The sequence below is a fragment of the Triticum urartu genome, chromosome 2 (assembly GCF_003073215.2).
Source record: "Triticum urartu cultivar G1812 chromosome 2, Tu2.1, whole genome shotgun sequence".
NCBI lineage: Eukaryota > Viridiplantae > Streptophyta > Magnoliopsida > Poales > Poaceae > Triticum > Triticum urartu.
Window position 1 is genome coordinate 288,475,761 of NC_053023.1, and position 72,089 is coordinate 288,547,849.

The 72,089-nt window shown below is 44.9% G+C and overlaps 2 protein-coding genes and 1 long non-coding RNA gene across 3 annotated transcripts; 2 read left to right on the forward strand and 1 right to left on the reverse strand.

Annotated features, from left to right (window-relative positions):
• Window positions 1-14,715: 14,715 nt before the first annotated feature.
• On the reverse strand, window positions 14,716-19,360 carry LOC125537062. Its single transcript, XM_048700356.1, has 2 exons — window positions 18,663-19,360; window positions 14,716-15,632 (listed from the first exon to the last, which is right to left on the reverse strand). The coding sequence occupies exons 1-2, from the start codon at window positions 18,856-18,858 to the stop codon at window positions 15,073-15,075; spliced, it is 756 nt and encodes a 251-aa protein (XP_048556313.1). The 5' UTR covers window positions 18,859-19,360; the 3' UTR covers window positions 14,716-15,072.
• A 162-nt stretch (window positions 19,361-19,522) lies between these two features.
• LOC125537061 (mediator of RNA polymerase II transcription subunit 33A-like) lies at window positions 19,523-33,908 on the forward strand. Its single transcript, XM_048700355.1, has 12 exons — window positions 19,523-20,011; window positions 20,631-20,741; window positions 27,815-28,159; window positions 28,973-29,283; window positions 29,388-29,479; window positions 29,559-29,889; window positions 29,979-30,189; window positions 31,037-31,151; window positions 31,267-31,428; window positions 31,532-32,204; window positions 32,353-32,559; window positions 32,686-33,908. Exons 1-12 carry the CDS (start codon window positions 19,719-19,721, stop codon window positions 33,798-33,800), a joined length of 3,966 nt encoding a protein of 1,321 aa, XP_048556312.1. The 5' UTR covers window positions 19,523-19,718; the 3' UTR covers window positions 33,801-33,908.
• A 126-nt stretch (window positions 33,909-34,034) lies between these two features.
• On the forward strand, window positions 34,035-36,016 carry LOC125537063. The gene is made up of 2 exons (XR_007295524.1): window positions 34,035-35,309; window positions 35,395-36,016. It is a non-coding gene; the product is annotated as an uncharacterized LOC125537063 (long non-coding RNA).
• The last annotated feature ends 36,073 nt before the right edge of the window (window positions 36,017-72,089 follow it).

Here is a 72,089-nt window from a genome sequence, read left to right on the forward strand (position 1 = left end):
CATGCTATTGGGAATCCATATCTTGCGCTTCTACGAGGACGGGCCCGAAGATGAGCCCGTGTCACGGTTGCGCCTGTGAGAGCTCTGGTATTCCTGCAGACCAGTTTCGACATTGATGGCCTTGTTCACCAAGGTGGCAAAATCAGTAAAGTCATGCACTAGAAGTGCGAGCTTGATGTCAGCTTGAAGGCCATCACGGAACTTCTCCTGTCTGCGTGCATCAGTTGCAATGTCTTCTTCAGCATAGCGGGACAAGTCAAGAAACTCCCGCTGATAAGCTTCAACAGTCTTGTTGCCTTGGGTGAGGTTGCGAAACTCGCGCTTCTTACGGTCCATGACTCCCTGAGGAATGAAGCGAGCACGGAAGGCAGCTTGGAAGTCTGGCCAGGTGATGATTGTTCCAACTGGCAGAGTACGCCTGTGGCTGTCCCACCATTGAGCTGCGGGTCCCTTCAGGAAGAAGGAAGCAAAGGTGACATAGCTGGCAGGGGCTACATCAGCAGACTCCATCTCATAGGTGATGTCACGGAGCCAGTCATCAGCATCCAGAGGCTGAGTTGAGCTGCGGTACACAGTTGGGTTCAGACGCATGAAATCCTGCAGAGTTACTGGGGTTGGCTGCTGGTTCATATTGGAGCAAGGAAACTGAGCCATCATATTCTCCATGAACTGGCGATTCATCTCAAGCTGTTGGATCATACCAGCCATGTACTCAGGCGGTGGTGGGAGGTTGCCACCACGTCCACGACCACCTGGTCTAACCATCCCGCTAATATATAACAGGGGTAGTTCAGCATTGAGAAATTTGCAAAGACAAGAATCATTCATGATGAAACATGCACAATGAAAGCAGCACGATAGATACTACATAGTAGTCGGCATATCTTACAAAAGAGATCATGCATAGAGTTCGGTACACAGCGATCAGTACATAGACTAATACATCATAGGCGGCACGCAGGCTCGCGGCAAATGCATCTAACACTAACAAGCAAGCCTACATCAGTCCCGGGAGGAACTGTGGAGGTAGGTGTAGCCTGACAGCTGGTAGTGACGCGAAGGGAAGACCTCCACGCGAGTAGGCTGGGGTCCGCGGATACTCTGGTGCAGAACCCGATGCGCAGGTGGTAGGAGAGGACCAAGTGCAGGAGAGTAGCCTCCCACATCTGGCCAGCCGACGCCCTGGGGCATCACGGTCCTGGCAGGGTAGATCGCAGAACGCGACAGATCACCAGAGCGGACAGAGGGGTGCAACAGCGTCAGAGCATGATATAGGTGCTGACGGGTGGTGTACAGCTTGTGGCGAAGAGCTTGGTTAGCTCTATCCAGCCCATCAGCATGCAGAACCAGGTTCTAATGGTAGAAGGGCTCTCGGGTGACAGTGGAGTAGGCAGCAGTGTAGTATCCCTCCGCACCAACATCGGATGCGATAGCAATGTGCCTGAAGGGGGAGGTATCCAACTCCTGATACTCTCCACGAAGACGTGTCAGAGCAGCATAAGCAGCATCGTGGACCGCCATGTTGATAGTCACTCCAACACCATGAGCAGTGTGCAGCACGGTAGTGGAGTCATACTCCCGAGAGTAGAGGTGGACGATGGCACGGTACTGCTCCTGATTGAAATCCTGATACTCCTCATAGACGGTGTACTCAGGGTGCCAGCGATAACCCAGATAGGTCATCATCTCAACCAACACATCAGGTGATCCTGAGGCACCAATGGCCGTCGTGTGGCGCACGACCTGCCTCGTGGGTTCCATCTGAAAACAAAGATGTTTTCACAGGAGTCAAATGACAATATGGATAATGTTCAAATACTACTCTAAAGAATAACTAGGGCTTATCCAACTTTGGGGTGAACGTGGTCACGGGATCCTAGTGTTAGAGTTAGTAAAATCGTTCCACCCGAGTAGGAGAGAGTTCAGAGTCCCAGAGTAAGGATCGAGGAGTAAAAGATCCTAATACCACCCAGATGGCGACGTGGGCCCGTAAGGCACACAACCATGTTAGTAAAAAGTTTTGCAATGTCTAGACTCGACTTCAGCCAAGGAGTGTGGAAGGGGGATTCCTACAGGCAGTCGGCTCTGATACCAACTTGTGATGCCCCCGATTCAATCGTACACTAATCATACACGCAAACGTGTACGATCAAGATCAGGGACTCACGGGAAGATATCACAACACAACTCTACAAATAAAATAAGTCATACAAGCATCATATTACAAGCCAGGGGCCTCGAGGGCTCGAATACAAGAGCTCGATCGTAGACGAGTCAGTGGAAGCAACAATATCTGAGTACAGACATAAGTTAAACAAGTTTGCCTTAAGAAGGCTAGCACAAACTGGGATACAGATCGAAAGAGGCGCAGGCCTCCTGCCTAGGATCCTCCTAACTACTCCTGGTCGCTATCAGCGGGCTGCACATAGTAGTAGGCACCTCCCGAGTAGTAGTAGTCGTCGTCGACGGTGGCGTTTGGCTCCTGGGCTCCAACATCTGGTCGCAGCAATTGGGTATAGAAAGGGGGAAAAGAGGGTGAAAGAAACCGTGAGTACTCATCCAAAGTACTCGCAAGCAAGGAGCTACACTACATATGCATGGGTATATGTGTAAAGGGCCATATCGGTGGACTGAACTGCAGAATGCCAGAATAAGAGGGGGATAGCTAATCCTGTCGGAGACTACGCTTCAGGCCACCTCCATCTTGCAGCATATAGAAGAGAATAGATTGAAGTCCTCCAAGCAGCGTCGCATAGCATAATCCTACCCGGCGATCCTCTCCTCGTCGCCCTGTTAGAGAGCGATCACCGGTTGTATCTGGCACTTGGAAGAGTGTGTTTTATTAAGTATCCGGTTCTAGTTGTCATAAGGTCAAGGTACAACTCCAAGTCGTCCTGTTACGGAAGATCACGGCTATTCGAATAGATTAACTTCCCTGCAGGGGTGCACCACATAACCCAACACGCTCGATCCCATTTGGCCGGACACACTTTCCTGGGTCATGCCCGGCCTTGAAAGATCAACACGTCGCAGCCCCACCTGGACCAACAGAGAGGTCAGCACGCTGGTCTAAACCTAAGTGCCCAGGGGTCTGGGCCCATCGCCCTTAGCACACCTGCACGTTGCGTGGGCGTCCGGAAGCAGACCTAGCCTAGCAGGCGTTCCAGTCCAATCCAGTGCGCGTCGCTCAGTTGCTGACATCACGAAGGCTTCGGCTGATACCACGACATCGAGTGCCCATAACTGTCCCCGCGTAGATGGTTAGTGCGTATAGGCCAGTAGCCAGACTCAGATCAAATACCAAGATCTCGTTAAACGTGTTATTTTGAAATAACCGCGAACGCCGACCAGGGCCAGGCCCACCTCTCTCCTAGGTGGTCTCAACCTGCCCTGTCGCTTTGCCACAAAGATCCACTCAGAGGGCCGTCGGGACAAACGTCCTTTCGGACCCAATCCGTGGATCACTCGTGGGTACTCCTACGAGCCGACCCGTCTTTAGTCACCTCAAGTATCATATATAAAGTATATAGTATATACCCGTGATCACCTCCCGAGTGATCACGGCCCGATAGTATAGCATGGCAGACGGACAAGAATGAAGGGTCACTGATGATAAACTAGCATCCTATACTAAGCATTAGGATTGCAGGTAAAGGTAACAATAGTTGTAGCAACAATGACAGGCTATGCATCGGGATAGGATTAACGGAAAGCAGTAACATGCTACACTACTCTAATGCAAGCAGTATAGAGGAGAGTAGGCGATATCTGGTGATCAAGGGGGGGGCTTGCCTGGTTGCTCTGGCAAGAGAGAGGGGTCGTCAACACCATAGTCGTACTGGGTAGCAGCGGCATCGGTCTCGTTGTCTAGTGAGAGAAGAGGGGGAAGAAACAATAAATATATTGCAAACAAATGCATGACGATGCATGACATGACAAAGCGTGATGCTAGGTGTGCCCTAATGCGGTACGAGGTGGTACCGGTGAAGGGGGAAAAACATCCGGGAAAGTATTCCCGGTGTTTCGCATTTTCAGACAGATGAACTGGAGGGGGAAAGTTGCATGTTCGGTATGCTAGGGAGGCGTGGCGGACGAACGGGTTGCGTGTCCGGGTTCGTCTCATCGTTCTGAGCAACTTCCATGTACAAAGTTTTTCCATCCGAGCTACGGATTATTTTATATTAATTCTTAAAGTTTTAAATAATTTTCTAGGATTAACAGATTATTTTAATTCGAAATTGCATTTATGACGTCAGCATGTCATCAGCAGACAACTCTGACCGCTGACTGGTCAAGCTGACACGTGGGTCCCACTGTCATTGACTGAGTTTATCTAAAACAGATTAATTAGTTTAAATAGTGATTAGGTTACTCTAATTAGGATTAATTATGTTAATTAATTTAGTTAACTAATTAATTATATTTTTATTATTTATTTATTTAATTCTCTCTTTTTTAACACATTCTAGGGGCGAGGCCCACTTGTCATTGGTACAGGGGGGTTAATGGGCGCTGGCGGGTTACAGGCAGCGGGCGCAACGGGTGCCCAGCAACCGTTCGCCTGGGCGCACGCAAACCGCCGATGAGACGACGGCCAGAGGTGGTCGGGCCATGGAGGGCGTGGCCGGCGGGCGCGGCAGCGGCCACGGCACCGGACCGGGAAGGCGTGGGCCTGGCGTGGGGAGCGGCGCAGGGAGCAGCATCCTGGTAGGCAGGCACAGGCCAGGCAGGGCGATGGCGAGGCAAGCAGGGGGGAAGGGGGCGGCAGCTGCGGCTGTGCAGAGCAGCAGCGACGGGATCCGAGGGCGAGTGGCGGCAGTAGCAAGCAACGTGGCGGTTGCGGCGAGCGGGCGAGCAGGGCTGCCGACGGGCGAAGTCGGGGCGGCTCGGCAGGAGCCATGAGCAGGGGGAGGCACGCAAGGCGCCGTGGTGCGCGCCGGCGCACGCGCACATGACGCGAGGGAGTGACGGGCCACGCGGGGCGAGCTGCAGGTGGGCGCGACAGCGCAGGGGGGAGGAGGTCGGCACGGGGAGCTCGGCGGGTCGGCGAGCGGTGCAGCAGCAGCAAGGTTCGGGTGCGGGCGCGAACACACGTTGGCACAACTTCGGGCGCGTGTAGCACGCGACGTGCAGGCGCGGTGCGTGGCCGGGGCACGGGCGGCCGTGGGAGAGGCGGGGCGCGGTCTGGGCACGTGCACGCGCGGTGAGCGAGCGAGGGGGAGAGAGAGGAGGGGCGCGGAGGCCGTGGCCTCACCGGAGACGTAGGGTCTAGGGCAGCGAGTGTCAGGGGGAGGACGGAGACGACTTCGGCGGAGCGGTTGCAGGCCGGTGGGGAAGGGTGCCGGCGAGGAAGAGGAGGCAGGCCGGCGAGTTGGCGCGGGCTCCGGGCGGCGGCGCCCTAGCGCGGGGCGGCGAGGTCGTCGCGGCGACGGGCGATGGGATTGGGGGTTTGCCCCGATCCAGATCCAACAGGGGGGAGGAGTGGTGCGAGTGGGGAGTGGGGGTAGGTTAGGGTTTCGGTGGGTTTGGGGATAAGGGGAGTGGGGGTGGCCGCAGCTGGGCCGGTGGGTTGCGGCCTGGTGGGCCGAAGCCCAAGGGGCCGAGGGGCTTTCTCCCCCTTTTCTAGTTTTAGTTTTAGTTTTTCTTTTCTTTTTTTTATTTTCCTTTTCTGTTTTATTTAGTTTAGGGCATTTAGGTATTTTGTAAAATTGTGTCCTCTACACCATAATTACCAGTGCAATATTTGGCACCCACCGAACATTTTTGTTTCAACTTTTAAAAACTTTTGTTGTTTGCCATTTTTCTGAATTGATTTTTGAATCGGTTTCAACGAACGAAAGTTTAGCAACAGTAATCACCGATGACATGGCATCATTAGGAGAGTTTTACTGTAGCCTAATTCTCCGGGCGTTACAAACAGTTAATTCAATGGGTGCACTCAAAATTGTTGATATTTCAGTTGTTTGATCACATGACGCATTCATGACAGTAACAAGATTCTCTAAAATAGGTGGTGTGCTCAAATCAACAGGTAACTCAACACATGACGCATTCAAGTTAACTAGGCATGCATCATTCTCATGTGAAGTTATATCATCAATACCTTTACTGTTACCTTGTCGCAAAGATGTAGCTGATGTAGGTACGGACGTTGACAATGTACCATACCCTCGAGATGATGCCGTGCTCATAATCCGAGGTGCAATGGTGGAGGAACCAACCGGCGGCGGTGAGCATGAACTGGAATAGTAGTTGTTGTAGTCACCTAATGCATCCTCCTGTATCTGTGTCACACCCTAGTTAGTTCAAGCATTAGAGTGTGCATCATGTTTAAATTCCTCTTAAATTTGAAATGGGGAAGACAGAACCCCCAGCACCCCCCTGGAAACAACTAGGGTTTACTAAAATTATTTTCAATGAACCCAAAATGCCCTTCACAAAAAGTTCATCATTTCTGGATTGGGCTAAAACCCCTGGCAAAAATGGTGCACTCTTTTCTAGGACATTCTGGATTTTCTGAATTAAATCATAAGTATTTGAATTTGGGCATTTAAATGCTATAAAATAATTTAAATGCTCAAATAATTCTGGAAATAAGTGTGGGCTGTTGGGAATAATCTAAACAGAGCCTCTGATTATTTTCAGGATTTTTAAAGATGACTAGGTATTTTTAATAAAGCCCAACAGTTGCAGAAAAATAGAAAAAAACAAATCAGAAAAGAGAGAGAGAGAGAGAAAACCCACCTGGGCCTCACCTATGCTGGCCCAGCCCACCTGGCTTGTGCCAGTCGTCACCCACCTCTGCCAGTAGGCAGAGGCGTGTCGCCGGCGCGTGCACCCGCGGCCACCTCCTGCTTCCACCTCCCGCTGCCTCCTCGTCCCCATCCGAGCGCCATGGAGACGCCCAGCACCTCCCTGCACTCCTCCCCTCTCTCCCCCTCGACTCCCTCACCCTCTCCCGCGATGGCTGAGTGTGATCCTCGCCGCTGTTCACCGTAGTTGTCACCAGAGCCACCCCCTCGCCTCTCCGACAAGCCCATTAGCTCTGTGCTGCCGTCCTCGACCTCTCCGTCGACCCACGCAAGCTCGGACGACCCCAAGACGACGTGGTGACCTTCTTCCCCGTCTACGGCCGCCGGATGCCGTCGTTTGATTCGCCGGCCTCAAGTCCTCTCCGAGCTCACTAGCCTGCTCCGCGAGTTCCCTGTGAGCCCATCTTTCCTCCGCCCCTCTCCCCGTCGTCTCTTGCGACCTCTAGCCGTGGTTTCCACCTCGGCCGGAGCCCGCCGCCGCCTCCACGAAGCTCGCCATCGCAAGCAACCCCGCCTGGCCAAACCAATCACGTAGGCATGCTCTGGGCATCCCAAGGAAGCCGCAGCACGCCTCAAGCCGCTTGCTAGTGCACCGCAACCCTCGCGCCTGAGATCGCCGAGCTCCGGCCGCCGCACTTGCCCTCGCCGCCGTCGTCGTAGGGCACCCCAGCTGCTGCCGCTGGCCACAATGGATGCGCGCGAGCCTGGGCGTCTCGTAGAGCCCCTCCGCCGCTCTTCCGGTCGCCGGAGGGCGAGTTCCAACGCCCTCCACCGTCCCTGGCGTCGTCGGCGACGAGCCGCGGGTCAACTCCGGCGAGTTGACCTGGGGGTTTGACCCGCTGACCAAGGGTTTGACCTCCCCAAGCCCCTGCTTAATTAGCATTACGTTAATTAGTGTTAAATTAACTTAGTTAATTAGATGAGCCACTGACATGTGGGCCCAGGGCCTAACTAACCTAGTCTAGCACTAGCTAAACACTAACTAACTATGTTAGTTAGCCGTGACACTGACAGAGAGGGCCCACCAGTCAGGTTTGACCTGGGATGGCGCCTTTGGCCGCTGACGTCATAGTGACGCAGTGCTGACGCATTAATTCAATTAGTGGATTTATTCTTTAATAAGAAATTCCAGAAAATAGTCAAAACTTCTAAAAATCATAGAAAATCAACCATAGCTCCAAATGCAAAGATTTATATATGAAAAATGATCAGAAAAATTCAATCTATCCATCTGTAATGGTTTCATGCATGACAAAATAAGTTAACCTTGCTGTTTAAGCAGAACAAGGTAATGCACTAATAAGGCCATGTTTAATGAGCTAATATTTGAATCTTTGATTCAAATGAGTTCATCCCCTCTTGTTTTAGCCTGCATTAGGCCAAGACACTTTCATCTTGCCATGTCATAGCATGCATCATATTGTTGCATATTGCCATGTGTTGATTATGTTTCGGTGTGTCTTTCGTGGTAGGTTCTGCCTCCGAGGATAACCCCGAGTATCCGTATGAAGGGCAGTACCCTACTACCACTACAACAGGCAAGCAACCCATTGATCATTCCGATACAACCCATGTTCTCGCTTCTGCTCTTGCTTACTGCATTAAGACAACGTGATTCAAACTGCTGTGTACTACGGTAGTTGAACCCTTATCCTCTGCATGACCTGTCATTGCCACAGTAACTAGATGAAACCCACTAGCATGTGTAGGAGTTGATTGAGCCATGTATGTGATTCCTACCTTGCTATGCCTGCTATGCTTAGAGTTGTGTCAGGTATGGTTCATCTGGGTGATGGGCTAGAGTGAAATGATTATGTCGGTAATGTGAGGGATGTGTGCGACATGTTTTGGTAAAGGTATCGATGAGAGGCCATATAGGAGTACATGGTGGATTGTTTCATTGAGGTCGTCCCTAAGAACTGAGATCTGTATGTGTGATTTTAAGATTTAGCTACTACCATGCATTGGGATCCTTAATTGACCCTCTCGGCTTCTTAAATACCCTAGTACTCTATCCAGGAGTTGCAAATAGTTTCTGGTGTTTGTAGGTTATGTGTTGGCGGTCGTGCGTAGCGCTGACCCTAGGGGTGGGCTATGTTGCGGTAGATACACCGTGGCACGGTGTACCGAGTCATCCGTTTGGTGTCTCGGGAACCCTGTTCACATCGTTCGGGGCTGTATGTGGAAACCTCGGCCGGACTCCCTGCGGATGGAACCTGGATAGGCGATAAACCTGGACTAGAGACTTGAGTGTTTAGGTAGGCCGTGGCCGACACCCTCATTGGGCTTCCGCTTGAAGGTTGCCGAGTACATGTCGTGTAAACGGCGGTAAGTGGTGAGAGCGTGTGTGAAGAAGTACACCCCTGTAGGGTTAACATCATCTATTCGAATAGCCGCGTCCGCGGTAAAGGACTACTTGGTTGCCTATACAGTTCATAGACAAGTTAATGGATACTACTAAAAGACTCAAGATAAGTGTGAGTACCGAGGATGGCCCTCTCGTAGGATGACGAGAGAGGATCCCCGGTGGAGTATTGTGTTGGTGAGTAGTGGACTCGTGTGCGAAAACTATTTTACTAATGGAGTTCCGTAGGATAGCTTAGCCAAGAGTCAAAGCTGGCTTGCTGCAATAACCCCACCACCTTCTTGAGAATGAGCATGTATAGTAGGTTCTGTTGTAAGACTTGTTGAGTACCTTTGTACTCATGTTTGCTTAATTACTGTTTTCAGACGACAACACCGCCCCCTCCGATGGGTTCTATGTAGACCTTGACGTCGACGAGTGACTAGCCACCCAGGTGGTGATCCTGGCCATGGAGGGCCCTATGTAGATAGACAGGCTTCGAGAAGCCTTCTTTCTTTCTAGTGTCTGTACTCAGACTAGTTGCTTCCGCTTGTGCTTGTATGATTGTATGACTTGAGTGTCGGGTCATGTGACCCCTATCTGTATGAACATGTTATGTATGGCTCTCTGGAGCCTTTAAATAAAGCACTTGAGTTGTAGAGTTTTGTTGTGATGCCATGTTGTATGTACTCATATCGGGCATATTGTGTGTATGATTGAAATGCTTGGTATGAGTGGGATCCGACAATCTAGTTGTTTATCCTTGGCAGCCTTTCTTATGGGGAAATGTAGTCTAGTGTTCCTCGAGCCATAGTAGTCCGCTACAGCCCGGTTCACCGGAGTCCTGCTAGCCCAGCACTACTGCTCAGGACACTTGACTGGCCGGCATGTGTTTCACTTCGTTCCTATGTCTGTCCCTTCAGGGAAATGTCACGTGGTGACATCCGGAATCCTGCCTAGCCTGCTACAGCCCGGGTTTCCCCGGAGTCCTGTTAGCCCGGTGCTACAACCCGGAATCACTCGCTGATGACCGACATGCTCGATGTGATTCATGTATGCCTATCTCCATAGGTCTGTGCCGCTTTGGGTTCACGACTAGCCATGTCGGCCCGGGTTCTCTGTCATATGGATGCTAGCGACACTATCATATACGTGAGCCAAAAGGCGCAAACGGTCCCGGGCCATGGTAAGGCAACACCCGTGGGATACCGTGCGTGAGGCCGCAAAGTGATATGATGTGTTACCGGCTAGATCGATGTGGCGTGGAATCGGGGTCCTGACAATCTGCCTCTCAAAGGTACAATCACGGACATACATACCAGTAATGCAACGAGGAATATACTGAAATCTTGCCTGAATATCATGGTTCAAACCACCAAAGAATCTATTCATTGTATCATTCTCAGATTCTTCTATGTCACAATGATGCATATAAGATTTGAACTCTTGGTAGTAAGCATGAACAGTGTTGTTGCCTTGTTTAAATTGTTCAAATTTGCGAAGCAATTCACGACGATAGTAAGGAGGGAAAAATTGTTGTCTCATTATAGCTTTCAAAACTTTCCAAGTTGTGGGTTGGTTATCAATGTTTTTCTTACAATGTACACTCCACCAAACAGAAGCAAAACTAGTAAATGCTCTAGTGGCTGCTCGCACTCGCTCAAGTTCAAAAAAGTCATGGTGACTAAAAACTTGTTCTTCTTCAAGCTCCCAAGCTAGATAAGTAGTAGGATTAAATCTACCCTCAAATGACGGTAAAAAGATAATCTGACCATGTGCTTGTGTGTGTTGTCCCAACTCTCGTGATGGTGAAGATGTGTCCGTCGTCCAAGAACTTCTATCTTCGGAACCTGTCATGATTAGTAGAAACAAGAAACAAAATTCAAGAATAATGTTCCTATGAACTACTAGGGTGTGGTGGTAAAGCGCTCACAGTAAAGCAAATATCAATATATTACAAGTTCTTACCAAGCAGCAGGTGGTGACAGGCAACCAGCGGTGTCAAATAACTCTGAAGATTGTGTAAAGCGATTGCCAGGGGAATGTACGTATACACGGTGTAGAAATATGTGGAGCTGGGTTGGCTATATATGGTAGCAAAAGATTAGCAATAATCAATTCAGAGATGCAATGTTGAATAAATGCTCAACGGCGGTACTGTGCTGGTCCTAGGCTAGACCGTACTAGAGACGCGAGCCTAGAACACTAACAAAATCACGGCGCTGCACGTAAACAAGGGAGGGGCACACTCTGAATTTTTTTCTCTTTTTTCACTTTTTTGCAATTTTTTTTCTTTTTTTCTCTTTTTTTCCTCACACTTCTTTTTTCTTTCTCTCTTCTTTTTCTCTAACTTTTTTTCTCTTTTTTTGTTTTTTTCTCTCTCCCTCTTTCCAAAACAAACTAGATAAGATGCAGATTGGATCTAGGGAAGATGTGAACGACCTCAACTATGATTTAGACAATGAACGATGGGTAGCACGTGGTGGAAATTGATGAATGGGTGGTGGACAGCGAAAGGGATAACGATGCAGCGGCGGCGTGACTAATGTGAACAGAACTCGAAACTCTAAACGAACAAGACACTAAGACCAGCAACTCGACATGACAATGCAACCGATAATTCAACTATGCAAGCAATGAAAAGAAAATTGCAAAGGCTCAGACTGGCTTGGACAAAGGATGAATAGATCTAACTTTTTTTGTGGCTTTTTCTTGGACAATAGGTAAGAAAATAAATCTAATCTAGGAAAACTAGAATTTCTCACCGAGCAACCTGAAAACTGATACCACTTGATAGAGGTGAGGGTCCCGATCTTTCGATGAGATGATAACTATCGATTTGGTGGAGACGACTTTGACGATCCGACTACAAACGTGCACGACGTTGCGCCTTAGCAATCGCTAAATCAATCTCCTGAGGTTACTGACGATGCTGGAAGCACGGTCAGCCTGACCACGAAGGTCTATTCCTGCAAGCAATCGAAGAATGAGCAAGAATATGACAAAGCAATCTGAATATTGCAAATATATATGAAGTATTGATAATGGTGGGGATCCGTAAGCGGTCTTGGTCTGGTCGTTGGACACAAACGAAGTACACGAAGTTGCAATGGCTAACTTTTAACAAAACAAATCCCAAGCAAAAAGCTACTAGATGGATATACTTATATAGGAGCAAGGGGTGGCGGCCAAGGAGGTGGGAGGACGTCCTAAGGCAGCCTAAAACTAACCCTAGGTCATACAAGGCTCATGGGCCCAAGTGGAGGTGATGCAACACCTTTGGGCTTATAGTTTGACTCGGATTTTGCTGCAACGTCAGATTGTTTCGTCTATAACTCAATGCTCCGGACGAATTTAAAGGTGAATCCAATTGGGTTGGAAAGAGAACGAAATCTAGTTTCCAACAAAAAAAGAATCACCCAATTCGGAGTCCGTATGAAAAAGTTGTTTGCGTTTTGAGTCAGGTATGTCTGTGCAGTCCGAATCTGAATCCAGAACGTGAGAGACTTGGACTCTATCTTCTCTTGGCCCAAAAGTGACGTGAGAGGACTTTTTGAACAGAACCTAAACTTCTCCTTTTCCCCTTATCTTCATATGTGGATTGTACAAATGTCCCATACACCTGCAATTACACAAAACACAAAAGTGTGTGAAGTATTTTTGTTCTGGATAACATAAATAGATTATTGAATAGTTTGCATTAGAAATCACCTGACAAATATGCATGTATGCAATATGTTTGGTCGTATTCAAGGTAGCCATATCCTCATCACCAAAGTTACCTTTTCCGAAGATTGTGGATGTAACAAGTACGATCTCACGTGATGCTATAATAGGGGAATTGGTACCGGGAATTGTTTCTCACACCTACAAGTAAAAGGCTTATGGAGGAGCTCGGTTAGGATGGTGGCAAAAATTTCAAGCAAATGTTAGTCAAGATGTCGATAAGGTTGAGAAGATTCACAAAAATGCAAGTAAAAACAAATAGATCAAACCCAAAGGTATCACTAGGAACACACACACGGAAGATAGATGGGATCCGCACAACCAAGGGGTGAGCTCAAAATGTGCAACCACGGAAAATGCTCTTGTTGTGCGAACACTAGAGAGACGCTAGCTCGATTGCTCAAATGGGCTAGATACGCATGTGCACCAACCTATAAGAGAAACATGTCGTCTTCAATCCCAACTATGTTACGTATGAGGTGTCAAAGATGATATGCAAAAATGGCTCGATGCTATTGCTTACAAGCTCTTTGTTTCCCCTCTTTTGCTTAAAAGCTTTGCTTGTTTTTTTAAGCTAGAGCCAAGTATGATATGAGACAAGTATGTAAGATATGCACGGGAGAGACTTATGGCACTAAGATGGTAACAAGATTACTACGGTGCACAATAGCGTGGCCCGGCAATTCTCAACTTGCTAGTCTTGATGGGTAAGCTACGCGAAATGGCTCGAGTTATCAATGCAAAAGCAAGGGTGAGATGTCGTCGCGGTTACCGTCCGATCTTACGGTAAGAATGAAGTTGTTGAAGCTGGTGTGGTGTCTGAGTTGATGATCGAGTGGCGGCGATGATGATGTCCAAATGCGCCTAAGTAGCCGAAACACCTTAGGACACAAGAGAAGCCGCGGTCCGAAACTCAAACAACCACGAGAAATAGTGCGGAAGAACACTAGTGTTGGTATGGAAGCAAAATGGTGCAAAACAAAAGATGACCGAAAGTTTCTGGATGGTCCGTGCGCACGGGGTAAGTGAGGCCCGTGTGCACGGGGTCCCGTGTGCACGGGGTGTGCTGGGAGCGGAAGAAAAACTCCGGATCCATGGGGATTTTCCAAGGTAAGGCAATTTCGAGGGTTTGGAAGGTGGGGAAGCAGGAAGATGGGTAGATCCACTTGCCAAACTCCAAATTCGTGGATCAAAACAATCAAATCTCACAAGATCCAACAAATTGCAAGAAAAAAAATTTGGGCTATTTTTGTGGGGATTTTCGAATTTGGACGAAAAACAACAAAATCAAGCTAGCAAATGAGGGGATGGGACTCCAAGATGTGAATCAACCTTGCTCATGATACCAAATGATATAGGATGAAATCCTAGAGGGGGATCTTTTCACGCTTGGAGGGGGAAAAGGGCAAACTCTCAAGAACACAAAGACTCAAACAATTCCCCAATTACACATCCACTAGAATAGCAATATAAGATCCACAAGTCACAAACACAATCAAAGGAAAGATACAATGGCAAAGTTCTTCCCACTCCTAGGAGATGAGGTCTTGAAGATAGTCTTCTCCTAGAGGAGGTCTTGAAATCCACTAGGATTCTTCCCAAAGGGGTCTTGATTCCACAAGTGGGAAGGTAGAAGGAGCAAAGCTCACAAATATCTCATCTCATACTTTGCTAACCCTAAACATAGCCCTACGTATGGTTTATATAGTCTTGGGGTAGAAGTAGATGAAGAGGGGCTCGAATTGGGGATCACAGCCGTCCATCCTGGGAGGCCCGTGCGCACGGGGTAAGTTGGGCCCGTGCGCACGGGGATCCCATGGGCACGGTACAGGCCCGTGCGCACGGGGTGCTCCAGCGCCAGCTCCCTGTGTAGTCCGTGCGCACGGGGTCTTCGAGGCACGTGGGCACAGGGTCGCCTGAGAGGTGCAGAGTTGGTCTTGTTGCACTCCTTCTTCCTCCTTGTGGCCTTGGGGTCCTTCTCCTTGGCCTTCGGGATGCTCCCCAACTTCTTGGTGGCGGTCATCCTCATACCTAATGATGCACAATGATCCAAGGTGAGGTAGCGATCAAGTCCAATAGATAATCATGTAAATCTTGAAGAGGAGCGGGTTCACCTTAAGTCCGGTAGGTCCACTTGGAGCTTGATGTGCTATGAAGGTGTACATGGTGATGTCCATAGGATGCTCCGCATCACTTCTTGTACTTGTTGCAACAAAACCGCTGTTTTACCAATACATTGGTGCGAGCTGTCCGCCTAGAGGTGTTAATCTTGACAGAGAAACCCATCCGTAGGGCGTATTTGTTGTAGTGATCCTTAGCAATTTGAAGACTGCCAAACCTCATGCCAGTATAGGGTTCCATGGGCTGAGAACCAGCCTCATCCTCTCTTTCCTCTCCTTGCACAACGCCGTCAACAACACCAGCTCCGAGCTCAGTCCTGGTTGGACCAGGAACATTTGCCGCGGTGCTCGTCATCAAGAGTATGGTTCTCTGACTGCAAAGACACATCACAGGGGCACCACGGGTTGATGACTGCCCTGCCACATTGTCATGGCCTATAGGGTTAGGCACACGGGTTATCTGCGTGTAGTAAACAGAGCGCCCATTTTCTGTCTCATAATCAGCATTAGCTCCTGGTGGTACGCTGGGTTGTTGTTGATCCACATCATGAGGAATCTCATTGAGATCAGGAGGCAACTCATTGAGATCAATCATTTTCCTTTTCTTTTTTTGCTGCTGCCACACACCCACTGCACATAAAAAAGATGGAAGTGATGGCATCAATTTAATCATGTAAGAGTGTTTCAAACAACCTAAAAACTTTTCTGTTTCTGTATGCTACAACACAATCATAAGCACTTGCACACCATTATGACAATCTTAGTTGCAAAAGCTACATATCTATAGCAGAATCTTTTTTTATAACATGTACGCATTTTTTATTGCACAAAGTGATTATCTTAGTTGCACAGTTTGCAGTAAATAGGTGGCATAGATAAAGAACATGACTTTTTTTACTTCAGTGTTGTTCTGACTTTTTCCTTTATTTGCTACAATGATCTGCAGGTTTTCTGTTGGCAAGGAGCTGATTTAGATTTTTCTGCACATAATTTGGACATAATTTGATGCTACAATTGAGATGAAAAATCCAGGTGAAATAAGAAAGAAGATTTGGATGACAGATTATAGATATATATTTCATCATCGTTTCTGTTTTTAATTCTAGTATATTGAACATATTTTTACACTATAGCTTCGCAATAGGCGTGGTACAAGAATATATGTGTGGGACAAGAATATATGCGTGACTATTTTTACTATGGTTTGTGGTTTCATTAGCCTACTTTATTTTTCTGTTGCACAAATTGTTGGAGAAGTTGGTATGCATCATTGTGTGGTTTTCACAAAAGTTCTTTGTGTTTTTGCTGCCGTACTACAAATTTTTGGTTTTGGTCAGGATGCATGTTTCAGTTGGCCAGGATACATGTTCAGTTGGCTAGGATCATGTTTTTCAGCTAGCCAGCATGCATATTCAGTTGGTCAGGATACATGTTTCAGTTGGCCAGGATCATGTTTTTCAGCTGGCTAGCATGCATGTTCAGTTTGGCCAGGATACATATTTTAGCTGGCTATGATGCATGTTTTTCAGTTGCACATTTATGGATTTTTGGTTGCAGAGATTCTACAATTTCTTAATGAGTTCATTTGCAAACAACAAGTTCAAGTCGGTAGAATGCATGTTTAGTTTTGGCTACAATGCATGTTGAGTTTGGCTAGTATACAAGTTTTAGTCCGGCAAAGATGCATGATATTTGCAACTGATCCCCTATGCTTGATATCCCAACCAAATAGTCATTGTTATTCATTTTTTATTGCACATATACTTCAGGTTTCCTAAAGTCTTCACTCAAAAAACATCCAGTTCATGTGGGGTACAATGCATGTTTTAGTTTGCCTAGCATGCATGCTGAGTTGCCAGAATACATGATTCAGTTGGCTGGGATGTATGTTCAGTTGCACATATATGCATTTTTAGTTGCACATATTCTTTCGACAGTTAATGTGTTCGTTTGCAAACAATAACTACAACTTGGTAGAATGCATGTTAAGTTTTGGCTACATTGCATGTTGAGTGGGTTAAAATTTAGTTTTAGTTGGCCAGAAAATATGTTTTAGTCCGCTTGCTAAACACATGGGGGGGGGACTTGGCTGGCATGCATGTTAGAAAACATGTTTAGTTTTGTTAACGTTGATCTCAAACCATGTTTAATGTGCAACTAGAAAGCTGTGCAACTGAACCTAACGACTTGTGTTTAGTTGCACGAACAAGAAAATAATAGACTTGTGTTCATGGTTGGTTTTCAGTTTGCAGACATGACACTCATGGGGGGTGATGGTGTGATGTTGACAATGAGGTAATGTGGCAGATCCACTTCTTTCTTGAAGCAGCTTCATCATGGATTTGTGTTAGATCCATGGAGAAGAGGGTTTACAGATGCAATACAAGAAGGCTTGCCTGATGCTGCTGCCTGGTATGGCTCTGATTACCCTGCCCTTAGATCAATTTTTTGAAGCAGTTTCTTTTACTTTAGAGCTGCCATCGCAGCTGTATAGGAGGAGAAAAAAGAACCTTGGACCCCCTTCTTTCGTGGAGAAGAAGAAGGCAACATGCGGGTGTGGGGGCGAGCGGTCGTAGGAGAGGGCTGGAACGCTGGATAGGTACAGCTGGCCACGTGGGTGGTCCTTTTCTGTTTGGGATTTTTTTTGAACGGTCACCGGGGGGGAGGGTATCCCTCCCCACCTGAATATATTGCTCAAAAAGCTGCCAAAAGCCAAGAGTCACCCCTTAAGCCTTGGCTGATCCCGTTTATAAGGAAAACAAGATCGAAAACCTAAAGAAATTGACCCCGTTTATGAGGGAAACCGGGCTGAAAACCATACAAGTAACAAGGTTACGGAAGAGAGAGAGAGAGAAAAAATAACGCCCAGGACATGGCATGCCTAGCTAGCAGACGGAAGGATCATCGCCATGAAGTACACCAGTAGAAGTGGGGTGTCGTCGAAGGATCACAATACCAAGACTTTGCAAGCAGCCTAATGCCCAAACCGGCGTGCGTACCAAACCCCACGGCGCAACTCAGGAGCATCCACAATCAACGAGTGCAACTGAACACGAACCTTGACCGAGAGCTCCACCACGGAAATTCGGAACGATTAGCAAGTTGGGGAGGCATCTTGCGCCATCAATGAGCAAAGATGAACCGAGACATCACCAAAAGCATGAAGCTCGCCGCAACACATCGGCAGCCATGGGAGGGCCTTGATCATGCATAGCAATAGAGACAAGACACCTTCATGAGGGGGAGACAGATGGCTGCCCTGCGACGCCAAAGGCACCGCCGCCGACCCCCAAGAAACACCACCGAACAACCACCATCGACCCCTGCCGGTCGCACCACCACCACCATCAAACCCATCGACATCCCCGCAACGAGCAGCTACCCAACACGGCAACCGAGCTGACTTCTAGATGAGGCCTTCAGGAAGGGTTGCGACGCAGATTGCGTCGCCATCATCTGTTCCAGGCAAACCTGGAACCAGGGTTTCCCCTGAAGTTATGGAGAGGTTGGCGACACAACAACATACAACGACGCCTTCAAGAAGGTTCGCGGCGCCCGTGGGCGTCACCGTCATTGGCTCCGGTCAGAGCACGGCTTTCACCGAGTTGAGCATGCACACCCAAACTCCAAGCACCGGTTGAACTGGGTAAAAATGCTCACCTGCACCAGCCGACGAAGAGGGCCATGGCAGCCCCGCCGCCGCCCATGGCCCAACCACTTGTGAGCCACCAGAGGCTGGAACCAACTCCACTTCGCACTGAAGCATCCGGCGTCCAGATCCAGCGCCCTCTCGCGGAGCAGTAAGAACCAGCCGCCAAAAGGGGAATATCCAGCCACCCCACTGCACCACCTCCATCTCCCTGCAACCACCGCCAGCCCACAGATCCGGGCGCGAGGCCCATGGATCCGGCCAGGGACGGTCGCCAACGGCGACATGAAGCCCATGCCTGAGCTGCCGCTGACCACCCCCGAGCACCACCGCGCCACAGCATGCGCCCACCTCCGCGAGTTCCCGCACGCATGCCCCAGCCCCGGCCGCCTAGACACGGCCGCGCGCCACCCCACAGCGCGCCGCCGTGGTCAGGCACGCCGCGCCGCCGCCACCAGATCCGGGGCCGCTGCCCCGGGCACCGAGCTCCGCCGCGCAGAGCGACCAGAGGATCCCCTCCCCCGTTTGAGGAAGGGGCCCGCCGCCACCGCTGCAGGGCCAGCGGCAGCGGCGGCGGGGGGAGGCGGAGGGGAGAGCCGGCGGCGCCGCGCGATTTTTCGCCCCCGAGTCACTCGGGAGGGAGCGACGCGGGGGAGTTTTTTTGCCTGGTCCCGTACCCTTCTGTCTGGGATTGACTGCTCGATCAGTTCGGTTTGATAACCATCTGTCTCTTTCTTTTCTGTACCGCGAGGGACAATGCTTATTTATTTAGACCAGCCGCTCAATCACATTAGTGGGCAGCTGGCCATTCATTAGACACGTTCAATAAATAAAGGGGATCCGTAGCAATCGCACGGACAAAGTAGACTCACTAGAGGTGCGGTGGGCGAAGTGGGTACACCAACAAACAAGCAGCTGCGTAACACCAGGGCCAACATTCCACCTATACCCCTTTTCTGCTATCACCGCGCCTACTACATTGGCGACGGCGAACGAAGCTACCACCCCGGCGAGAATAAGCCGCTTCGCCGCAGCCGAGGGCGAGGAGGCGGGGCCCGCCGTTCAACATGGCGTCGTTGTCCTCGCCGTGGGTTGAATGGGCCGGGGAGTACACCAAGGCGGCGCAAGCGGAGGCGCTCCCGCCGAATGAGTGGGCGGCGCGGGTGGCCACAGCGGCGGCAGCCGCGGGGGAAAGAGGGGACTTACAGTTTTCGGCGGGGCTGGCCGAAATGCTGGCGCGCGTGGTCCTCTCTGGGGAAAGCAGCGGCGCCGCCCCCGCCGCGGCGTGGAAGTACGCCGAGGCTGCCCTCGCCGCGCGCCTCGCGTCACCGGCGCTCCTCCTCACGCTCCTCTCCTCAAGGTACATACAGTGCAGGGTGGTAGGAGAGGCGAATGCGCTTGTGGTCCCTGCGTGGTGTCTGATGGAATCTGCCATTTTGCGAATCGCGACCGAAACAATGCTAGTTCGGATCTAGGAATTTCTCTTGGACATCCGAATGGCTGGAGTTAGACGTGGAAATGGAAGAAAACTTTATTTGCCGTACTTATTGTAGGCAGGTGATATCGTTCCCCAAAAATGTTACCCCCTTCGATCCAAATTAATTGACCATATATACAATGAAAATGGACATTGTATAGAGGTTGCGTCATTTAATTTGGATTGGAGGGAGTAGATTTTTTTTTTGCCGTGCGACGAAAATGCACAGGGTACATCTGTGGATGAGTAGAGGCAGATGTACTGTCTTGCCTCTCTAATCATTACTCACCGTTCAAGTTCATATTAGCTGAATTATACCAGAAAATAACTTGTGTTTCAGAGCACTCACTTTTTTTTTGCGAAAGTTCTGAGTACTTAGATAAAAGGAGCAAAATCAAGCACGTGTTAATTTCTCCAATTTTGCCAGCGAATGTCGAATGGCAGAAATAGACTGTTTGCAAGTATTATATTGATGGGTTCACTGTGTTCCTCCTCCTTGAAGGGTCATTCCTCGACGGGTGGCAAGGCCAACAGCGTATCGACTTTATTTGGAGCTCTTGCGGAGACATGGATTCAAATTATGTTTTCAGATGAAAGCGGCAAATTCCAACAAGTAACCTTATCCCACAGTCACTGCATGCTATAGTTAGTTAATACAATTTTGTGTTAGTAAGTTTTGAAATTAGACCAGAAGCATACGTATGCTTGGGTATGAAGTACTTATAATTTGAATGTATACCAGTCTTCAACCTTTATGCATTATACTGTACACATCCAGACTGAGCATGTCCTTGAGGATTTGCAAGAATGTGTTCTTCAAAATGCGTATAATCTGTCGATGTTATGGAATCAAATATTGAAAGGGGGTGCCTCTTGTAAGGTGGTTAGTGTTAAGGAGTATTAGTATTAGGTCTATGAGGCCTATTAGGCTATGTTTCCTTTCCAAGTCTATGTAATATATATACGCCCCATGGGCTATCGATGTAGGGCAAAGCCCTAGGTGGCCCGGTCTTCCACACTTGGAGGTGGACCAAGAGAATAACAAGAACACAAGGGAAACAAGGTGGACCAAGAGAATAGCAAGAACACAAGGGAAACAAACACTCACACAAGATCCAATCACACATGCACTCTTTCCACAAATCCACACAAGGTAACAAGATCCACAATCAACTAAGAGAGTTAGCTAGGATAGTTCTTCCCAAACCCACAAGTGAAGGTGGGGGCTTGATGATCTAGAGAGATCCTTCTCCCTTAGGAGGTCTTGGTGATCTATGGTGAAATCCTTCTCCAAGATGGAGGTCTTGAGATCTAGGGAGATCCTTCTCCTAGATGGAGGTCTTGTTCCTCTAGGAGGGGTACAAGGAGCAAAGCTCTCTCAATATCCTTGGGTATACTTTACTAACTCTAAATTGTGAGAGAGATATGAAATATATAGGTGGCTGGAGGTAGGGGATTAGATGTGGGGTACAAGGGTCAATTCCCATCACTACACGCAGGCAGAGCCCGTGTCCATGTGGTAAAGGGCCCGTGTCCACGGGTCCCGTGGGCACGGTACAAGGCCCGTGCGCACGGGTGTCCAATGGTTGTAGTGGTGCCCTGTGCCCTGTGCGCATGGGGTCCAAGAACTCATGGGCACGGGGTGTCCAGAGAGCTTTTGGATGCCCCGTGTGCAAGGGGTATGGGGGCTTGTTGGCACAGGGTGTCCAGAGAGCAGCTCATCTTGTTCAGCTGCTAGGCGCCGTCTTCCGTGCGTTCTTCTTGCTCCTCTTCATGGACTTGGTGCACCTTCCTCGCTTCTTTGTGATGTTCATCAATGTACCTAATGACATAGTCTCTTTGTGAGGTTCCCCATCCATAAAGAAATATAAGAGCGTTTAGATCACTTTATTTCTTTACAGAGGGAGTAGTAGCGAAGTCTCATCTAATTGCATATGGAGCTCGAAGAGGAGTCAGTTCACCTCGCTTTCGGTGGCACGTGCACAGCTCTTGTCAAGGGTCCACTTTGTGGTATAGGTGTTGGTGTAGTATCCGTGGTGATGTCCATGGGGTGCTCCGCATCGGCTATGCAAGAGACAAGTTGCATCCATAACATGGTATTAGAGCCCTAATTTTTTTTCGCACGTGCAACTCGTGCTCCTAATCCAGTCTCTTGCGCCACCGCCGTTGTTGTCTTCTTCGCCGGATTCATTATTTTCTTCTATCCCGTCGGCTGCCGCTGCTCTCTCACCCCGCCCGCCCGCATCGCTCAATTTGCGCGGCCCGTGCCTATGTGATAACCGCACGTCCACTTAGCTGTCCGCATGATCCGCGTTGTGTCCATCTGCCCGCCATTTCCCGCCCGCCACCCCGCAGGTTCCTTGCCCTCCACCATACCTTTGTTCGTTAGCCCTTTTCTGGTCCCTGTCCTTTCTATAGGATTTTGGTGGCCTCTTTTGCGTTATTGATATGCGCCCATTCTCTTGACGCCGAGTTTCTTTCACCGCCGGTTTTCTTGGGCTATGCTTTTATGCGCAATGCTCCATTCTGTTGACGTGTCATCTTCTTTTGACAACCCATCTTCTGTTACTTGCCTTGTATCTTGTACTGATTTGATTTCTTCTTTTGGTGTGCCATATTCTTCGTTATCTCCTTTCGCTTGACCTGACAGGTTCTGAAGACTCTACATGCTACGACGACGCTCAAGACACGGAGTTTGGATTTTTTATGTAGTGACACACTTCTCCGAATGCAATGCTATTGCACACGCTTCGCATTTGCGCGCGGGTGGGTGGGGGTGGGGGGGGGGTTGTTAAGGAGTATTAGGTCTAGGAGTCCTATTAGGCTATGTTTCCTTTCCTTGTACCCCAAGTCTTGTGTAATATATATGCCCTATGGGCTATGCAGTAGAGATAAGTTGCATCCATAACAGTTAGTATGAGTTGGTTAGGGTGTGTACAACGGCCTTACAATGAAGGTTGTCGTACACTTGATAAAGTGCCACAACAAAGTTTTTAAAATAGGTTTAGTCGCCTCGTTGGAGCGCGACCTACGTCCTATGAGGAAGGTTGTCAAGAGTGGTGCCCGGGGCATGCGACACTTGAGTGCCACCATTTCCGGAGTCCGACGACTCTCTAAAGTGGTAAGGATAGTGCCCGACGCACGGTGATGGAGGGCAAGCCCTTGTGGCCTAATCTTTCATAACTTGGAGGTGGAGGAAGATGAACACAAGGAAGAACACTCGAGAGAAGATCCCAATCACACATCCACTCTCTAGGCAAACCATACAAGTAATACCACAAGATCCATAAGCAAGAAGGGAAACAAGTAACAAGGTAAGTTATTCCCAAATCCATTAGGGGAGATGAGGTGTTGGGGGTAGTCTTCTCCAAATCTACAAGGGGAAGATGGATGTCTTGATAATCCCTTGGGATTCTTCTCCACTGGCCGTCTTGATCTCCAATGGAGAGGATAGATGAGCGGAGCCTTCTTTTAGTTTGTCTAATATACTTTGCTAACCCTAAAACATGCAAGAGGTACGAAATATATAGGTGGCAGGAGGTAAGGGACGAGCTAGGGGGCAGGTTGGATGTTCCGACATGGGTCAGACATAGGGTCGTAGATTATGTTGGAGCATCTGACCCGAAGACATAACGTATGTCAAGGGTCGGATGCCAGGTTGAAGGTTGGGTCGGGTATTCCGACCCATTGTCCGACCTGGCAGTTTTAGCCAGCTTTGCCTCCATGTGTTGCTCATTCTCCCTTGAGACTCTTTCCTTCTCCATGATAGCCTGGCCTTCATTCCAGGCTTCTCCATGCTTGATTTTGTCACACCTAATGGCATTTAGCATTCCGACTTTAGGTAGTAACCATGTCTCATTTGAATGTAAAGGGCTTTCAAAGAGGAGTGAGTTTACCTCGGATTCAATAGCACGTGCGCAAGCTCTTGTCAAAGGTCCACTTGGAGGTGTAGGTGTTGGTGTAGAATCCATGGTGATGTCCATGGGGTGCTCCGCACCACACCGAACACTCGAAGTGTCTCCACTTTTGGAGTCCTGACTAGTCCGAGCCTTACTAGGTTCCTCAAACCTCTATTCTCAGTCTTGCTAGCTCGCCGGGGAGAGCTAGAAGGGGAGAAGAGAGAGTGACCCTCTTGAATTCATTCAAGCAGGCAGTGAGTGATTTACATGCCCATGTGGGGCCTTATCTAGCCTAGGGGTCATTGACAAATGATCAAGGCTACCCTTGAAAAGAGAAGGTGGGAGGGTAGAACTAAGGTAATCTTCTGTCCTTTGGCCCATGTGCCTCTAGTTGGGTTTGGAGGGGGAGGGGGATGGAGGTCCACTAGGGGGAGATTCCCTGCACTATATGAATGCCTTCTTGCTTGGGCTTGTGCCTCTTCGCTCCTTCGCCTCCATCTTTGACCTATTCTTTTATGAGCTCTTCTTCCGTTGACTTGTTGACCACACATACTTTCTTGGTTTCTCGCTGACCAGGGTGGTTTGCTTTGACCCATGGGAGTTTGCTTGAACTACCATTGCCCTCCTTGACTTGTGTCGACTGGCCTTTTGACCACTGATTTCCAATTACTCAACATGTGCAAAAACTTTCTGATGGCTTCATTGTTTATTAGTGTTATACACTAGATACTCGTTCGGGAATTTGAATCCGGTGTGCAACTTCGATATGAGGAGATTCCGCACACCCTCATTGGCTTTCGACCCGAGGCTGAATTCGTTGATGCTCACGATTTCGCGTAGGATGCAACCTAGGGCATTGGTGTAATGGCGTGTGGCCTTTTGGGGACTACCAAGAAGACCCTTAATCTCCACTTTAGTGATCACAATCCTATCAGTGCCAAGGTTGTTTCGGGACCTAGGCTTCTGCTGCCTCTTGGGTTGTCCAACATGGTCCCCCTGGCTGGTCCCTTCGTTGTGATTGGTCGCATCTTTAGGTCAATTGGTGTCGGCGTGGAACCCATCATGATCATTAGTTCTGGCACCAGACCTATCATGACCACTAGTTCTGTATTCCTGCCAATCCGTAAATGGGGTCAGGTTGTCTAGACCGTCATTACGTGACAACGGAGCTTTGTCTTTGTCGTTCGGATGTGTCATTCACAAAGAAGAGGTCGTGGCGACGGCTGTCTTCGGAGATTTTCAGCCTACATGTTAAATCGTTGGGAAAACGTTAAAATTCTATATAGAATCCATATAATTACTTAAAAATATGTAGGAAATCAAAAGAATTACTTAAAAATACCTATAAATTTCAATAGAAATTTTGGCACGACCTTTGCTAAAAGTTGGCCATGTGATGTGCCAAAAATTTGACAAAACACTTAACGTTGGCACTCATATATATTCTCTAAAAAGACATAGCGTGAAATTCATCGCGAGCAACAAATTGTTGCCTTGGCTCAGTCGCTTAAAAATCACACAAAACATGTAGAACGTCGGTTTGATGTCTGGTTTAATATCACATATCATATTAAAACCACAGCCGGTGGTGAGGAAGTATGGTCGGATCCACAGCTGGTGGCGGCGGAGCTAACACACACGTATTTGGGGACCGTGCGGTCGATTTAGTGATTTTTCACCTAAGTCCCGTGTGCATTGGTTCATATATGAGGTAATTTACTAGTTGTGAGGGAAAGAGGGACAACACCACTAGTAACAAGTAAGCTCGCAACGAGAGGGGAGAGTGTGTCTACATACCCTCGTAGACCGAAAGCGGAAGCGTTTAGTAACTCGGTTGATGTAGTCGAACGTCTTTGCGATCCAACCGATCCAAGTACCGAACGCACGACACCTCCGCGATCAACACACGTTCAGCTCGATGACGTCCCTCGGACTCTTGATCCAGTTGAGGCCGAGGGAGAGTTCCGTTAGCACGACGGCGTGGTGACGGTGATGATGAAGTTACTGACGCAGGGCTTCGCCCAAGCACTACAACGATATGACCGAGGTGTGTAACTGTGGAGGGTGGCACCGCACACGGCTAAAAGATCAACTTGTGTGTCTTTGGGGTGCCCTCTACCTCCGTATATAAAGGGAGGAGAGGGAGAGGCAGTCGGCCCTAGAAGGGCGCGCCAAGGTGTGGATTCCACCTCCCACACGGAGTAGGAAAGGGGGAAGAGCGAAGGAGAAGGAAGGGGGGGGGGGGCTTCTCCTAGTCCTAATCGGCCTCCTGCCCAAAGGGGGGCGCACCAGCCCCTTGTGGGCTGGTGTGCTTCCCTCTTATGGCCCATAAGGCCCATAACTTCTCCCGGGGGGTTCCGGTAACCTCCCGGTACTCCGGAAAAATGCCCAAACCACTCGGAACCATTCCGATGTCCGAATGCAACCTTCCAATGTATGAATCTTTACCTCTCGACCATTTCAAGATTTCTCGTCATGTCCGTGATCTCATACGGGACTCCGAACAAGCTTCAGTCATCAAATCACATAATTCATAATACAAATCGTCATCGAACGTTAAGCGTGCGGGCCCTACGGGTTCGAGAACTATGTAGACATGACCGAGACACATCTCCGGCCAATATCCAATAGCAGAACCTGGATGCTCATATTGGCCGAGACACATGACCGAGACACATCTCCTACATATTCTACGAAGATCTTTATCGGTCAAACCGCATAACAACATACGTTGTTCCCTTTGTCATCGGTATGTTACTTGCCCGACATTCGATCGTCGGTATCATCATACCTAGTTCAATCTCATTACCTGCAAGTCTCTTTACTCGTTCTGTAATGCATCATCCCGTAACTAACTCATTAGTCACATTGCTTGCAAGGCTTATAGTGACGTGCATTACCGACGGGGCCCAGAGATACCTCTCTGATACTCGGAGTGACAAATCCTAATCTCGATCTATGCCAACTCAACAAACACCATCGGAGACACCTGTGGGGCATCTTTATAATCACCCAGTTATGTTGTGACGTTTGATAGCACACAATGTGTTCCTCTGGTATTCGGGAGTTGCATAATCTCATAGTCATAGGGACATGTATAAGTCATGAAGAAAGCAATAGCAATAAAACTTAACGATCATTATGCTAAGCTAACGGATGGGTTTTGTCCATCACATCATTCTCCTAATGATGTGATCCCGTTCATCAAATGACAACACATGTCTATGGTCAGGAAACTTAACCATCTTTGATGAACGAGCTAGTCAAGTAGAGGCATACTAGGGACACTTTGTTTTGTCTATGTATTCATACATGTATCAAGTTTCCGGTTAATACAATTCTAGCATGAATAATAAACATTTATCATGATATAAGTAAATATAAATAACATCTTTATTATTGCCTCTGGGGCATATTTCCTTCACTCGAGTAGGGTCGGAGCCATTACTACAAACATAATCTATTCTTTTAAATTGGTTAAGTGCCATTTCCTTCAGAATTGGTGCTCCACAAATTTCCTTTGTTATTGTATTCTTCAGTTATTTTTTGTGTTGTTTGTTCAATGTATATAGTTTTTTCATATTGTTTGTAAGTCTGTCTGGTGATGCATATAGTCTGTTAGCAACTTAGTATTCTATGTTTATGCCTTGCATGTACCTATATTACTCAATTTATTCCTGTAGCCGTATCATATACCTGTGTGGTAAATAAATCCCGTCTTTAAGGGAAAACAGTTGCGGGGGCAATATAAGGGAAGTTTGTTAATGCTTTCTCCGTTATTTTGCAGGATCAGGCAGTTAATAGATGATAACCTTAACCTCTCCAAGATATTTGGCTTTTCAGCATGTGAACCAGGAGTCTTTATTGTTGAATTTGTCCTTTGCATTTTATGGCAATTGGTTGATACCGCATTAGATGATGAGAGTCTGCTAGAGTTAACCCCAGAAAAGAAAGCTCAATGGCCAACTAGGCCTCAAGATATTAGTGCATTTGAAGTTTCTTTTTCGGAACAAAAGCCAGAGAAAATTGAGAAATTACAGAGGATGAATAGTGTGATAACTATAGAGCTTATTGGACATCTTCTTCACGATAAAGTAATTACTCGCATCCTCTCATTGGCACGCGAAAACATGTATGGCTTTTGAACTTTACGTGCTCTTTTACTGAGTTATTTCAGCTATTTTTCCCTATCACCAAGAGACTGTAAACTTCTTTTCTTGGTTTGAGTGATCAATTGAAAACCACTTCCGTTCCAATTAATAACCTGGCTATCTTAAATGCATCTGCAATCCAAATAGTTAATTCTAATGGTCTGAAGCTCTCAAGTGAAGTTTCTGCACACCTTTTTTTTTTCTTTTTGTAAGAAAACTGTAAGGGAAATCGCAGCCATATGAATAGGAACCTAAATACACATCTGTTTGAACTTAAAACCTAGGTGGTGGATTTGTAAATCCATTATCCTAACCAAGTGGGCTAGACTCGCTTTCTAAACCAGCACAACCTTGTGCAATAGACAGCTAAAATATAAAAGTATTCATGGAATGTATTAGTTTTTTTTTCAATATTGTCATCGTAACATTGAGCTAATGCTCTAGAATCATTGGGATTCTATGCATTAGCAACTTTGGCTGTACCTTCAGTAACGGCGAAGAGTCTGGTGTAAACAGTATGGGTGCATGCGAACATTTAGTATCGCAGTTGGAGTTGATTGTTCAGACTTCAGAATAACATTTAGTGTTTCAGTTGGAGTTGCTCAGATGCTTAGAATTAGTCTGTAGAATAAGCTAAAGGTGAGCCATTATCCCTATGCAGGCTTGTATAGAAGCATTCATTGTTTATGTAAATTGTTCTTACTTACACAAAACAACCAGTCGAACCTACTGTTTTTGCAATAATGTAGCAAGTTGTGTTACATATCACTGTTGACAAAAATTTAATGTTTCAGGAAAACTCAGTGGGGACTATTCACTTATCGGTTACGATTGCTTGTGGCAAACTCATCCACCTTACAAGCTTCGACGATGTCCTTGGTAACATTTCAGCAGTTGATTCTAGATGACCACAATGTCCATGGCGAAAATAAACATAGTTTGCACAAAAAATTCCACCCCATGGTGGCTTCTAACCCTCTATCTTCTCCAAATGGACATTGCCATGGTGGTAGTTATTCTGCACTATGGACTCCTATCGATATGTATCTTGAGGATTGCCTTGATGGCTCAATTGCTGCCACAAATTCCATTGAGATTTTAAGTGGTAAATACATTAAATTATGAAATCCTTGGTTGTATTGAATCGTAACTTTCTTCTCATAATTTTGCTTTTCACTGCTACTTTTATAATTTAATAGTGGTTTGCAGGTTTGGTCAAGGCACTTCAAGCAGTCAATAGATCCAGCTGGCATGATGCATTCATGGCCCTTTGGATAGCATCAGTTCGCCTTGTACAAAGGGTGAGTCTTCACTCATCATCTTGTTTAATCATTGAAACAACCTTTCATATTCTAATATTTGATCCTGTAAAACAAACAGGAACGAGAACCGATTGAAGGTCCTGTGCCTCACCTTGAAACACGACTATGCATGCTTTTGTCTATTGCAACACTTGCAGTTGCTGACATAATTGAGGAAGCAGATTCACGTTGTGGTGAAACTGACCTCAGCAGTCACTGGAAACAAGAAACAGCAACTGATGATCTGCGTAAGGAATTGATGTTAAGCTTACAGGCTCTTGGTGATTACGAAAGTCTGCTTGTTCCTCCTCCATGTATCATCTCGGCAGCTAATCAGGCTGCTTCCAAAGCTGCAATGCTTGTTTCAGGAATTAACAGTAGCAGCGGCTACATGGAAAGTATCAATGAAAGTATGCTAAGTTATTGTACTTGGTTACTCTTTTTTTATTCAAATACACATATTTTAAGTAATTGGCAAACTTATTTTAATTTTGATCAGCTGGAAACATGAGGCACTTGATTGTGGAGTCATGTATCTCAAGAAACTTATTGGATACGTCAGCTTACTATTGGCCTGGTTATATTAATGGTCATGTCAACTCCATGTCTCATGCAATTCCTAGCCAACTTGCTGGGTGGGCGGCCTTCATGAAGGGTACACCATTAACTCAGTCACTGGTTAGTGTGTTGGTCTCAAGTCCTGCTTCAAGGTGTGCACTTCTTCTCTAATGAAAAGAAACGAACGTAACGTTTCATGCATTTGGATGGCATCTTCCACAAGAGATGTCACCAATCTTCTATATCTAAATAGCTAGCCCCCACTAACCTATTTCTGTCCACATGCAAGCATGCCACCTTGGCATGCAACATGCATGGGAGAAGGCCCACCTCAACATTCAACCATGCACAGAAAAACCCCACCTCAACATTGAAACATGCATTCTATTATGCTATTTATACTTAATAAATATTTTACAACTATACAATAATCAAACACAGTAAATCATATGTATTTTTAGTTTTAGCTATCATATTATTATCCAAATATTCATGTTCCATACAACTAAAACTCCCTAAAATATATGCAAAACATTCCCGCAACAATGTGCGGGGCATCATCTAGTTACATTAAAAAGAAAGCTATATTTAACAACTCAAGATCATCGTTTATGTGTTGTTCAATACAATTTGTTTTTCTTCTTTGAGATAAGCAGTTAGCCAGTTTTACAACAACAGTATGACGCATGGTTTCATCATTTGGATGTACTATGCTAATAGCTGCTCTTTATGTTGTTTCTGTGTTGCTGTAAATTGTATTACTATGTATGATTAAATCATGTCATTTAGTTGATACTCTTAACATTATTTATAAAGCGGTAAGGTGACCTAAGGCCCCTAAGCGCCTGAAGCAACCAACTGCCTTGCCGCCTAAGCGCCTAAAACTGCATAACTGCAAGGCGCCTAAGCGTCCAAGGCGGGATGCCTTATAAACAATGACTCATAAACTGTTGCTGTTAGTAATAAATCACTGAATGAAGCTCATAAACTTGATGGAAGCTTAGCAGAGCTCGAAAAGTTATTTGAAGTTGCAGTCAACGGATCAGATGATGATAAGGTGTCTGCTGCTACTGTTCTCTGTGGAGCAACCTTGTTACGAGGTTGGAATTTTCAGGTTAGTAATTGTGCACTTCCATACTATGACTTGTTGGTCCTAGTCATGATGACTAGCTTACTAAACCTATGGTTGTTTTAACTTATGAATTTTCTGACATTGTGATATCTTGTAGGAGCATACAGTTCGCTTAGTCGTTAAACTGCTCTCACATTCTGATCCTTCTGATTATTCTGGTAGAGAGAGCCAGTTAATAAAGCATGGTCCAATGCTTAATGTTATTCTAACTGGAATATCACCCGTAGACTATGCTCCAATCTTCTCATTCCATGGTTTGGTATGATCAATACGATTACTTACCATGACTTCGATGCTTCCAGCTGCCAGTTTATGTTTACGTTTTTATTGTGAAATATATTTATGCTCCAAACAATCAATAGGTTCCAGAACTGGCTACTGTGCTCATGGCGATATGTGAAGTTTTTGGGTGTCTTTCCCCAAGTGTTTCATGGACGGTGGGAGCAGGGGAGGAAATATCTGCTCACACGGTCTTCTCAAATGCGTTCATTCTTCTGTTAAGACTATGGAAGTTTAATCATCCACCACTTGAATATTGTATAATGGGAGATGGTGCTCCAGTTGGCTCACAACTAACTCCTGAGTATCTTCTGTTATTGAGGAACTCCCAAGTTCTTTGTGCCAACAGTTCATCCAAAAGTAGAAGCAGCCAGAAGCAATTACCTGTTACTTCAAGTCGATCATCTCAGAACCCTATTTTTATGGATTCTTTTCCGAAGTTGAAATTGTGGTACCGACAGCACCAAGCTTGTCTGGCCTCGCCTCTCTCTGGACTTGCTCATGGAACACCTGTACATAACATTGTAGACAGCCTTCTCAACTTGATGTTCAGAAAGGCCAACAAAGGAAGTACATCTATTGGCTCTGTATCTGGGAGTAGCAGCATAAGTAACTCCTCTGGTCCTGGAGATGACGGTTCACATCTTTGGCCTCAGTTACCTGCTTGGGAAATACTAGAAGCTGTTCCATTTGTGGTTGATGCTGCTCTAACTGCTTGCTCCCATGGAAGACTATTTCCGCGTGAACTGGCTACAGGTTTGTTGTTTTCAGTTGAGGTCAACAACTTTCTCAATCAGGTTTGAGAGATAGAGTGACGGGTTGAGCTTCAGTATTTAATAATCACTATTTATTATGGCCTATCGGGTCATCTCAGTTTTTGAATGCTACCTTTTTTTATTTTCAGGTCTCAAAGATCTAGCTGATTTTCTGCCTGCATCTACTGCAACAATCGTAAGCTACTTTTCAGCTGAAGTGACACGTGGTGTTTGGAAACCTGCATTCATGAATGGAACAGATTGGCCTAGCCCGGCTGCCAATTTATCCATGGTTGAAGAACATATCAAGAAAATTGTAGCTGCTACTGGCGTTGATGTTCCAAGACTTGCCACAGGTTATTATTTCTGTCAGTTCAAGTGAATTCTTATGCATTTATGCCATACTAGGAGTGTTCCTGCCATGCATTGTGCTACATGTAAGTTTGCAGAGAGTATTAATCTGGTTTTGTATCACTTCACAGGAGGAACTACTTTGGGTAGACTTCCATTGCCACTGGCTGCTTTTGTGAGCCTCACCATCACATACAAGCTTGACAAGGCATCCGAACGTTTCCTTAACCTAGCTGGTCCAGCTTTAGAGAATCTTGCTGCTAGTTGCCCTTGGCCAAGCATGGCAATTGTCGCAGCACTGTGGACTCAAAAGGTCAAGCGATGGAGTGATTTTCTAGTCTTTTCAGCATCACGCACCGTCTTCCACCATAACAATGATGCAGTTGTCCAGCTCCTCCGAAGCTGCTTCACTTCTATTCTTGGCATGTCGTCAACATCATTATGCTGTTGCGGAGGTGTTGCTAGCCTTCTGGGTCACGGGTTTGGCTCTCATTGCTCCGGTGGTCTCTCACCAGTTGCACCAGGAATTCTCTACCTCCGGATATTCCGGTGCATCAAGGACTGCTCTATACTTGCAGAAGATATACTTTCCCTGCTGATGCTTTCGGTGAAAGACATAGCTGAGACAACAGTGTCCAGGCATGGATCGGACAAGCTAAAGAGGACCAAGTATGCAATGGGACATGGAAAGATCTCTCTTGCTACTGCAATGACACAAGTTAAGGTGGCGGCATCACTTGGAGCAACACTCGTGTGGTTATCAGGCGGTACTACCCTTGTCCAGTCTCTGTTTCAAGAGATGTTGCCCTCTTGGTTCCTTTCTGCGCAGGATCTGGACCGAGGAGGAGCCAGTGGAGGAACGGTATACAAGTTGGGTGGCCATGCACTTGCCTACTTTGCAGTGTACTGTGGGATGTTCGCATGGGGCATCGACCCGACACCAGTGTCCCGGCGTCGAGAGAGGGTTATGCGGTCGCACCTGGAGTTCCTAGCAAGCGCATTGGACGGAAAGATCTCTCTAGGCTGCAACATGTCCCTGTGGCAAGCCTACGTTTCAGGCTTCCTGGAGCTGGTAGTGGACCGCGCCCCCTGCTTGTTGCATGAGGTCGACCTCAAGGTGCTCAAGAAGCTTAGCATTGGGCTTCGGCAGTGGAAAGAGAAGGAGCTTGCCGTGGCCATCCTTTGCAGGGGTGGACCGGAGGCAATGGGTGTTGCCGCAGAGTTGATATTGGATAGCGAGTGGTGACTGACTCTGAAGTTGCTGGTAATTCTTCGTCATCGATGTTGCTGACTGTACATAACCAGACGACGAGCGTGTGTATGCTTGGTTTCTCTGGAATGCTGTTGGGTGTTCTACTCTTCCTAATCAAAGCTCCTCTCTAAGGCCCTGTACAATGGCAGGTGCTTAGACAGGTGGCAGAGAAAAAAAACCCGGTTTTTTTTCCAAGATTGGACTGCACCGGGGGGGGGGGGGGGGGGGGGGGGGGGGGGGGGGGGGGGGGGGGCTCACCTAGTGCCTCAATCGAGCAGCTGACCAGCAGGGATTCTTCACTCCAGGACATCATAGTAGCTCGGATTGGAATCTTTTATGTCTACCCACTTGCCCATTCATCTACATCCTTGTACAAGGCTTCCCACTGTGGACACAGAACTGACGACATCAGCTTTTCAGTATGCTGAGTGCCTCAATCGAGCAGCTGACCAGCAGGGATTCTTCACTCCAGGACATCATAGTAGCTCGGATTGGAATCTTTTATGTCTACCCACTTGCCCATTCATCTACATCCTTGTACAAGGCTTCCCACTGTGGACACAGAACTGACGACATCAGCTTTTCAGTATGCTGAGTGCCTCAATCGAGCAGCTGACCAGCAGGGATTCTTCACTCCAGGACATCATAGTAGCTCGGATTGGAATCTTTTATGTCTACCCACTTGCCCATTCATCTACATCCTTGTACAAGGCTTCCCACTGTGGACACAGAACTGACGACATCAGCTTTTCAGTATGCTGCAATCACTATATAGAATAAGAGATGAACTGCATGTGTGCCATATATTAAAAAAAACATCATCTGATTGTTGTAAAAAGAAGTTTGTTAATTAGTCAAATCCAGTTGTAACAAATCTCTCCTTCCAGAGGGGGTCATTCATGCAGTTTTCTTTAGGGTTGGTTGTGGCTTTATTAAAAGAGTTTAGAGATAAATCATGGAGGGACTAGCGAATGAGCAACTGAACTAACAAAATGATTTGCATGTCAAGAACTAAAAATTGTTACCTCTTGACTGATGATGCATCCCATACGCTCAGGAGTGTGGCATAGACCATTGCATGTGGTATCTGCCATGACAAGTGTCACCCTCCGATCGAAAGTAAAAGATCAACGTTGACCAAGCTGCAAGGGAAAGGACCTTTTCAAGTTAATACTGGCCACATGACTTGCTACATGCAACATTGAGAAGCAGTCAAATATTTGTACATGCAACATGCGAAGAAGTTGTGTTGGTACAGACCGTTTATATATAGGCTACTTCTCATAGTTGTTTGTGCAGTCGCCCTCTTTGCAGAAGATCATGGATTCTCAGATCTCCTACATGGATTTGATGAATGATGGGTCAGCTGCATATGAGGCTGGTTATGGTGGGAATTACAGTAATTTAGGTGTTGGAGGGGATGGAGATGGACGTGAGGACAACAACGACGAAGAAAGGGGTAGCAAGAGACTACCATGAACCGAAGAGGATAACATACGATTGGTTAGTATTTGATTTATGTTATCTATTATTTTTAAGTTAACTTGTCCATTACAATTATTTATAATGTAGTATGTTGAACATGTAGATTAGTGCTTGGTTAAACAATTCCGTCGATTCAATCGATGGAAATGCAAAGAAAGGTGAAGTTTATTGGAAAGATGTAGGCAAAGATTACAACAACAATAGTCCTGCAGATCGGAGGAGGAAGGCCAGCAACTGCAAAGACCATTGGGGAAAGATGAACCGCAGAATTGTGTTGTTCAATGGCATATGGTGTAGGCTCAAGGAAGTGTATGTGAGTGGTCAATCTGATGACCAACTCATGAATAAAGCTCATGACATGTACAAGTCCGAGCAAAAGCAATATTTCACATTTGGAAATCTATGGAGAGAGCTACAGCAACACCCAAAGTGGACAAGAATATATGCAGAGGAGAAAACGGGCACAACTGATGATGATGTAGTACACGAGATTGAAGAAGAAACAAGGCCACCAGGGAGAAATATTGCAAAAGACAAAATGAATGGAAAAGGTAAAAGTTCATCTGAATTTTCTTCAGGTCTTTCTCATGATGACATTCAATTGTACCATGATACAAATGTCCTACGAGCCTCCACGCAAGATGTAACACCCCGGATATGATTTACCCAATATGTAATCCAACTCTTGCCGTTTCCGGCTTTAAGTTATTTTATTTTCTCGGGTTCGGGTTTTGTCTCCGTGTGTTGCTGTCGTTGTCATGCATCTCATATTATGTCATCATGTGCATTGCATTTGCATACGTGTTCGTCTCATGCACCCGAGCATTTTCCCCGTTGTCCGTTTTGCATTCCGGCGCTCCGTTCTCCTCCGGTGGTCATTTCTACCTTTCTTTCGTGTGTGGGGATTAAACATTTTCGGATTGGACCGAGACTTGCCAAGCGGCCTTGCTTTACTACCGGTAGACCGCCTGTCAAGTTTCGTACCATTTGGACTTCGTTTGATGCTTCAACGGTTAACCGAGGGACCGAGAAGGCCTCGTGTGTGTTGCAGCCCAGCACCCCTCCGATTTGGCCCAAAACCCACCTAAACCCTATCCATCATTTAGAGCGTCCGATCACGATCGCGTGGCCGAAAACCGCACCTCATTTGGACTCTCCTAACTCCCTCTATGCCTATATAAAGAACCCCCCCTCCGAAATTCACGGGTGAAACCCTAACCCTCTCCCTCTCCTCGCGACCGGACAAAAACGCCACCGACGAACATGTCCATTTCCACCCCGCCGCCGCCACTTGTCGCCGCCTGATTCGCCCACGCGGGCGCCCACTTCGCCGCCGCCGCCAGGGCCCGCGGGGCCCATCGCCGGCCCTCCCGGCACGAAGCTCCCGCGCGTTGACCCCGCCGCCCAGCGCCTCCTCGCCTCCATCTCCGGCGGCCCGCGCCACCACGCCGCAGCGCGCCCTCGCCGGCGGCCGCCTCGCACCTCGCCGACGACGACCGCGGCAGCGCCGCCCCGCGCCGCCCTCTCCTTCCACGCCGGCCGCCGCCCACCGCGTCCGCAGCTCCGGCCACCGGCGCCCGCGGCCACCCCACCGTCGTCCGCCGCCGCCTCCACTCCGTCTCCGGCGAGCACAGCTCTGGCCGCCGCCTCGGTTCACGCGGCCGATCTAGTTCCAGATCTGAGATTCGGTTGAACTTTGACCTAATTTCAGTAATATTTTGCCATGTTCATTGCATCGTAACTTTGCATCCGTAGCTCCGTTTTGGGCATATAGCATATCAAAATGTTCATCTCAGGGAGTACATCATTTCATCTCATTGCATCATTTTCATTAGAGTTCATCTTGATGCCCGAAATGCTGTTGGAAGAGTGCTATTTGAGATAATTGCCAGATCTGCTGATCCAGTTAGCTATTTGTCATTTTTGCCATGATTATTGTGTGCATGATATGCCCATGAGCTCTACATATGTTTTGTTATATGCTTTGTCATCTTTCCAGAGGTGCAATCCATGTATTTTTGTGATGTGTGTGGTGACTAGCACAAGCTCGCAAAGTGGTGCATTTGTTAATGCTGATTTCAGGGACTTAGCATTTCCACTAAGTCCTTGATCTGTTTATATCGATATGCCATATGTTCATGTTGTTTCCTAGTGATCCGTGCCTCTTTTGAGGATGATCAGTAAGGATGTTTTGTTAATCTTGTAGTGCTCTATCCATCCATGTCTTTGTTTGCAATTATGGAGCACCCTAGCTTGAGTCAATCGAGCACTACTTTTGCTATTTCGTGAATCTAGGCAGATTGTCTACTTGTTAGCGATTTTGCCGAGGATGTTATAGTTGATCCGTGCATGCTATGTTATTGTTCTTGCCATGTCTAGCTTGTATAATGTGTATTCTTGATGGATGTATGCTTAGATTGTCATGACTTACTCTGTAGTGAGTGCATCGAGCTCGTAAACATGCCTACTTGATATCTGATTTTGCATACTCCAGTTTTCACTAAGTCTGTGATCTGATTATGTTTTTGCCATGTTCACATGCTTGCAATTATATTTTCTGATCCCTTTTGGCTCAAGGTCACTAAGGGACTTTTGTTAAGCTCTTTGAGTAGCTCCATGCCATGCTTTACTTTGCCATGTTCAGGCCCTGTAGCATATAGTTTTCTTGCTCCAAAATGTGCTAACTGATCTGAAATTCCAGACAAGTGTTAATTTCACTAAGTCTGAGATCTGTTTACCAATTGCATTTTTGCCATGCTTGTTTGAACCTGTTAATGGATGAATTGACCGTGGCTCAGTGTTCCTCTTTTGTTAAGCATCATGAATGGATCCCTGCCATGTATTTTTTTGCCATGTTTGAGTGTCGTAGCATGTTCATCTTGTTGCATTTAGATGGTCACTTGCTGTATATCGCAGACCGGTGCCATATTTGTTTTGCTTGCCATTTCCAAACCATGTCTCCGATTCCGGCGTTCTTTATATCGTTTTCAAGCGAAATCATCTCACCTTTCCAGTGGCACACTTGGATTTCCAAGTTGAGGCCAGGTTCATTCTTTCCTTGTCAAATCTTGCATATGCATCCCATATCGCATCCCGCATAGCATACCATGTTTGCATCATGTTGTTTGAGCTTTGCACGTGGTTGATTGTGTCTTTTGTGCTTGTTTGTCTTGTTTGGGTAGTGCCGGGAGACGAGTTCGCTAACGAGGAGCCCGTTGAGTTTGCTTTCGAGGATCCAGTCAACTCTGACAACTTTGCAGGTAAGATGATCAGACCCTCAAAATCACTTCTATCTTTGCTTTGCTAGATGCTCGCTCTTTTGCTATGCCTATGCTACGATGCCTACCACTTGCTTATCATGCCTCCCAAATTGCCATGTCAAACCTCTAACCCACCATGTCCTAGCAAACCGCTGATTGGCTATGTTACCGCTTTGCTCCGCCCCTCTTATAACGTTACTAGTTGCAGGTGAAGATTGGAGACCGTTCCTTGTTGGAACATTATTTACTTGTTGGAATACCATTATATTATCTTGTTATATTAATGCATCTATATACTTGGTAAAGGGTGGAAGGCTCGGCCTCTCGCCTAGTGTTTTGTTCCACTCTTGCCGCCCTAGTTTCTGTCATATCGGTGTTATGTTCCCGGATTTTTGCGTTCCTTACGTGGTTGGGTGATAATGGGAACCCCTTGATAGTTCGCCTTGAATAATGCTTTTCCAGCAATGCCCAACCTTGGTTTTACCATTTGCCACCTAGCCTTTTTTCCCCTTGGGTTTTCGGAGCCCGAGGGTCATCTTATTTAAACCCCCCTGGGCCAGTGCTCCTCTGAGTGTTGGTCCGACTGAGCTGCCTGCGGGGCCACCTCGGGGCAACTTGAGGTTTGGTTTTACTCGTAGCTAGTCTCATCTGAGTGTTGCTACGTCTCGAGCTAGCGTTGGTTTTCCCCGAAGAGGAGGGGGTGATGCAGCACAGTAGCGTAAGTATTTCCCTCAGTTTTTGAGAACCAAGGTATCAATCCAGTAGGAGGTCACGCGCAAGTCCCTCGTACCTGCACAAAAAGGTAGCAACTCGCAACCAACGCTTAGGGGTTGTCAATCCCTTCACGGTCACTTACGAGAGTGAGATCTGATAGAGATAATATTTTTGGTATTTTTGGTATAAAGATGCAAAGTGAAAAGTAAAAGCAAAACAAGTAAAATAAAGTAATGGAGATTGATATGATGAGAATAGACCTGGGGGCCATAGGTTTCACTAGTGGCTTCTCTCAAGAGCATAGATATTCTATGGTGGGTGAACAAATTACTGTTGAGCAATTGATAGAATTTAGCATAGTTATGAGGTTATCTAGGTATGATCATGTATATAGGCATCACGTCCGTGACAAGTAGACCGACTCCTGCCTGCATCTACTACTATTACTCCACTCATCGACCGCTATCCAGCATGCATCTAGAGTATTAAGTTCAGGGGGGGCGCCCAGGGGGGGGGGGGCGCCCTCCACCCTCGTGACCTCCCCGGAAACTTCTTGGAGTAGGGTCCAAGTCTCCTGGATCACGTTCGGTGAGAAGATCACGTTCCCGAAGGTTTCATTCCATTTGGACTCCGATTGATATTCTGTTTCCTCGAAATACTGAAATAGGCAAAAAACAGCAATTCTGGGCTGGGCCTCCTATTAATAGGTTAGTCTCAAAAATAATATAAAAGTGGAAAATAAAGCCCAATATAGTCCAAAACAGTAGATAAAGTAGCATGGAGCAATCAAAAATTATAGATACCTTGGAGACGTATCAGGCATCCCCAAGCTTAATTCCTGCTCGTCCTCAAGTAGGTAAATGATAAAAAGAGAATTTTTGATGCAGAGTGATACTTTGGCATAATTTCAATGTAAATCTTCTTAATCATGGTATGAATATTCAGATCCGAAAGGTGTTCATTTTCGTCACACAAAGATGTTCCCAACTTCTATACCCCCGATGACAAGCCAAGCAATTGTTTCATACTCAAATAATCTCAAACTTTTTCAACCTTCACGCAATACATGAGCGCGAGCCATGGACATAGCACTATGGGTGGTATAGAATATGATGATGGGGATTAGGGCTGCAAGAAAAGCTCGAGGCTCGTGCGCCGCTCGAGACCGACTCATATTTTGACTCGACTCGAGATCGACTCGAAAAGAAATGAGCTGAGTATGAACACTTTATGTAGCTCGATAGAGAAACGAGTTAATCTTGAGCCAACACTGGCTCGCTCGATTTTAGCTCGATAGCTCAATGTCATATAATTATATTAAATAATCTTGATGTATATTTAAAGAAAATAGTATAATTTATTGCCATATATGTTGTGTCCAAGTTTTCTCATTTTTACCTAGTAGGAAACATGAGGCCTATTAAGCAGGAGAAATTTAGCCTCAATATGGTGTGTGGTCAGTCATGTGTCAAATATCCTATTATTCTCAGCCAAAGTTTAAGAGCAGTTGCACCTTCATTTTTTATGTTTCTAGATCATTGATCCCTATTTGTCAAGTGCTAGTCTTTAGTTGAGAGAGAATAAGTCAAATTTTATAGTGGTTTTCTATGTTGTGTTGCTGGCTATAATGTTTGAAAAATTGCCTTAGATTATTCATAAAATTATCTGATTATTTAGCTCGAAACTAGCTCGAGATCGATACAAGCTGAGCACGAGCCACTTTCTACGGCTCGACCTTGATCTTCACTCAGTTTGAGCTCGCTCGAATTTTAGTATAATTTGAGTTGAGCCTAGTCCAACTCGCTCGAACTCGACTCGTTTGCAGCCCTAATGGGGATTGTGTGGAGAAGACAAAAAAGGAGAAAGTCTCACATCAACGAGGCTAATCAATGAGCTATGGAGATGCCCATTAATTGATGTTAATGCAAGGAGTAGGGATTGCCATGCAACGGATGCACTAGAGCTAAGAATGCTCAACAAAAGAAAACTAGTGGGTGTGCATCCAACTTGCTTGCTCATGAAGACCTAGGGCATTTTGAGGAAGCCCATCGTTGGAATATACATGCCAAGTTCTATAATGAAAAATTCCCACTAGTATGAACAAGACAAATTATGAGACTCACTATATGAAAATCATGGTGCTACTTTGAAGCACAATATATGAGACTCACTACATGAAGAACAAGGTGCTACTTTGAAGCACAAGTGTGGAAAAAGAGATAGTAGCATTGCCCTTTTTATTTTCTCTTTTTTGGGCCTTTATTTTTTCCTTTCTTTTTGGCCTTTCTCTTTTTTTTGATTGGGCAATGCTCTAATAATGATGACCATCACACTTCTATTGATTACAACATAATGATTACAACTCATACTAGAACAAGATATGACTCTATATGAATGCCTCCGGCGGTGTACCGGGATGGTGCAATGAATCAAGAGTGACATGTATGAAAAATAATGCATGGTGGCTTTGCCACAAATACGATGTCGACTACAAGATCATGCAATGGCAATATGACAAAAGTAAAGCATGCCATGATGATGATGATGGAAGTTGCATGGCAATATATCTCGGAATGGCTATGTGCCATGATAGGTAGGTATGGTGGCTGTTTTGAGGAGATATAGGAGGTTTATGTGTGAAAGAGCGTATCATATCACGGGGTTTGGATGCACCGGCGAAGTTTGCACCAACTCTCAATGTGAGAAAGGGCAATGCACGGTACCGAGAGGCTAGCAAGTGTCGGAAAGGTAAAGTGCGTATAATCCATGGACTCAACATTAGTCAAAATAACTCATATACTTATTGCAAAAATTTAGAAGTCATCAAAAATCAAGTACTACGCGCATGCTCCTAGGGGATAGATTGGTAGGAAAAGACCATCGCTCGTCCCCGACCACCACTCATAAGGATGCACAAGCCAGATACACTTCATGCTTCAAATTTGTTACACAACTTTAACCATACGTGCATGCTACGGGACTTGCTAACTTTAACACAAGTATTTCTCAAATTCACAACTACTCAACTAGCACGACTATGATATTATCACCTCCATATCTCAAAACAATTATCAAGCATCAAACTTATCTTAGTATTCAACCCACTAAAAAGAAAGTTTCACATATCTTGAATACCAAGTATATTAACATTAAGCAAATTACCATGCTATTAACGACTCTCAAAATAATCTAAGTGAAGCATGAGAGATCAAGTTTCTTTAAAACAAACCACCACCATGCTCTAAAAGATCTAAGTGAAGCACTAGAGCAAAAATTATCACGCTCAAAAAGATATAAGTGAAGCACATAGAGTAAACTATCAAGCTCAAAAGATATAAGTGAAGCACATAGAGTATTCTAACAAATTTCAATTCATACATGGCTCTCTCAAAATGTGTGTACAGTAATGATGATTGTGGTAGACTAACAAGCAAATACACAAATAATACAAGACGCTCCAAGCAAAACACATATCATGTGGTGAATAAAAATATAGCTCCAAGTAAATTACCGATGGAAGTGGACGAAAGAGGGGATGCCTTCCGGGGCATCCCCAAGCTTTGACTTTTTGGTGTCCTTGGATTATCTTGGGGGTGCCATGGGCATCCCCAAGCTTAGGCTCTTGCCACTCCTTGTTCCATAATCCATCAAAAGAATTCACCCAAAATTTGAAAACTTCACAACACAAAACTCAATAGAAATCTCGTGAGCTCCGTTAGAGAAAGAAAACAAAAGACTACTTTAAGGTACTGTAGTGAACTTGTTATTTATTTGTATTGGTGTTAAACCTACTGTATTCCAACTTCTCTATGGTTTATAAACTATTTTACTAGCCATAGATTCATCAAAATAAGCAAACAACACACGCAAAACAGAATCTGTCAAAAACAGAACAAACAGTCTGTAGTGGTAATCTGGTGTTACTAATTCGCAAAACTTCTGGACCCAAAAAAATTCTACTCAACTATAAGAAGGACCTGAAGAGAAATTTGTTGATTTGATCGCCAGGTAATACGTGAGTCACCTTTTATCGCACGTATCTAGGTGATTTTGACAATTCGGAGGCACTGGCGCAAAGATTTGCTGAGAATTACAGCAAGATCCATATCAATAACTAGTTCGAAGCCGAAGAAATAGTGCGTGTAAATAGTGGTTTAACATGGCACGATAGCCTAGGTACGTAAAAGTCATTAAAAAAACCCCACATACCCTCGTTAAACATGATACTAGTGGATATTTGTATTCCTAAAGCAGAACCAAAACAAAAAACACAATAATAAATATGGTTGCCTCCCAACAAAAGCGCTATCGTTTAACGCCCCTAGCTAGGCATAAAAGTAAGGATAGATCTAGGTATTGCCAATCTTTAATTTCAACTTTTTAGCGGAGTCATGCTCGAATCCGGGGGGTTCTTCCCTCTTCCCTTCATACTCGGAAATTTTTAGATCTAAAGAATCCAACCGTTTATTGCAAAGAGTAATCAACATATTCATACGGTTAAGATTTCCGCTAATATTTTTAAGAGGCTCAAGAGACTTTTGTAAAATCTTTGTTACTTCGCAAATCTTCTCAAACACTTGGGTTTCTTCCTGGGTAGGATGAGATCCTCCCTTTTGGGGTGGTGTTCCCACTATTCCCTCTATAATCTCATGCGCAATACCGGGATCAATATTAATGAAATTTCCCTTGGCCATGCAATCCAAGAGTTGTCTATGCGTCATGTTTAACCCAACATAAAAATTGCGAAGAAGAATTCTAAAGTTTCACCTCTAGGGTGCACTTACGATAAGATTCCATCATCCTATACCAAGCATCTTTTAATTTTCTCCTTGCCCGTTGCTTGTAAAGCACTTCATTCTCGGGAGATAACGGAGAAGATAAGGAATTCGACATAGCGACAGGTAAGCAAACTAACACACGAGCAAACAAAAGGCAAAGGGAAAAAAAGGAGGAAAGAGGGAGATTAAAGAGAAGGGCGAAAAAGACGGAAGGGTGAAGTGGGGGAGAGGAAAACGAGAGGCAAATGGCAAATAATGTAATGCAAGATAGGGATTGTGATGGGTACTTGGTATGTTGACTTTTGCGTAGGCTTCCCCGGCAACGGCGCCAGAAATGGCTCGTTGACGGGAGAGTAAATCTTGACTTGACTTGGCGTAGGCCTCCCCGGCAACGGCGCCAGAAATCCTTCTTGCTACGTCTCGAGCTAGCGTTGGTTTTCCCCGAAGAGGAGGGGGTGATGCAGCACAGTAGCGTAAGTATTTCCCTCAGTTTTTGAGAACCAAGGTATCAATCCAGTAGGAGGTCACGCGCAAGTCCCTCGTACCTGCACAAAACGGTAGCAACTCGCAACCAACGCTTAGGGGTTGTCAATCCCTTCACGGTCACTTACGAGAGTGAGATCTGATAGAGATAATATTTTTGGTATTTTTGGTATAAAGATGCAAAGTGAAAAGTAAAAGCAAAACAAGTAAAATAAAGTAATGGAGATTGATATGATGAGAATAGACCCGGGGGCCATAGGTTTCACTAGTGGCTTCTCTCAAGAGCATAGATATTCTACGGTGGGTGAACAAATTACTGTTGAGCAATTGATAGAATTTAGCATAGTTATGAGGTTATCTAGGTATGATCATGTATATAGGCATCACGTCCGTGACAAGTAGACCGACTCCTGCCTGCATCTACTACTATTACTCCACTCATCGACCGCTATCCAGCATGCATCTAGAGTATTAAGTTAAAAACAGAGTAACGCCTTAAGCAAGATGACATGATGTAGAGGAATAAATTCATGCAATATGATAAATACCCCATCTTGTTATCCTTGATGGAAAAAATACAATACATGCCTTGCAACTCTTTCTGTCACTGAGTAAGGACACCGCAAGATTGAACCCAAAGCTAAGCACTTCTCCCATTGCAAGAAAGATCAATCTAGTAGGCCAAACCAAACTGATAATTCGAAGAGACTTGCAAAGATAACCAATCATACATAAAAGAATTCAGAGAAGATTCAAATATTATTCATAGATAAGTTGGATCATAAACCCACAATTCATCGGTCTCAACAAACACACCGCAAAAAGAAGATTACATCGAATAGATCTCCACAAGAGAGGGGGAGAACATTGTATTGAGATCCAAAAAGAGAGAAGAAGCCATCTAGCTACTACTATGGACCCGAAGGTCTGTAGGTCTAGAAGTAGATGTGTCTAGAGGGGGGGTGATTAGACACTTAGTGCTAAAGTAGCAATTTTTAATCTTTTTCGATTTAAGTGGAGTTTAGGCACAATTTCAATACACACAATACATATCAAGCAAGCATGCAAAGAGTATATGAGCAGCGGAATGTAAAGCATGCAACTTGCAAGAATGTAAAGGGAAGGGTTTGGAGATCAAACGCAATTGGAGACACGGATGTTTTTCCCGTGGTTCGGATAGGTGGTGCTATCCTACATCCACGTTGATGGAGACTTCAACCCACGAAGGGTAACGGTTGCGCGAGTCCACAGGGCTCCACCCAAGGGTAACGGTTGCGCGTAGTCCACGAAGGGCTCCACCCACGAAGGGTCCACGAAGAAGCAACCACCCACAAAGGGTCCACGAAGAAGCAACCTTGTCTATCCCACCATGGGCCATCGCCCACGAAGGACTTGCCTCACTAGCGGTAGATCTTCACGAAGTAGGCGATCTCCTTGCCCTTACAAACTCCTTGGTTCAACTCCACAATCTTGTCGGAGGCTCCCAAGTGACACCTAGCCAATCTAGGAGACACCACTCTCCAAGAAGTAACAAATGGTGTGTAGGTAATGAACTCCTTGCTCTTGTGCTTCAATAGTCTCCCCAACACTCAACTCTCTCTCATAGGATTTGGATTTTGTGGAAAGAAGATTTGAGTGGAAAGCAACTTGGGAAGGCTAGAGATCAAGATTCATATGGTAGGAATGGAATGTCTTGATCTCAACACATGAGTAGGTGGTTCTCTCTCAGAACATAATGAGTGGAATGATGTGTGTGTTCTGATGGCTCTCTCTCGAATGAGAAAGAGGTGGAGGGGTATATATAGCCTCCACACAAAATCCAACCGTTACACAGTTTTCCAAGCTCGGTGGGACCGAATCATAAAACTCGGTCGGATCCGAAAATGTAAACCTAGTGACGTTAGGAATTTCGGTGTGGGACTGACATGCAACTCGGTAGGACCGATTCGGTTAGGGTTTGGGCATAACGTAATCTCGGTGAGACCGATTACACAAACTCGGTGAGACCGAGTTTGGTAATTAGCTAACCAGAGAGTTGGTCAGGCAAACTCGGTGGGACCGATTTGCTCTTTCGGTGAGACCGAGTGGAACTCGGTGAGACCGAAAAGTTACAAAGGGGAAACACTGAGTTTACATTGCAATCTCGGTGGGACCGATTGCATATCTCGGTGGGACCGAGAACCTTATCGGTGGAACCGAATTGCTAGGGTTTGGCAGTGGCTAATGACAAGTGAAACTCGGTGGCACCGGATAGGAAGAATTGATAGGACTGAGTTTGGCTTAGAGCTTAGATCATATGTGGATGTGGGAAAGTAGCTGAGGATTTTGGAGCATATCATTAAGCACATGAAGCAAGAGGCTCATTAAGCAACACCTCATCCCTCCTTGATAGTATTGGCTTTTCCTATGGACTCAATGGGATCTTGGATCACTAAAATATAAAATGAAGAGTCTTGAGCTTTTGAGCTTGAGCCAATCTTTGTCCTTAGCATCTTGAGGGTTCCCACAACCTTTAGTCCATGCCACTCCATTGTTGAACTTATCTGAAACATGCTAGATAGAAGTGTTAGTCCAACAAGAGATATGTTGTCATCAATTATCAAAACCACCTAGGGAGCACTTGTGCTTTCAATCTCCCCCTTTTTGGTAATTGATGGCAACATACATCAAAGCTTTAGATAAAGATATAAAGAACAGCAAGTAAAGCTTTGGAAGAACATGTAGCAAGCATAGGCTCCCCCTACATGTATGCACTCATGTAAATATGAAATATAGAGGCATGTGAGAGCATAATCATGACAGAGTAGGCAATGTGTTACATGTATCTTGGCCATATGCATCAGAGCAAAAGATTATTAAGGAAAATACCTTCATGCTCATGAGTCCTTCTTGCAAACAGTATGTACATAAGCAAGAACTCCTCATACTCATGATTTTGATGCATATACTTACCTTGTGGTCTCGAGTTGGCTTAGGATGGAATGAACCTGCAAACAAGGTTAGATAACACAGGTACGTCCACTAGCCAGAGCAAACAAAAGAAACCACAAGAATGCCAAGACTGGGATGACATGTAGAGAGTGATAACATTGGATTCAACATGTCCCCAAAGAATAAAGATATGCAATGAATTTGGCTGATTTCTTTTCCCTTAGGTGTCTTGCTCCCCCTGAATCTTACATGGGATATTGGGAGAAGATAGGAAACAGAAAATCAGAGCTGAATAGAACTTAATTCAAATGAGTTCATATGAACATGTCTTTCCCCCAAAAAGACATGTGCATCTTCTTGAACATCAAGCATCTGGGATCCTTGAGTTTTCTCTCTCTCCCCCTTAACAACATCTGGGATCCTTGAGACTTTCTCTCCCCCTTAATACTTTTTCTCTCTTGGTGTGATCTCGCTTTCCTACAAGCTTTGATGTGATCTCTCTCTCCCCCTTTGACATCAATTTCCAAGAAGGTTTTTCTGGAATCGTCGAATGGGTTTGGTCCTTGAGATTCAGCACAAAGGCAAGAGGATGAAATTGTGATGCTTGTGGAGGACAAGATTCATTGAGTGGAGCTGGATCATAAGAAATGTAGAACAAGTGGCAAAACTGTGTTTTTCTGATTGCAAAGTCGGTGGCACCGAGTGGCACATTTCGGTGGTACCGAAAAGATTCGGTTGGGACCGAAATTTGCAAGTCGGTGGAGACCGAGTTTACACAGAGAAAAACACTTGTCACCTCAGCTCACTAGTCAAGTAAGATCTCACAAAGATTTGCAATGAATTAGCTGAAGGATTTGCAAGGAATTAAATGCAGAAATATGCAGAAAAAACAAAGAAAGGAGAAAAACTGAGATCTAGATGAAGTTTTTTTTTGTTTTAGAGAGAAGAAACAAATATGCAAGACAAATGCAATAACCAGAAAAGGACACAAGAGAAACTTCATCTAGAATTGGGCGGTGACATAGTCACCTATGTTAGAGTATATTGACTTAGGAGTCAAGTGAGAACACTTGATCATAGGTCATACTCATCGTTTAAGCTCAAAATGGGGTTACCATTTTTCGTTTAAGCATCTTGATGTATTCACATCTTGTTGAGTTGCTTTGACTCATGTCTTGGAGTAAAGCTTCTCTAAGATGGAATAACATACCTTGGGTGGTGATGTGGTTCTTGCTCATGTAGTTGAACTTGTGTGGGTGCTCAAGGGTTGATGTAGTTCATCAAGAGTTGGGAGCACCACTTGGAGTTTGAGTTCATCTACCTACATGGGTTAGTTCTTGCAAGGAAGAGCACTTGTGTATCCAAAAATGACAATCATGAAGCTTAACATAGAATTTGTCAAAGGATATGTTTGAATGGTTTTGTGCTTCCTTGTCTTCAACCCATTGTGTAGAGTCTTGGTGATGTAGAGATTGCTCAAGATGTGAGTGAGTCGCAATCTCATGGAATTAGATTCAACCAAGCACCTACATGGGTTAGACAACATGCAAGGTGCAAATATATCCAAGACATAAGATAGTTATCATAAGAGATATATCATGGATTAGTCATAAGCTCATGTCTTGCATGTATCCAATGGAGTTTCTACTCCAAGTTCGAAGCATCAATGATGTTCAATTCTCCTCTCAACCTGCAAAACACTTTCTCATCAAGCGGTTTAGTGAATATATCCGCTAATTGCTTATCGGTGCGAACATGCTTAAGATTGATGTCACCCTTAGCAACATGATCTCGAATGAAATGATGACGAACTTCAATATGCTTAGTTCGAGAATGTTGTACAGGATTATGACCAATTTTGATAGCACTTTCATTGTCACAAAGCAGTGGAACATGTTTCACATAAATCCCATAATCTTTAAGAGTTTGGGTCATCCAAAGTAATTGAGCACAACATGAACCAGCGGCAATGTATTCCGCTTCGGCGGTGGATAAGGATACCGAGTTTTGTTTCTTGGAAGACCAAGACACAAGAGATCTACCAAGAAATTGACAAGTACCCGAAGTGGACTTTCTATCAACCTTGTCTCCGGCATAATCTGAGTCGGAATAGCCAACAAGATCAAAAGAAGACCTCTTAGGATACCAAATGCCAAAATTTGGTGTATGGATTAAATATCTCACTATCCTTTTCACAGCCTTAAGATGACAATCTTTAGGAGCAGCTTGATATCGTGAGCACACATGCACACACTTAGCATAATATCGGGACGTGAAGCACATAGGTATAACAATGAACCAATCATAGAGCGATAAACCTTTTGATCAACAGGTTCACCATCTTTGGTCAAATCATTATGTCCACTAGTAGGCATGGGTGTAGACATACCTTTGCATTCTTGCATATTGAACTTCTTGAATAAGTCCTTGGTACTTTGTTTGAGAGACAAATGTAACCTTCCTTAGTTTGCTGATTTGCAACAAGAAAGAATTTGAGTTCACTCATCATAGACATCTCAAACTTCTCTGACATTAGCTTTCCAACTTTTCACTAAAGAGAGGGTTAGTTGAACCAAATATGATATCATCAACATAAATTTGGCATACAAATAGTTCTCCATTAACCCTTTTAGTAAAAAGAGTAGAATCAATTTTACCAATTTCAAAACCACTTGTAGTAAGGAACTTGGTCAAGCATTTATACCATGCTCTAGGAGCTTGTTTAAGACCATAAAGAGCTTTGTGAAGTTTGTAAACATGATTTGGTTCTTAGGATTGATAAAGCCGGGAGGTTGTTTGACATAAACTTCCTCCTCTATTTCACCATTTAGAAAAGCACTTTTAATGTTCCATTTGGTACAAGGTGATATTATGGTGATTAGCATAGGCAAGTAAGATGCGAATGGACTCAAGTCTAGCAACGGGAGCATACGTCTCACCATAGTCCATACCTTCGACTTGTGTGTATCCTTGGGCGACGAGACGTGCTTTGTTGCGAACCACTTGTCCATCTTCATCTTGCTTGTTGCGAAACACCCATTTGGTACCAATGATGTTGTGGTTGTTGTCGGGCTTCTCAACCAATGTCCAAACTTGGTTTCTCTCAAAATTATGTAGCTCTTCATGCATAGCGTTTATCCAATCCGGATCTTCCAATGCTTCTTCAACCTTCATTGGTTCAATGCTAGAGATGAATGAATAGTTTTCACAAAAGTTAGCTAAACGAGTTTTTGAGCGAGTGATTCTCCCGGTTTGTATATCATTGAGGATTTGCTCGGTATATCATTGAGGATTTGCTCGACGGGATGATCTTTGGCAATTCTTGCTCGAACTCGTGAGAGCTTTTGCTTGGGTCTTTGTTGAGCATCTTCTTCATCTTGTTCTTCTTCTTGGCCTTCTTCATTGTTGACGTCGTCGTTCTCTTGTCGTGGTGGAGAAGGAGGTTGTTGATGTTCATCTTGACGTACTTCCTCGTTTTATTCATCTTGGTGTGCCCACTTGTGGATGCTTCCGTGTCGATTCTTGGTTCACCTTGTCGTGAAGTAGAAGCTTCCACTTGGACGGATGAAGTACTCTCCTTCACCTCCGTTGGACGAATTTTGCCAATGGACAAGTCTTGAATTGCTTCTGAAGGGTCTTTGTCTCCTACATCAATTGGCAATTGCTCTACTTGCGAGCCATTAGATTCATCAAACTTCACATCTACCGTCTCTTCAACCTTTCGGGTGAAATTGTTGTAGACACGGTAAGTGTGAGAGTTTGATCCATAACCAAGTAGAAAACCTTCATGAGATTTAGGAGCAAACTTTGAACGACGATGCTTATCAAGAATGTAGCACTTTGAGCCGAATACTCGAAAGTATCCAACTTGAGGCTTGTTACCAGTGAGGAGCTCGTATGCCGTCTGGCCGAGTAGCTTGTGAAGATATAAGCGATTTGTTGCGTGACAAGCTGTCTCAACCGCTTCTGCCCAAAAGTGCTTTGGCGTCTTGTATTCATCAAGCATTGTTCTTGCCATTTCGATGAGCGTCCGGTTCTTCCTCTCAACAACTCCATTTTGTTGAGGTGTGTATGTAGCCGAGAACTCGTGTGAAATCCCTTCTTCGTCAAGAAAGGTGTCCACATTTGCGTTCTTGAACTCCGTTCCGTTGTCACTCCGAACCTTCTTGATCTTCACATCAAACTGATTTTGGGCTTTCCTAGCGAAGTTTCTGAAGATCTTCTGGACCTGCGATTTGTCATTAAGAAAGAACACCCACGTAAATCTTGAAAAATCATCAACTATAACTAGACCAAAGGAATTTCCACCGAGACTCTTGTAGGCATTGGGACCAAAAAGATCCATGTGAAGCAGCTCGAGTGGCCTCCTTGTGGTCATGATGTTCTTCACGATGTCTTCCTCCAACCTGTTTACCTGCTTGACAAGCACTTCAAAGTCTATCCTTATCAAATATGACATCGTTAACTCCAAGGATATGATTTCCTTTAATAAGCTTGTCAAGGTTTCTCATGCCAACGTGACCTAGTCGTCTATGCCACAACCAACCTTTTGAGGATTTAGCAACAAAGCAAGTTTTAGGTTGTGCCTTTTTAGAAAAATCGACGATGTAAAGATCACCTCTACGCATACCCGTAAAGACCATTTTATGATTGTCTCTACGAAATACTTGCCAATCTACCTCAGTAAATAGGACGTTCAAACCGAAATCAGCAAGTCTAGATACAGAAAAGTTATAGCCAAGAGATTCAACGAGCATGACATTTTGAATGGAACTATCATGTGAGATGGCCACCTTACCAAGGCCAACCACTTTACCCTTTGAATTATCACCGAAGGTGACATATTTTCGAGGGCCGTTGTTTTCAGCAAGCTCACGGAACATCTCTTCATCTCCGGTCATATGATCAGTGCATCCACTATCAAGAACCCATTCCTTTCCTCCTGATTCATATCCCCGAAGATTTGCCATCAGACCAAAATGTCTCATTGCATTGTCAAGATCGGAATCACTGTCATCATCATCATAATATTCATGTTCATCATGATCTTGTGACTCATCATTTCCTAGAGAGGGTAATTCATTAGATAAATGATCAAAGTGGTTACTTTTATGAATTCTTATAGCTTTGAGTATGATATCATTAATGATTCCAACATCTCCTTTAGCATGCTTAAGATTGGCAAGTTCAAGAAGACATTTACCAAAACTAGGATCACTAGAGTTCATCTTACTCAAGGCAATAGATTTATGGAGAATTTCATCCAAAGTTTTCAAGGAATGATTGGGAAATTGTTCCTCAAGAAATTTCCATATAGTATAGGCACAATCTTGAGTAGGCAAACAAGCAATCAGATTTTTGGGCAATCCTCTAATGATGAGCTCAATAGTTCTAAGATTGCGAATCATGTCAATATCTTCATCTAGGGTAGGATGCAAGGGATCAATATGGGGTGCACAAGGGCTAGCAATATACTTGTTCAAATGATATTGATTGAAGATTACAAGCATCTCATTTTTCCACTCATGAAAATACTTTCCATCAAGAATAGGCACTCTATGTCTAAGACTCCCTAGAGTAGACACATCCATCTTCCTCCAATGGTGATTAAACCAAGGCAATGGAGACCAAAGCTCTGATACCACTTGTAGGATCTAGAAGTAGATGTGTCTAGAGGGGGGTGATTAGACACTTAGTGCAAAAGTAGCAATTTTTAATCTTTTTTGGTTTAAGTGGAGTTTAGGCACAATTTCAATACACACAATACATATCAAGCAAGCATGCAAAGAGTATATGAGCAGCGGAATGTAAAGCATGCAACTTGCAAGAATGTAAAGGGAAGGGTTGGAAAGATCAAACGCAATTGGAGACACGGATGTTTTTCCCGTGGTTCGGATAGGTGGTGCTATCCTACATCCACGTTGATGGAGACTTCAACCCACGAAGGGTAACGGTTGCGCGAGTCCACACAGGGCTCCACCCAAGGGCAACGGTTGCGCGAGTCCACGAAGGGCTCCACCCACGAAGGGTCCACGAAGAAGCAACCACCCACAAAGGGTCCACGAAGAAGCAACCTTGTCTATCCCACCATGGCCATCGCCCACGAAGGACTTGCCTCACTAGCGGTAGATCTTCACGAAGTAGGTGATCTCCTTGCCCTTACAAACTCATTGGTTCAACTCCACAATCTTGTCGGAGGCTCCCAAGTGACACCTAAGCCAATCTGGGAGACAACCACTCCAAGAAGTAACAAATGGTATGTGTTGTAATGAACTCCTTGCTCTTGTGCTTCAAATGATAGTCTCCCCAACACTCAACTCTCTCTCATAGGATTTGGATTTGGTGGAAAGAAGATTTGAGTGGAAAGCAACTTGGGAAGGCTAGAGATCAAGATTCATATGGTAGGAATGGATGTCTTGATCTCAACACATGAGTAGGTGGTTCTCTCTCAGAACAAATGAGTTGGAATGTGTGTGTGTTCTGATGGCTCTCTCTCGAATGAGAAGAGGTGGAGGGGTATATATAGCCTCCACACAAAATCCAACCGTTACACAGATTTCCAATCTCGGTGGGACCGAATCATAAAACTCGGTCTGACCGAAATAGTAAACCTAGTGACCATTAGGAATTTCGGTGGGACTGACATGCAACTCGGTAGGACCGATTCGGTTAGGGTTTGGGCATAACGTAATCTCGGTGAGACCGATTACACAAACTCGGTGAGACCGAATTTGGTAATTAGCTAACCAGAGAGTTGGTCAGGCAAACTCGGTGGGACCGATTTGCTCTTTCGGTGAGACCGAGTGGAACTCGGTGAGACCGAAAAGTTACAAAGGGGAAACACTGAGTTTACATTGCAATCTCGGTGGGACCGATTCGCTCTTTCGGTGGACCGAAAAGTTACGAAAGGGAAACAGAGAGTTTGCAACCCCATCTCGGTGGGACCGAGATCCTTATCGGTTAGACCGAATTGCTAGGGTTTGGCAGTGGCAAGTGACAAGTGAAACTCGGTGGCGCCGGATAGGAAGAATCGGTAGGACCGAGTTTGGCTTGGAGTTTTGGGTCATATATGTGGATATGGGAAAGTAGTTGAGGGTTTTGGAGCATATCATTAAAGCACATGAAGCAAGAGGCTCATTAAGCAACACCTCATCCCTCCTTAATAGTATTGGCTTTCCTATGGACTCAATGTGATCTTGGATCACTAAAATGTAAAAGTGAAGAGTCTTGAGCTTTTGAGCTTGAGCCAATCCATTGTCCTTAACATTTTGAGGAGTTCCCACAACCTTTAGTCCATGCCACTCCATTGTTGAACTTATCTGAAACATGCTAGATAGAAGTGTTAGTCCAACAAGAGATATGTTGTCATCAATTATCAAAACCACCTAGGGAGCACTTGTGCTTTCAAGGTCTGAAGTAAACTACTCACACTTCATCGGAAGGGCTATGGTGTTGATGTAGAAGCCCTCCGTGATGGATGCCCTCTCCGGCGGAGCTCCGAAACAGGCCCCAAGATGGGATCTCGTGGATACAGGAAGTTGCGGCGGTGGAATTAGGTTTTTGGCTCCGTCTCTGGTCTAATGGGGGGTACGTAGGTATATATGGGTGCAAGGGGTACGTCGGTGGAGCTACGGGGGCCCCACGAGGCAGGGGGTGCGCCCAGGGGGAGGGGCGCGCCCCCCACCCTCGTGACCTCCCCGAAAACTTCTTGGAGTAGGGTCCAAGTCTCCTGGATCACGTTCGGTGAGAAGATCACGTTCCCGAAGGTTTCATTCCATTTGGACTCCGTTTGATATTCTGTTTCCTCGAAATACTGAAATAGGCAAAAAACAACAATTCTGGGCTGGGCCTCCTGTTAATAGGTTAGTCCCAAAAATAATATAAAAGTGGAAAATAAAGCCCAATATAGTCCAAAACAGTAGATAAAGTAGCATGGAGCAATCAAAAATTATAGATACGTTGGAGACGTATCAAGTGTGCCCTGAGAATGAGATATGTGCAGCTCCTATCGAGATTTGTCGGCACATTTGAGTGGTGTTGCTGGATTTGTTTTAACTTGTCGAAGTGTCTTGTAGAACCGGGATACCGAGTCTGATCGGAATATCTCGGGAGAAGGTCTATTCCTTCGTTGACTGTGAGAGCTTGTCATGGGCTAAGTTGGGACCCCCTGCAGGGATTTGAACTTTCGAAAGCCGTGCCCGCGGTTATGGGCAGATGGGAATTTGTGAATGTTCGGTTGTAGATAACTTGAACCTTAACTTAATTAAAATGAATCAACTGTGTGAGTTACCGTGATGGTCTCTTCTCGGCGGAGTCCGGGAAGCGAACACGGTGTTGGAGTAATGCTTGCCGCAGGGTGTTCTCTAGTTACTCGTTCGCGCTTTGCTATCTCTTCTCGCTCTCTTTTGTGAATAGGTTAGCCACCATACATGCTAGTCGCTTGCCGCAACTTCACATATTTTACCTTGCCTTTCCTATAAGCTTAAATAGTCTTGATCACGAGGGTGCGAGATTGCTGAGTCCCTGTGGCTCACAGTTTACTTCCAAACCAGATGCAGGGCCAGACGACTCCGTTCCAGATGATGCGTTAGAGCTCAAGTGGGAGTTCGATGAGGACTCACGCTGTTACTATGTATCTTTCCCTGATGATCAGTAGTGGTGCCCAGTTGGGGTGATCGGGACCATGTCGCATGTTGGGTTGGTCTTTTATTTTGGCACCGTAGTCGGGCCATGAGTGATTGGATGATGTAATGCTATTTATGTACTTTGATTGACGTGACGAGTGTAAGCCAACTATGTTCCTTCCCCTTTTATTATCTATATTACATGTGATGTTGTGAAGATTGCCTAACTTGCGACATTGCTTTCAATGCGGTTATGCTTATAAGTCGTGCCTCGACACGTAGGAGATATAGCGGCATCGAGGGCGTTACACAAGAGCAGATGCATGATGCCCAGCTTCAGGTCTACAAGGATAAGCGTGCTGCAGCCGAAGCACAGGAGAGGACAACAATAATAAGCAGAGAACAAGCCAGTATGGAGAAGTACATGGAATTGTTGATGGCCAACACAACTGTAATGTCCAAATTTCAAAGGGCGGAACATGAGAGGGCGCTAGAATTTTTCCGCGATAAAGTGATGGGTTCAGGATACAACAGCTAAGTTGTAGTCATCATTTATTTTGTTATTTGTTTAGATTAAATAAAATAATGTCATTATGTTTTTTTGGCAAGGTAATTATATTATTGTTTTTCATTTATCATTTTTGTAATACAAAACAATGAGGAGTAAAGTCTTTTTTATTTAACATTCATTCTTGAGGAATTTTTGGCAATTTTAATTGTGTTGTGCACATAAACTTCTCTGATCTCCCTGTACATGTGTGCACTCCTACTCTCATTCACGTACAGGTTCAGGAAGTATTTGAGATTTACTTTTTGAAGTAAGAAAGAGGTTGAGATTTTTGAGGACACGGCTAATAACCTAACAATACGTGAGAAACAGCCAAACATACTAGCTATACGTGAGAAACAGACTAACAACATCTTATCAGATCCATTCATACGGATCCTCCAAAATCTGAAACACACATGTCTTCCTCCAACGAAACTGCATCTGATGACAACGTCTTCGAAGATCCCATTGCGCAGCAGATGGATGAGGATTTTGATGAGCATTTTGCTCGCACAATAGATGCTCAAATTGAAGCTCAAGTCTTGGGCACAAGTCGGCGGCGGCGGTGCCGGCGGAGCAATGGTAAAAGGAGGTACCTTGACCGAGAACGTGTGGCAGGCAATGCTCGTCTAATTAAAGACTACTTCTCAGAAGAACCAACGTACAGTGAAGCCATGTTCCGTCGCCGGTACTACCTTCTGTCTAGTTCTCATCTCAACTAAACTCGATGTATTGGTTGCTAATACTGATTTTCTCAACACAGGAATCGAATGAGAAAGCATGTATTCAGGCGCATTGTTGAAGCTCTTGAAAATTGGTCTCCATTTTTCACGCCGAGAAGAGATGTTGTAGGCCACATAGGGTTCTCCCCTCTGCAGAAGTGCTCGGTGGATATTCGGATGTTAGCGACTGGATGCGCCGTTGATGGAGTAGATGATTTATTCCGCATTGGTGCATCAACAACATTAGATTGCCTGAAGAACGCAAGGAATAAAAGAAGTCTTTGGTGCAGAATATCTTCGGAGACCTACACCAACAGATATTTAACGATTGCTCCAAATGGGGGAGGCGCATGGCTTTCCAGGAATGTTTGGAAGGCTCGACTGCATGCACTGGGAATGGAAGAATTGCCCAGTTGCATGGAATGGTCAATTCACTCGAGGAGACTATGGAGTCTCTACGGTTATTCTTGAGGCTGTTGCATCACAAGACACCTGGATATGGCATTCTTTTTTTGGGGTTGCTGGATCAAACAATGACCTAAACGTCTTGGACCAGTCACCACTGTTCACTGAGGTTTTGGAAGGACGAGCACCACCAGTTCAGTTCACAGTTAACCATCAGCAATACAATATGGGGTACTACCTAGTAGACGGAATATATCCAGAATGTGCGGCATTTGTGAAAAATATTCCTCTAGCCCAAAGTGAGAAGGACAGAATATATAGTAATAAGCAAGGAGCTAGGAAGGATGTGGAAAGAGCCTTTGGGATTTTACAAGCTCGATTTGCCATTCTACGTTATGCAGCCAATTATTGGCATCACTCTACCCTTGCTAACATCATGTATGCGTGCATTATACTGCATAACATGATAGTAGAGGATGAAAGAGGTAACTATAGTGGTGCCCATGACTATAATTATGACCAAGGACGACATCCTGTAGCACCGGTACATCACGAGCATGGTCCTATTGATGGTTTTGCCAATTTACTGGAGAGGAATAATTCTGTTCGTGATAGAGCCGCTCATCGACGTCTCAAGCGTGATCTAATTCAGCATATTTGGGATAAATCTCAAGAGAACCGGCACAACAATTAGCTATATGATGCAAGAGTGTTTAATTTATAGCTTAGTTATGTCATATTTATGTGATGCGTTTCCTTTTCAACCTTTTATTTTTATCGAGTCACTGAAATAAGTTATTTCAAGAAATAAAATAAAGATATTTTTCTTTGTTTCAATCTATCTTGTAGAATGCTATTTATCTCGGTCATGTGTGAAATGGTCTATAGAACTACTTGCATGCTTCCACCCAAGGGATAAGTCAATACACATGCAAGATAATAGCCATGCAATATCTTGCTATACGGCCAGGGACCAATTCAATTGCCTGACTAGATCAGCTAGGGAGTAAGTGTAACGCCCTCGATGCGGCTATATCTCCCACGTGTCGAAGCACGACTTAGAGGCATAACCGCATTGAAAGCAATGTCGCAAGTGAGGTAATCTTCACACAACCCATGTAATACATAAAGGGAAAGAGAAACATAGTTGGCTTACAATCACCACTTCACACAATTACATGAATAAAGCATTACAACATCCAAATACAATCAAGGTCCGACTACGGAACCAAAATAAAGAACAACCCCAAATGCGACAAGGTCCCCTGATCGACCCCAACTGGGCTCCACTACTGATCAACTGAAAACGAAACAAGACAAAGGACAAGATCTTCATCGAGCTCCTCCTTGAGCTTGGTTGCGTCACTTGCTCGGTAACATCGGCACCTGCAAACTGGTTTTGGAAGTATCTGTGAGTCACGGGGACTCAACAATCTCACACCCTCGCGATCAAGACTATTTAAGCTTATAGGAAGGGTAAAAGGTATGAGGTGGAGCTGCAGCAAGCGACTAGCATATATGGTGGCTAAACATATTCGCAAAAGAGAGCGAGAAGAGAAGGCAAAAGCATAGTCAAACAATTAATGATCAAGAAGTGATCCTAGAACAACCTACGTCAAGCATTACTCCAACACCGTGTTCACTTCCCGGACTTCGCCGAGAAGAGACCATCACGGTTACACACGCGGTTGATGTATTTTAATTAAGATCAACTTCAGGTTTTCTACAACTGGACATTAACAAATTCCCATCTGCCCATAACCGCGGGCACGACTTTCGAAAGTTCAAATCCCTGCAGGGGTGTCCCAACTTAGCCCATCACAAGCTCTCACGGTCAATGAAGGATATTCCTTCTCCCAGGAAGACCCGATCAGGCTCGGAATCCCGGTTACAAGACATCCTCGACAATGGTAAAACAAGTCCAGCAAGACCACCCGCTGTGCCGACAAATCCCGATAGGAGCTGCACATATCTCATTCTCAGGGCACACCGGATAAGCTAAGCGTACGGGAGCCAACGTAGCCCAAGTTGCCAAGGGACGGCCCCGCACGGTGCTCTGGGTTGGACCAACACTTAGACAAGCACTGGCCCGGGGGTTTAAAATAAAGATGACCCTCGGGATGTGCGACTCCCAAGGGAAAAAGGCTAGGTGGCGAATGGTAAAACCAAGGTTGGGCCTTGCTGGAGGAGTTTTATTCAAAGCGAACTGTCAAGGGGTTCCCATTATAACCCAACCGCGTAAGGAACGCAAAATCCGGGAACATAACACCGATATGACGGAAACTAGGGCGGCAAGAGTGGAACAAAACACCAGGCATAAGGCCAAGCCTTCCACCATTTACCAAGTATATAGATGCATTAATATAAATAAGAGATATTGTGATATCCCAACAAATATCCATGTTCCAACATGGAACAAACTCCAATCTTCACCTGCAACTAACAACGCTATAAGAGGGGCTGAGAAAAGCGGTAACATAGCCAAACAACGGTTTGCTAGGACAAGGTGGGTTAGAGGCTTGGCTTAACAATATGGGAGGCATGATAAGCAAGCGGTAGGTATCGCAGCATAGGCATAGCAAAAGAGCGAGCAAACTAGCAAGCAAAGATAGAAGTGATTTCGAGGGTATGGTCATCTTGCCTGAGATCCCGAAAGGAAGAAGAACGAGTCCATGAAGAAGACAAACGGACGTAGTCGAACGAATCCTCACAACTCCCGAACGGAACCGAAGCTAACAAGGGAAACAACCGGAAAGAAGCAAACAACATAGTAAACAACCATCACATAACATGGCATGATGCACAACCAAGTATGATGCATGTCCGGTTTAAATATGCATGGCATGGCAAAGGGCACAAACAAAACTACAAGTTAAGTGGATCTCAATATGCAACGAGTTGCATATTGACGGACACCACAATAATTATTTAGTTCGCTCTTGTTTATGTACCCAACAATATTAAATGTTGGTTAGCATGGCATGGGGTGAACATAAAAGAAACTATCTAACTAAGCAATTTAAATGGGGCCGGATATAACAAACAACAAATCCGGTAAATCCCCATATGCATTAGCAATTTAAATGCAAACAACAATTTAAACATTTTAATTATTGTTATCATGACGCGGATGACATGGCCAAGTTTATGCAATTTTTATTAAAAGTTGACAAGAGCATTATGAAGCATTTGTCACCGTGGTGGAAAGAAAGGGGTGCCACGAAAACGATAAAGAAAACGGTGCCACGGCAGCGTTTCGATTCCGGTAACTCGATTGAGATGCCGGTGCAAAAGAAAAGGCGATGGGGGCATGTCATGCAAGATGATGGGGTGATCCCGGTTGCCGGGTTCCACACCGGTGGACGGCATGGCAACGAGGAACTCGCAAAGAACAACTCGGGCACAGAGCAACACATGGTTCAACTCATACATCGCAAGCATTCATCCACGAGCGTCGTCTCGGGGTTATACCTTCAAAGCGTGCGTTATCGGAGGGGTTCGAGTTCGATGCGGTGCAGGGGAAGTAGAAGTTCTCGGGACGGTAGTAGAAGTAGTGGTACTATCGGTCCTCGACGGTAGTGGTACACGGTTTCCTGTAGATGTTCGGGTTAACGAGGGGGTACTTGGTGCAACATAGGTCTCCGGGATCGTCGGGTACACGTTCACGAGGTAGTCGTACACGTCGAGGGTAGTTGTTCACTTGATGGCATTCAAGAAGGGTAGTTGTTCTCGTATCGTCGTGGAAGTAGTGGTACTTTCCCGAAGAGGAACTTGATGAACCCAACATCTCTGAGGCGACGATAGTCGTACACGGTTCATCGAGGAACTTGACGTTTCGGTATTAAGTCGTTCGGTCATCGGTCTTGGTGTAGATGTACATGGCAAACGTAGTGGTACTCGACATCTTGTCGAACCCAAGTGACGGTAGTCGTTCACGACGCTTGTGACCCATAGTATTTCGGGCAACGGTAGTCGTACACGTCCGTAGATGTTCATGTCGCCGTAGTGGTACTTGGTGAATCCCGAAACGGTCTTGGCGTCTTCGCGCGTAGGGGTACTTGGGGTTTTCCGAGATGGTCTTGGCGTGCATCAGTTTGTTGACGAACAACGTGTACAGGAGACAGAGAGATCTCTTGTGATCCTCTGGTCAACATGAATCGAAGGCCAGATCTGGCAAAGGGAAGGGAAGGCGGCCTCGACCCGTGGGCCTGGCGTTTGGCTGAATCGAGACCACGGGGACAAGCGGGCGAGCTGCTGCTGTCCAAGGTGAAGCAGGGCGCGGTTCAGGCGAAGTGGAAGCAGCGGCGGCGCTCATGGCAGGGGTTCCCGAGGTGGTGCAGGTGGCCCAAGGCGAGGTGCAGCGGGACAGAGCTCGACGGAGCAAGGTGGTGGAGGTGCTCGATGCGGGCCGACTCGATCTGGCCGGATCCAGCGGCTGGGGTCGGGGATGAGGCCGGAGACGTGAGGACGAGGCGGGTCGACGGGGCGGTGCTGCTTGCCCTAGCAAAGGAGGTCGAGATAGGTGCAGCAGAGCAGAGGCTCGCTGGTAGCCATGGAGGACGGCGGCGCTGAGGCGCAACCGCGTCGGAGCAGGACCCAGCTTGGTCGTGGCGCGGCCGGACGAAGGAGCCTGGAGGGCTCGAGCGAGGGAGGGATCGAGAGGGAGATTCGGGAGAAGAAGGGGGTCGCTCCTGCGAGGGAGAGATGGGGTCGGGCAGCAGACCGAGATCAAGAGAAGAAGGAGGTCGAGCGAGGGTCTCCTGTCGGCGCGAGGTGGAGGAAAGGAGGAGAGATCGAGAGGAGGGGTCTGGGCTATGGTTAACAGGGCAGGATGGGCCTGGGGCGACTGGGCCTTAGAGGCCAGCCCAGTTGCTGCTGGAGCTGGGCTGCATTGCTGCCGCTGGAGCTGGGCTCTCCCTTCCCCTCTTATATTTTTTTAGCAGAAAAGACAATAAAGAGAGGAAAAGAAAGAGATGTTTAGGAAAATATTTTTGGACATGGGGATAATTTTCCCGAACTCACAAAAATACGCTTGTTTTGAGAAAATGGAAAAGGCCAAGATTGGAAAAGACGTAAATTCAAACTCATTTGAATTTAATTGAAATGGGTTTGAACTAGGACTAGGTTTTGGAAGTGTCCAAAAATGTTGAGAATTTAGGTGGAGCTCCGGAAAATGACGAAAGGACATATGGGCAAAGTTTGGAGACCAAGAATTGAGATAACAAAGGCATGTGATATTTGCAAGTGTGTTATGGTTAATTCCAAATAAATGGAATAATTTTTATTATAGCTCCCTAATAGTATTAAGAGGCTTTAATATGTTATAAAGAGAAATCACAAGTGAATTCCCTCGATTTAAATGGATCAAAGATCCATGGCATTTATTTAGTTGAGTTAAGAAAAGAAATGACATGATGGCATGATGACATGATGCAATGCACATGATGCAATGATGAATGCAAAGAACCAAACAAATCACACGACGAAACCCGGAAACCACGGAAGGCATCTGAAGCTCCAGTCTTGGGGCGTCACAACACTCCACTACTACGAGAGGATCTCGTCCCGAGATCTAGGATGGCACCGGAGGGAAAACGGAAGAGGAAGACGAGAGGTAAAACTAAGTTGCTTCTTTGACAAACGAGTGAAACCAAAGGACCTTGCGAGGTTGAACAAATTGAAAGAAAAAAAAATACAACGAAGATGAACGAAGCTGAAAACACTCTGTTTAGAAAAGTAACAAGGAACATTACGAGAACCTTGTAGGTTGACAGACATAAGAAAAGGGTTGCAATGGACAAGAAGTACATGCAAGTACTCCGGTTGAAACGAGATGTACAAGGAATGATAAATGTCAATTACGGCAACACTCTGGTTGGAAATGGAAGGTAGAGAATATGAGCTTTTCAATATGAAAGCACTTGGATGAGACTCCGATTAGAAGAGGAACGATAGACACAACACTCCGGTTAAAACAAGATAGAGAACGAAATAAGACTGATATAATTTGGACAGCACTTCGACTGTAAATGGAAGGAATTGAACAAGATCTTGACAAACAAGATGATGGGTTGAAGAGAGCAACATCACAATGCCTCCGGAACAAAAGATAGAACGGACTGAAAGTAACAAAGAAGAAAACAACATCTTCTACGTCGAATGAATTTGAAAGCGTCCTTAGAAAGAAGGATTGAATGGAGTTGTTGAAAATTAAATAACAAAATAATAAGGTTGTTGTGGGCTTATGTAAAAACATCTCAAAACTATGAGGTGAAATTATGCCACTCACAGAAAAAGATTGGATTGATATCAACGAGGAGACGAGAAACTTATTCACCAGGAGGATAAAAGAACTTGGGTCATTTATAAGCACCATAACTAGCAACAATCCTTAGGGAAAGCTTTAGGTGAAATATAACCCAAAATAACTCCAACAAAGAGATTGATGGATTGAGAAGAGCTCATGCTCGAAGAAATTGGTGGGTTTAACTATCTCATTCTTGACAATTGTTGTATCATGAAACACGAACTCAAATTGTCAAGAGTGACATAATACCTCCTCCGATGATACGGTAGAAAGAATTGCACTCCGGATTGCAAGATGAAGAATGATTGAGCTCATCTGAAAGGAGTCTCAATGAACGCTTCGAAAAGGAATTAAATCTTAGATGAACCATCATGTAGAACCTCCATGAAGAACTCCAGTAACAAAAGAATGATCCGTCGAAATGAAAGAGAAATTGAAAAACACACGGCGAAGACTTGCAATGAATAGATGGATTTACTCGATGAACCTCCGGAAAGCAAGAATTGAATTTACTCGAAGAAACAAGAATAAGAATTACATTATGCTTCTCCTTCACCAATTAAATTGATGACAACCAACGGGTTTGGCATATTACTTATTCTCATAGAAAAGATTAAGAGAGATATAACACAAACTTGGGAAGGTCTTCAACAAATCACCGGTCGGGTAGAAACAACAAATAAATTGATATGATAAATGAAGGAAGAAAAATCTTGGAAGAACCACCGTAAGAATTGGAAATGAACGAAGAAAAGATAAAGAAACACCGGGAAGAATTGGAAAACGAAAGAAGATACTTAACAGAATTTAGATACCAGAGAACGAAGAGAACACGAGCTGATTAGAGATCACTTGAACGATGCACCGGTAAGATTTGGGGAATGATAGCTGAAAGCTGAGAATGAATAAGTCTTCTAAAATGATGGGCTTCAGAGAATCAAACTGAAAAGACTCTTGAATTACTCTGGATAGGTGGAAAGAATTCTCACAACCAAAAATAATTATGAGAGAATGGCATAAAGCTAGAATCACGAATCTTGAAGAGAAAAGAGCAAGACTGAGAGAAAAATTCTTCTACATCTTGGATCATAACACCAGGAGCCATACATACATAGCATACTTGGGATAGAAAGTTCATACATTTTGCATCTTATAGGTTGTGCACAAGTGTCGTATCCGCCTATAGAGCAATCATGCTAGCGTCTCTCTTGAGTTGTGCAAGACGAGCGTTTTTCCGTGGATTCCACATTTTGTGCTCCTCCTTGGTTGCACGACCCCATATATCTATCTCTGTGTGTGTTTCCGTGTGCCATATTGCTATTGGTCTACTTGTTACACTTGCGAATTTGTGAATCTCTTTCAACATTATTGACTCTTGCTAACATTTTGCATCAAATTTTTGTGCCACTATCCTCACCGAGCTCCACCATAAGCCTTATTTGTGTAGGTGTGAGAAACCGACAAGAATTGGTACCAATTGTGCTATTTCCTTGTCCACATTGGAGTGATCATTGATCCACTTTTAACTTCGGTGAAGGTACATTTGGTATTCGTTCTTCTCTTTCTCCCACTCATATTTGCTCTAGTCTAGTGAGGGATAGGCAAGGCATATCATCTTCGGTCTACAACAGCAATGACGAGTTTGATGCCATGAACAACTCCAACGACGCCAAGATGCAAGCTCAAATGGAGGAGATCAAAGCCCTCATCAAGTCCTACAAGCGGTCTTCCTCATATTAGAGAAGACGCTTAAGAGCACATGTCTCCGAGCTACCATCTCCGGCAAAATCAAATTGGCATCGACACCATCACCAACAAGGACATGAAGGTCAAGAGCTCAACACCAACAACCACTCAACGACTTCACCATCTCCCTTGGCATCTTTGCCAAGCGACTTCAAGGCATCTTCGCCTACGGACATACGGCATGTTCGCCCACAAGCACTTCAAGAGAATCTCCCCAAGCTCAAGTCTATGACTTCCATGAGCTACTACGACCTCGACATCGACAATGAGATTCCTTTCTATGGAATTCTAGAACCCGAGGAGTATCTCGAGTGGGAGCATTTGATGGACGACTACCTCAAGCTACATCAAGTTACTCCTGAAGATCAAGTGAAGTGCGCCACAAGGAACTTCCATGACTACGCGTCCACATGGTGGCTTCACGCACCTTCGGAGACCTATGACATGAGTTGGTGCAAGACGAAGAGAGCTTTGCGGCAAGAGTTCGTGCCTCCAACCTACACGGAACAACTTCAACGCCAATTGGAGAACACCATCCAAGGATCCAAGTCCATCGACGAGTACTTCAAGGAGATGAAGATTGCCTTGCGACGAGCCGGCGTGGACGACCCCATTTCGATGAAGTTCCACTTCATGATGGGATTGCACAATGATATCTCCAAGACGATCTTCCTTGAGAACTACAAGTCCCTCGATGACAACTACATTGGTGCTCTCAAGGCGGAACAAGAACTCATGAAGGCCAAAGCTTCTCCACCCCAAGCTCAGTTCGCGACGACCAAGCTCCATGAGAACAAGCATGAGGCTAGTACCACCAAGATGTCCAAGCCCGACGAGCTCCAAGACGATGCTCCCAAGTTTGACTTCACCGCCATCCCTCTTTGTGGCATTGATGATGCCGAGTCTACTTCGACTCTTTTTCAAGATGGTGCGGCGACAAGTACGACTACGGAGAACCTCAAGGACCAAGCTTTGGAGGCGAGAGATGATACGTCTCCAACGTATCTATAATTTTTGATTGCTCCATGCTATATTATCTACTGTTTTAGGCAATATTGGGCTTTATTATCCACTTTTATATTATTTTTGGGACTAACCTATTAACCGGAGGCCCAGCCCAGATTTGCTGTTTTATGCCTATTTCAGTATTTCGAGGAAAAGGAATATCAGACGGAGTCAAAACGGAACGAAATCAACTAGAGAAGTTAATTTTGGAAGGAAACCAATCTGTTGGGCTTAGAGTGCACGTCAGGGGATTCCCGGGCTGCCCACGAGGGTGGGGGGCGCGCCCCTCCCCCTGGGCGCACCCCCTGCCTCGTGGGGCCCCCGTAGCTCCACCGACATACCCCTTGCACCCATATATACCTACGTACCCTAAAACTTCCAGAACAGAACCTAGATCAGGAGTTCCGCCGTCGCAAGCCTCCAGAGCCACGAAAAACCAATCGGGACCCCTTTCCGGTACCCTGCCGGAGGGGGGATCCATCTCCGGTGGCCATCTTCATCATCCCGGCGCTATCCATGATGAGGAGGGAGTAGTTCAACCTCGGGGATGAGGGTATGTACCAGTAGCTATGTGTTTGATCTCTCTCTCTCTCTCATGTTCTCTCTCGTGTTCCCTCTATGGCACGATCTTGATGTATCCCGAGCTTTGCTATTGTAGTTGGATCTTATGATGTTTCTCCCCCTCTGCTCTCTTGTGATGAATTGAGTTTTCCCTTTGAAGTTATCTTATCGGATTGAGTCTTTATGAGAACACTTGATGTATGTCTTGGTGATTAACTTGCGGGTTTCGTGACATTGGGAACCTATGCATAGGGGTTGGCACACGTTCTTGATTCTCCGGTAGAAACTTTGGGGCACTCTTTGAAGTACTTTATGTTGGTTGGATAAATCTGAGATTGTGTGATGCATATCGTATAATCATGCCCACGGATACTTTAGGTGACAATGGAGTATCTAGGTGACATTAGGGTTTTGGTTGATTTGTATCTTAAGGTGTTATTCTAGTACGAACTCTTTTATAGATTGATCCGAAAGAATAGCTTTGTGGTGGTTTCGTACCCGACCATAATCTCTACGTTTGTTCTCCGCTATTAGTGGCTTTGGAGTGACTCTTTGTCGCATGTTGAGGGCTTGTCATATGATCTATCTATGTTATTATTGTTGAGAGAACTTACACTAGTGAAAGTATGAACCCTAGGCCTTATTTCCTATCATTGCAATACCGTTTACGCTCACTTTTACCGCTCGCTACCTTGCTGTTTTTATATTTTCAGATTACAAAAACCCATATCTACCATCCATATTGCACTTGTATCACCATCTCTTCACCGAACTAGTGCACCTATACAATTTACCGTTGTATTGGGTGTGTTGGGGACACAAGAGACTTTTTGTTATTTGGTTGCAGGGTTGTTTGAGAGAGACCATCTTCCTCCTACGCCTCTCGCGGATTGATAAACCTTAGGTCATCCACTTGAGGGAAATTTGCTACTGTCCTACAAACCTGTGCAGTTGCAGGCCCAACAACGTCTACAAGAAGAAGGTTGTGTAGTAGACATCAAGCTCTTTTCTGGCGCCGTTGCCGGGGAGGCTAGGTAAGTGAAGGTATATCTTTAGATCTTGCAATCGAATCTTTTTGTTTCTTGTTTTAGCACTAGTCTAGTTTATAAAAGAAAACTACCAAAAAAATGGAATTGAGTTTGTCTCATACGCTTCATCTTTTTAATATCTTTCGTGAGTATGATGGAAAGGATAATTGTGCTCAAGTGCTAGAAGAAGAAATCTCTAAATTTTTTGGCACAAAATCTTTGAATGATGAGCATGATTGCAATGTTGTTAGTATGAACTCCTTGAATATCCATAGTACTAATGATGATTGCTCTAGTCATGATGAAAATATCTCTCATAAGCATGTCAACTTTTGTGGAGTGCATGTTTGCATGAACACACCAAATAAAGAAGATATATATTGCAAGAGGCATAAGTACTTAGAAACCAAATTGTTGCAAGAAGAGCTAGATGAATGTGCTGAAAGATTCAATATTTTTCGTGCCCCTTTTGAACTTTGCAATGAACATGGTCATTTAAAGCTCCGATGCTATTTGTTTCATGATCAAGTCGTGTCCAAATATTGTGATAATTTGATTACCCTTGAGCATCATAAAGAACTTAGCCTTCTTTTGGGTTATGAAGAAATGAAACGTATAACTGAGGGTATTCCAAAATTTAATCTTGATAGATTTCTTGATTTTGATCTAGAAAAGATTTATATGTATTGTGCGGTGAATTGCATTGAAAATCCTTATATTGCCAATTACATAAAGAAAAGAAAACAAATAGAAGATGAAGAGAATACTAATGAAAGGGAAGAGACTTCCCAATCTCCTCCTATTATTTCTTATGATGAATCAGGTAACGAGGAGGAGCTTTCTATTCAACCAATCTCATCAATAAGGAGCTCAAAGAGGAAGGTTAAACCTACACATAATGTGAAGAAGAAAAAGAAAAGAAGGAGAAACAAAGGTAAAAAGGTATCCCTTCCAAAGGATGTTGCTCCTACTACTTGTGATAATGATAATTGCTATACTATTGGTGCTATCCATACTATTAATGATGAGAATGATTATGCTTATGATATGAAAAGGCCCAAGCTTGGGGAAGCTATGTTTGATGAGAATGACATATTTGAGAATATATTTGCTGAAATTAATGTTTGTCCCAAGCTTGGGGATGCTACGTTTAGTGAAGAAGATATTTTTAGTCCCCCAAGCTTTGATGAGCAAATTTATTATGATGAAAGCATGCCTCCTATCTATGATGATTATTGTGATGACACGTATGCTTTAAAGAATAATGATAACCATGAAACTTGTCATCTTGATCTTAATTTTCAATCACATGATAGTTATTTTGTTGAGTTTTCTCCCACTATTATTCATGAGAAGAATTTTGCTTATGTGGAGAGTTGTAAATTTTCTATGCAAGTAGATCATGAAAAGAATGCTTTAGGTGCTGGTTATATTGTTGAATTCATTTATGATGCTACTGAAAATTATTATGAGGGAGGAACATATGCTTGTAGGAATTGCAATAATATCAAGTTTCCTCTCTATGTGCTTAAAGTTTTGAAGTTATGCTTGTTTTACCTTCCTATGCAAGTTGATTATTGTTCACATAAGTTGTTTGCTCACAAAATCCCTATGCATAGGAAGTGGGTTAGACTTAAATGTGCTAGTCATATTCTTCATGATGCTCTCTTTATGTTTCAATTCTTATCTTTTATGTGAGCATCATTGAAATCATAATGCCTAGCTAGGGGCGTTAAACGATAGCGCTTGTTGGGAGGCAACCCAATTTTATTTTGTGTTTTTTGTTTTTGGTTCTGCTTAGGAATAAATAATCCATATAGATTCTGTTTAGATGTGGTTTTATCTTTTAATTAGTGTTTGTGCCAAGTTAAACCTATTAGATCTTCATGGAAGATAGTTATTTGATCTTGCTGTAATTTCCAGAATCTTTGCGCTCAGTGCCTGAATTGTCAAAAATCACCAGAACGTGATAAAATAGTGATTCCAATTGCTGCTGATCAATAAACAAATTTCCCAGGTCGTCTAATTTTGGTAGAATTTTTTGGGTTCCAGAAGTTTGCGTTAGTAACAGATTACTACAGACTGTTCTGTTTTTGACAGATTCTGTTTTGCGTGTGTTGTTTGCTTATTTTGATGAATCTATGGCTAGTAAAATAGTTTATAAACCATAGAGAAGTTGGAATACAGTAGGTTTAACACCAATACAAATAAAGAACAAGTTCACTACAGTACCTTAAAGTAGTCTTTTGTTTTCTTTCTCTAACGGAGCTCACGAGATTTCTATTGAGTTTTGTGTTGTGAAGTTTTCAAGTTTTGGGTGAATTCTTTTGATGGATTATGGAACAAGGAGTGGCAAGAGCCTAAGCTTGGGGATTCCCATGGCACCCCCAAGATAATCCAAGGACACCAAAAAGTCAAAGATTGGGGATGCCCCGGAAGGCATCCCCTCTTTCGTCCACTTCCATCGGTAATTTACTTGGAGCTATATTTTTATTCACCACATGATATGTGTTTTGCTTGGAGCGTCTTGTATTATTTGTGTATTTGCTTGTTAGTCTACCACAATCATCATTACTGTACACACATTTTGAGAGAGCCATGTATGAATTGAAATTTGTTAGAATACTCTATGTGCTTCACTTATATCTTTTGAGCTTGATAGTTTACTCTATGTGCTTCACTTATATCTTTTTGAGCGTGATAATTTTTGCTCTAGTGCTTCACTTAGATCTTTTAGAGCATGGTGGTGGTTTGTTTTAAAGAAACTTGATCTCTCATGCTTCACTTAGATTATTTTGAGAGTCGTTAATAGCATGGTAATTTGCTTAATGTTAATATACTTGGTATTCAAGATATGTGAAACTTTCTTTTTAGTGGGTTGAATACTAAGATAAGTTTGATGCTTGATAATTGTTTTGAGATATGGAGGTGATAATATCATAGTCGTGCTAGTTGAGTAGTTGTGAATTTGAGAAATACTTGTGTTAAAGTTAGCAAGTCCCGTAGCATGCACGTATGGTTAAAGTTGTGTAACAAATTTGAAGCATGAAGTGTACCTGGCTTGTGCATCCTTATGAGTGGCGGTCGGGGACGAGCGATGGTCTTTTCCTACCAATCTATCCCCCTAGGAGCATGCGCATAGTACTTGATTTTTGATGACTTCTAAATTTTTGCAATAAGTATATGAGTTCTTTTGACTAATGTTGAGTCCATGGATTATACGCACTTTTACCTTTCCGCCATTTGCTAGCCTCTTCGGTACCGTGCATTGCCCTTTCTCACATTGAGAGTTGGTGCAAACTTCGCCGGTGCATCCAAACCCCGTGATATGATACGCTCTTTCACACATAAACCTCCCTATATCTTCCTCAAAACAGCCACCATACCTACCAATCATGGCATTTCCATAGCCATTCCGAGATATATTGCCATGCAACTTCCATCATCATCATCATCATCATCATCATCATGACATGCTTTACTTTTGTCATATTGCCATTGCATGATCTTGTAGTTGACATCGTATTTGTGGCAAAGCCACCATGCATTATTTTTCATACATGTCACTCTTGATTCATTGCACCATCCCGGTACACCGCCGGAGGCATTCATATAGAGTCATATCTTGTTCTAGTATGGAGTTGTAATCATTATGTTGTAATCAATAGAAGTGTGATGATCATC

Bases quoted from the DNA above. Each gene is read 5' to 3' on its own strand.
- LOC125537062 (XM_048700356.1), bottom strand. From the start codon at position 18,858: ATGGAGGTGGTGCAGTGGGGTGGCTGGATATTCCCCTTTTGGCGGCTG. The intron at 15,633-18,662 runs GTGAGCATTTTT...TTTTATGTGCAG, and splicing joins CTCTTCGTCGGCTGGTGCAG to TGGGTGTGTGGCAGCAGCAA.
- LOC125537061 (XM_048700355.1), top strand. From the start codon at position 19,719: ATGGCGTCGTTGTCCTCGCCGTGGGTTGAATGGGCCGGGGAGTACACC. The intron at 31,152-31,266 runs GTTAGTAATTGT...GATATCTTGTAG, and splicing joins TACGAGGTTGGAATTTTCAG to GAGCATACAGTTCGCTTAGT. The intron at 31,429-31,531 runs GTATGATCAATA...AACAATCAATAG, and splicing joins TCTTCTCATTCCATGGTTTG to GTTCCAGAACTGGCTACTGT.